Source organism: Pinus tabuliformis, chromosome 6 (genome assembly GCF_031772625.1).
Source record: "Pinus tabuliformis cultivar Carrire ecotype Pingquan chromosome 6, CPIR1, whole genome shotgun sequence".
Taxonomy (NCBI): domain Eukaryota; kingdom Viridiplantae; phylum Streptophyta; class Pinopsida; order Pinales; family Pinaceae; genus Pinus; species Pinus tabuliformis.
In genome coordinates, this window is record NC_142292.1 from 1,666,375,632 (window position 1) to 1,666,447,720 (window position 72,089).

Below are 72,089 nucleotides of genomic sequence, written 5' to 3' on the forward strand. Positions count from 1 at the left end.
TTCATAAGTTTAGGGACTAATTCAATAAGATCATGGAATGATATACAAAATATATTTCTAGAAAATACAAAGATCATGATCTTAAGGAAGAAATCTTTAGAATGAATCAAAGAGAAGATGACAGTCTAGAGGATCTAATAGAGAGGTTCATGTATAATGTTAATAGGGCAAAATTACATCATTTAGGATCTGACATACTAAAAAGCCTCTTACTTAGAGCAATTAGGGATAAATGGATTGATCTCCTTAATCTCATGAGTAGAGGTGATGCATATCAATTATCATTTGAGGAAATTTGTGAAACATGCAAACACATATCAAGAGGAAAAACAAGAGTAGGTAAATCAGCACCAAGATCGGTAAGTCAAACTAAACTTGGAAATTTGTTTGATGATTTTAAAACAGAAATTTTTAGCAATCTAAAAAAACAAGTAGAAATGTTAAGAATGCAAGATGAAGGAAAAGAAAATGTTGATATTTGTGTTGCAGAATCACATGATGTTAAACATTGTCCTTCATTACCAAGGTTTAAGGAAGTTTACCAAAAGGACAATGGAGAAAGTCAATCACCAATGCAGCTATGTTATGTAGCTCCAAGAGGACCATGACATCCTATTCAACCTATTATGATGCAAGAGCCTAATTCACAATTTCAAGGTTATGCATATCCACCTCAAAGTATTTGGAACACACCTTTTCCTTGGCAACATTGGCCATCTCAACCCCAAAACTAATCTTGGCAACAAGGCTGGCAAGGAACTTATGGGAGGCATCCACAATATCCTCAATATTTTCCTCAATATCCTCCATACCCAATTCCATGTTATCCCTACCATTCACCTCTACCACAACCACAACCCCATCCACATCCATCTCAAATATACCCTCCCACTCAACTACCTGTACCACCATTTCCAAACCCACACATTGAAGTACCTCAGCCCACTTACAATGCTGAGGTACAACACTTCCAAACATCTCCTCTTGAGATCAATGGTATTCACCATAGCTCAGGAAGAGTATTGCAAAAAAGAGATTATCTTGATATCGTTGAAGGACCACATCCAAAAGAAGAAGATTCAAATGAGAATACCACAGAATCATGGGCTGCACTTGATGAAGAATGGACATCAAAATCAGAGATCGAGAGAGCTCCCTCATGGTTACCATAAAATCCTCCATGTATTCAAGAGAACAATCAGAAAAAGAGGAATATTTGAAGGTCATGGCAGAAGAAGTCATGAAAGATGATCCAAATCAGCAAGTAGACTAGGGGCATCACAACTATATTGAAATATGGTTCCAGATAGTCATTAAATTGCAACAATACCCTCTTCTTCAAATGTGCTTGATATCATCAAAGTCAAATCATTTTATCTCTCAAATCTAGGTACATGTCAAAGCATATATTGCAAACCTACACACCAGTTTGTCTGTCATCTTGATGTGTACCTGGCTCCATTGGAAGTATTCTTATACATGAAAGTGATTTTGTTTTTGAAGTAGGGTAGGGTAGAAGAAAAAAAAATGATGAAAAAAACAAAAAGAGAAAAAATAAAAATCTCAGGTGAAAACATCCTTGGAGGCATTTGAGATTGGCTCATTGATTGAAAACCTCCATGAGGCAGTCAATGGGTTGGGAAAAAAGAAAAAACAAGAAAAAAGAAAAAGATCCTAGGTGAAAACCTCATTTGAGGCACCTAGGCTGACCTACTAGTTGAAAACCTCATTGAGGCAGCTGGTAAGCCTAGAAGAAAAAAAAGAGAAAAAATAAAAAATATGTGTTTCATGTATCCCTTTGATGAATGCATGTACTCTCCAACATCTGCAAGCAACAAGAACAAGTTGGTACCAAAAGGAAAATTGGTCAATCCTAGTCAAAAGAAGTCAAATTTTGACTTTCTCCTCCTTTGCTCAAATTCTCCAACAACACCAAGGCCATGCCAATCCATCACCCTCATCTATTTCCACCATCCACCCATCATTCTCAAGCTTCTACCATTCAATTTGCTTGTTGTCCTAAAAAACTACAGGATGCTCTGTTTTACTACAGGATACAAAAATACATAGAGAAGAAATTTGTTTTTTCCATAACTTGAAAACCATGCATCCATTTTCCAATCTGTTTCAGGAGGAGATGCATATGGATGATGGTAACATTCTCAAGCAATTTAAGCAAATTCTAGTGCATAGTTTTCGAGAAATCAACCTCCATCACCTACAACCATTTTTGCATTTTATCGATATCTGTGCATCCATTTAAAAAATTGTTTCATGGGGAGATGCATATGGATGATGGTAACATGCTCATGAAATTTCAGCAAATTACATTGCACCGTTTCCAAGAAATCGACCTCCATCACCTTCAGCCATTTTTAGTTTTTTCTCTAGATCCGTGCATCCATTAACCAATTTTCTTTTATGGGAAGGTGTATAATGATGATGGCAACATGGTAAGAATGTTTTAGGTCAATCCATTCTACCATTTGGAAGATATGGACAAAACAAGTCGCTGTCCTTAAAATGTACAGGATTCCCTGAGATTGTACAAGATATAGAACAACACCTACAAGATTGGCAGTGAGCAATTTTAAAAGGGAAAAACAGAGGTCGGATTCATCAAGCAATGATAAGGAGGTATGCTATATACTTTCCCACATTTTCCAAGTGAAAAGAATATAGGAAAGCCTTCTAGTTTATTGAAAAAGATTGCAGTCTAGGGGAATTGTATACACATAATTTTTAAATTTGGTATCAAACATATACAAACCTCCATCCATCAGAGGAAAATGACAGGGGGAACCCATCAACACAGTGAGGATTCATCAGCACCCTCCTATACTAGAGATATTCACAAGGCACAATTGGATGGGTTTCTTTGAAAAATTGAGGGGATATGATGATGAAGTAACCAGAGATTTGCAGTCAGCCTCAACATGGAGATCAAGAGGTTAAAGAAGCTCCTCTAGAGCTTAGCAGCAGCATCACAATCATCAGCATCACCATCCAACACGTGCACATCAACATCAACTCAACAGCAACATGTAGGTCTCTCCAACAACCATCAGGTAGGTACATGTATGTAATATTATTGACCTCTTCTCTTGAGCATATTATAGTTAGAAATTTGTTGTCAATGCATGAGAGATGAGGTTTTATAAACTAAGTATGGGTCAGCAGTCTCAGCCGCCTTCAACTAGTTAATTGCAACTCACTCCTTCACTCATGTAATGTTGAAAAGTCAAATTATGAAGGGTGATGATTTCAAGGAATGAGGACAACAGTTAAAAGAAGAAATTTTTGCAAAGGCCAAGTCACCACAACACTCCAAACCCTCCATCCACTTCATATTCACTATCTATTCATCATTCATCCATTTCATTTCATTCTTGAAAAAAAAACAAATAGAGCATCCTCTCCATTTTCACAACCTACACTACTCCCTTTGAGCCCTAGCATCATCATCCAATCCCTCTTCATCATTTCTCATCACTCCCATCCAGTCAGAAGACCCTGAAAGAGGAGGAATGACTACTACAAGAAGACATAACGTTGCTACAAGAAGGAAGAAATGAAAAAATTATGCTAAACCCCAAGATGGTAGCGCTTAAGAGAGACTTAATCAAAACAAAGAAATCTGTTGGGTCCCTATAATACTAGTGATTACCCCATTAATATTGTAGTTATATTTATATTGTTGTGCCCCTATTACCCCCATATTGTTATTTCTGTGCCCCATAGAATCCCTCTATTGTTATTTTTGTGGCTTTATATTATTATTGTTAGGTCGGCTGGATTATATTGTGACTCCTTAGACTCCTATATATAGAAAGGAGGTTTTGTCATTTGAATCATCCAATAATTGTTCATTTATGTAATGTAAAGGAGTTTGCCCCCTCGAAGAGGCTGAATTCTAAGGCGTTGATTTATCTTTTCTATCTTTTCTTGAGCTGGTTTCATAACATTTGGTATCAGAGCTTTGGATTCTAGGGTTTTGCTACTCCAAACAGGTCATCGTGGCATTTTCGCTATAACTTTTTTTTCTGTTATGTTTCAGAAGTCACAAAAAAAACCCATTTGAGAAGAAATCGCGTTGAACCTTGGGTCTGAATTTCAGAGCTTTTCGCGTGATATTTGCGGAGATATGATCTGAGGAAGTTGGTCTTTTTTGCAGACTCCTGAATTACATTCAAAACAGGTGACCTGGGGAAAATCGTCATAACTTTCTCTCTGGGGATCGGATTGAAATTTCGTAAGAAGGTACAGAAAGAGAACGGACTGTAGTTTCTTGTATGCATTTTTCAGATCCAAAGATTGAAACAATGACTCGTGGCACGTCGTACAAGTTCGCTCTACTGAACTAGTCTATAATCAAGTCACTGTGGGAGATTTCGCATAACTCTTCCTTGGAGAATCCAATTTGGGTCAGACTTGTGGCATTGGAAAGAGGACACAGAGGGCTACTGCAGGTCACAAATTCAGAACTAGATGATCGAAAAGTACAGAGATACATCAGAGGAAATATCGAGCTCCTACAAAGTGAAAAAAGGTGTGTAGATTTTCTTAAATTCTTGCTTAAGCTTGGTTTGAAAATTTATTTTGAAGGAATTCAAAGGGCATAATAGAGAATTATTATCGGTAACTGATGCCCCGAGGAAAGAAAATGCAAACACCCAGTAAGGAACCTGAAAGCTCTAGCATGACTCATGAAGAAGAAGAAGAAATGCTATATGATATATCAAAATTACAAGAACAAGTGCAACGAGTGTTACTTGAACAAAAAGCAACAGAATCTAAAATGGATGGTTTAAGGAAAGATGTAGAAGCTAAGATGGATGGTTTAAAGAAAGGTGTAGAAGGTAAGATGGATGGCATGGAAGCTAAGGTGAATGGCATGGACGCTAAAATTGATGGCATGGATGATAAGATGGAAGAATTGAAGATAAATATGAATAAGTTGCTACAAGAAATGGTCACTAAGGGTGAAAGGGTACTAAAGGAAACTCATGATGAGAACAAAAGAAATGTTAATCATGATTCCATAGACTCTAATGTTGGATCAAAGACTCACCATGTTCCAAAAATCGATATGCGGAAGTTTGATGGCAAGGATCCCGCCACATGGATATTGCAGATGAAGCAATTCTTCGATCTCAATAATGTGCAAAACGCACAAAAGGTACGTATGGCAACTGTATATTTGGAACCAAATCAGTTTGTATGGTATCAATGGCTTTGTTCTCGTAAACAATTTATCACTTGGGCAATTTTTACGGAAGAATTGATAGCACATTATGAGGATACAAAAAGAAACACCTTTTTTAGCCAATTGATAAGTCTCAAACAAAAGGGTTCAATAATGGAGCACATTGAGGAGTTCCAAAAATTGAACATAAGGGTAAAAGATATTCCAGAGGAGCATAGGATTGAAGTGTTCATAGGGTCTTTAAAGGATAATATCCAACATGATGTTCGCCTTTGAGAACCTGATTCATTAGAGAAGGCATTCAGGTTAGCAAGAAAAATGGAAAGCAAAATTATGGCAACTAGGAAGCATACCACTCACAACTATAAAGACGAAAGTGTTGTTGCCCCTAGTCTTCCACAACCTACAAGGTTGACACCACAACAATTGGAAGAAAAAATAGCAAAAGGGCTTTGTTACAGTTGTGATAGCAAATACACAAAAAGTCATAAGTGTGCTGAGAAGAAATTATTCTACATAGATTGTGAAGAGGAAGAAGAAAATGAGCAAGAAAGGTCAAAAGAAGAGGATATACTCCAGGAACAAAGCCTAGATGAAGAACAAATAAATCCGACCATATCTTGTAATGCATTGGTGGGAATTACCACTCCTCAAACCATCAAGATAGAAGGACAAATCAAGAAGAAAAAGGTAATAGTGTTGATTGATTCAGGAAGCACCCACAATTTTATTCATTGTAGGGTAGCAAAAGAATTGAATTGCTTCCTATATCCAGCACCAGAGTGTCAAGTGATGATTGCAAATGGAGGAACAATAAATTTCTCTGGAAAGTGCCATAATATCAAGCTATCCATGGGAGAATATGTATTGACTAGCCCAATGCTTTCCATTCCAATGGGAGGTGCTGATGTTGTACTAGGAGTCCAATGGCTACAATCCTTGGGTACAATAGCTTTTAATTTTCAAGAACTTTTCATCAAATTTTCTACGGAAGGAAAGGAAGTTGAATTAAGGGGTATTGCAGGGAAACCAGGAAAGATAATCAGCTCTAATGGCATGACAAAGCTTCTAAAAAAGGAGCAAAGAGGTGTAATTGCACAATTATGTTCGCTAGATGTTTCCACATTGGAATCATCTATTTCTCCAGATCTCCAAAAAGTCTTGGACAATCATTCCAAGGTATTTGAGACTCCCAAAGGTCTCCCACCTATGCGTGATCATGATCATGCTATTCATCTGATTCCAGGAAGTGTTCCTCCAAACATCAGGCCGTACAGATATCCCTATGTCCAAAAAAGTGAAATTGAACGTATGGTTGCAGAAATGCTAGAGGCTGGTATAATTCAACCGAGTCAAAGTTCTTTCTCAGCTCCAGTAGTATTGGTGCACAAGAAGGATGGATCATGGCACATGTGTCCGGATTATAGGGAGCTCAACAAGCTCACTATTAAAGATAAGTTCCCCATTCATATCATTGATGAATTACTGGATGAATTGCATGGATCAATTTACTTCACCAAGTTGGATCTTCGTTCGGGATATCATCAAATCAGAATGAAGATTGAAGACATTCCGAAAACGACATTTAGAACTCATGAGGGTCATTATGAATTTTTGGTCATGCCTTTTGGCCTTACCAATGCACCTTCAACATTTCAAGGTTTGATGAATTCAATTTTCAAACCATTCCTTAGAAAATTTGTGTTAGTATTTTTTGATGATATACTAATCTACAACAAGTCTTGGAAGGATCATGTTGAACATGTTGATAGGGTGCTACAACTATTGGAGGAGAAACAATTATATGCAAAAAGATCCAAATGTTTCTTTGGAGTCTAGGAGGTGGAATATTTGGGTCATATTGTATCTCATGAAGGAGTTAAGGTAGACCCTAGCAAAATTAAAGCCATTAAGGAATGGAAAATCCCCACATCCATAAAGCATCTGCGAGGATTTCTTGGGTTGACAAGGTATTATCGCAAGTTTGTTAAGAATTATGGGAGAATAGCAGCACCTCTAACAACATTATTGAAGAAAGATTCATTTTCATGGACTCCGGAAGCAACAAAGGCCTTTGAACATCTTAAAGAGGCAATGTGCCAAGCACCGGTCTTAGCTACACCGGACTTCACAAAAACCTTTATTATGGAATGTGATGCTTCAAGAAATGGAATTGGTGCTGTTCTAATGCAAGATGAAAGACCCATTGCTTTTGAAAGTCGTCCAATCAAGGGAAAGTTTTTAAGCAAAGCTATTTATGAGAAGGAAATGTTGGCAATACTCCATGCACTTAAGAAATGGCAACCCTACCTAATGGGAAGGCACTTCAAGGTAAAAACAGATCATGATAGCCTTAAATACTTTTTAGAACAAAGATTATCCTCTAAAGAGCAACAAAAGTGGGTCACAAAGATGTTGGGTTATGACTTTGAAATCATCTACAAAAAAGGGAAGCAAAATGTGGTGTCAGATGCACTCTCAAGAAAGGATGAGGATGTGGAAGCATTTTTGTGTGCCATTTCTATTATCCAACCAGATTGGATAAACGAAGCAAGGGAGGAATGGAAGAATGACGAAGAAGTGTGGGCACTTATTCAAAAGCTACAAAAAGATTCCAGTACTTCTGATACATTTAGCTAGCAAAATGATTCGTTATGGTACAAATATTGGTTATACCTCTGTAAGAATTCCCAGCTAAAATAAAAGATTCTTATGGAATTGCACACTTCTCCCTTAGGAGGGCACTCAGGATTTTTAAAAACTTACCACAGGGTTAAGAAGGACTTTTTTTGGGATGGCCTTAAATCAGATATTCAAAAGTTTGTGGCGGAATGTTTGGTTTGCCAACAAAATAAAGTTGAAACAATTAAGACACCTGGTCTATTACAACCTTTATCCATTCCAAGCCAACGTTGGGAGGAGGTTTCAATGGATTTATTCACAGGTTTACCCAAGTCTGAGGGAAAGAGTGTCATCATGGTGGTAGTTGACAGACTTACCAAGTATGCACACTTTTGTGCATTATCATATCCATTTAAAGCCAGTACAGTTTCTACTGCATTTATGGAAACAGTTCAAAAACTACATGGAAACCCAAAGATTATTGTAAGTGTCAGAGATCCCATTTTCACTGGAAATTTTTGGACAGAATTATTTTCTTGTCTTGGTACTCAGTTAGCTCATAGCTCATCTTATCATCCTCAATTTGATGGGAAAATTGAGATAGTAAACAAATGTTTGGAAGGATATCTTCGTTGCTTTGTATCTGATAAATAGACACAATGGGTCAAATGGTTGCCTCTGGCTGAATGGTGGTATAACACTTCCTTCCATACATCAACAAAAATGACCCCATTTATGGCACTTTATGGGTATCAACCACCATCCATCACATCATATTTAAGAGAAAATTCTAAGGTTCAAGCAGTGGAACATCACATCGAACATCAACAACAAGTCCTCCAACTCTTAAAGAATAACCTCGTGTTGGCACAAAATAGAATGAAACAACAGGAAGATCAACATCGCAGTGAAAGAAGTTTTGATGTAGGTGATTGGGTATTCCTACGGCTACAACCATATAAGCAAATGTCCCTAAAGCAAGCTAAGAAGGATAATAAATTATCACCTAAGTATTATGGTTCGTACAAGGTGTTGCAAAAGATTGGTACTATGGCATACAAATTGGAGCTTCCTGCAGCTTCTCGATTGCACCCAGTTTTCCATGTTTGATGTTTAAAGAAGGTTATAGGCGACAAGCTCCCAATTCAAACAATATTGCCAGAACTTGACGAGGAAGGAAAAATTATATTGGAACCGGAAGCAGTGACAGAAACAAGAACTCGACAGCTACGAAATCGATCAATTTCAGAGTATATTATCAAGTGGAAGAACTTATCCTCTGAAGATTCCACATGGGAGGATGAGGATTTTATGCAGAAGTATCCAGAACTACTCAAGCATTGAGGACAACACTTTTTTGAAGGAGAGGGGCATGTTGGGTCCCTATAATACTAGTGATTACCCCATTAATATTGTAGTTATACCCCTTATTTATATTGTTGTGCCCCTATTACCCCCATATTGTTATTTCTGTGCCCCATAGAATCCCTCTATTGTTATTTTTGTGGCTTTATATTATTATTGTTAGGTCGGCTGGATTATATTGTGACTCCTTAGACTCCTATATATAGAAAGGAGGTTTTGTCATTTGAATCATCCAATAATTGTTCATTTATGTAATGTAAAGGAGGTTGCCCCCTCGAAGAGGCTGAATTCTAAGGCGTTGATCTATCTTTTCTATCTTTTCTTGAGCTGGTTTCATAACAAAATCCAAGGCCATTAGGCAGTCATCTAGGCCACAAGAGAGAAGAAGAAGGCAACAAAAGGAAATGAGGTATTCACCATCGAAACAAAACACAAATTTCGGTGATGAAAAGAATTTTTCCATGAGGTCTCCAATCTCTTTCTAGCTTTTGTCCAAAGCCTAAAAATGGGAAAAAGGCATGAGAGTCAAGTTGAGGGTCTGGCCTAGGCTCAAACTATCATTTATGCTAAAAAAGGGTATCCTGTAGTTTTAATAGGGTTTCCTGTAGTTTTGACAGGAATTACTACAAGATGTCCTAGTTCTCATCTAAATGCATTTTGAAGGTGTTAGAGGTGTCCAAATGGTGGAACAAGGCAGCAGAAGGTTGATAAGGATGTGGAAGACCTTGCCAAACTGAAAAATATTCAAGAAACCATCTTAAATAAGGGGTAGAAGGAAAGCTAACGGTCTCAAGAAACAATGATTTTTCTTTGCACAAATATGTTTTTGGGCTTGTCCTTGTAGAACTTGTAGCCAATATTCTTAATGCACAATAGAGAGGCCACCAGGGCCATGGATGAGGCACAATGAGGTCACTACGTTGCTCAGAGGATGAGCAACACTTTCAGCAGGGGGTATGATGGGGCTCTAAATTAGAAATGAATTAAGGCCAATGCCTCTATATTAAACATAAATTAAGGCCTATGACCATCCTTCAGCACATTAAACCTCTCTTTCTACATTAGATAATGTATTTTTAACTTTAATATTTTTGTTAGGAAGGTTTATGAATAATTGCATATTTGTGCCTAACATTATTTATTTTTGTGGAATATTATGAGAATATTGGGTAGATTATGAAGATTTGGAGGAGGAGATAATTTAGGGACTTGTTCTCTACTACAGGAGGATCAATAATAAATAATAAATCAACAAGATATTATGGAATTATGACATAGATTGTGGAACTCCAATGATTGAGAAAATCTAGGAATGTGTTCCCTGCCATTTAATGCAGATTCCTAGTATTGGGGACCAGATCCACTAATCAAGGGATTTTGGTGGGGAAATCTTCCTCCATTCATGGGGAATGATTCTTAATCATTTTGTATAAGTACCAAGTCGAATTTTCCTCTAGGGGAATATTTTTTTCATTAGTGTTCTTGTGGAGAGAACTCGTATTTCTGCAACTCCATTGTATTTTCTTGCAGGGATGTAATTCTATTGATGAAAATAATGAAGATTGGTGTCATGTTCAGCTTTTAGATCTTGTTCTACTCCATAGGTCTCTGTGTTTCCTTGGGATTGGCCATCCTAGGAACCTTAGATCCCTTTTGTATAATTTTATTTCCTTCTTTTCACTGCTTATTCACATGCATCTCTAGTTTTTATTTCTTTCTATTTTTGCATTTAGAATTAATGATTTCTTGTTGTAGGATTGAGTTAAATGGTTGATGTAAGCTATTTTGCAGGATCACAAACATTATTTCATCCTTGGAGAAGCTTTGTAAGTTCATAGTAATCATTGAGCTGCTTGGATTAGTCTTCTTATTCCCAAGTCTAGATTGCTAGACCTCCTTTTTAGCAAAGAACAGTAAGTTTTTGTTATTTTTTATAGCATTCTAACAAGCTTCAATCGAGTGGGTTCCACTTGCATTAAATCACAAAAATATTCTAGTTCATAAAAAAAATTACCCCACTACATTTGCACTTGATTAGGTTAGGCATTTTTTTGATTTACTAGCTCACTAGTTCTCGAATTTCTATATTTTCCACTATTAATGTTTTTCTATTTTTTAGCATGGGTTAACAGAGGTATTTTTGAGTGATTCCACTTTGAATGGGGACCTAAGACATCCTAGTTAATAAAAAAATTGTCCCATCCAATTTGGATTTGGTTTTCTTGGTCATTCGATGAATTATAGTAAATATGTACATCCTGTAATAAATCACTGTAGCATCCTATAGGAAAGCCTGTTTTGAGCCTAAATTGAGAAATATCATCATTGAAGTTGGGATTAGGCCTCTACTTGACCTCCATGCCATCAACACCATTTTAACCCTCTTGCTTCACACTTAGGTCAACATTTTTCTAGTTTTCAAGAGTAGGATTTGATTTCTATTTCTTATATCTTCAGTCTTACATTAGATCTCGTCAATGTTCTATATCATTCTACAAAATTTTCCTCATGCATGAAGTAGACAACTAGCTTATGAAATTCTGTTTCCTTTAGATAATTGAAATTCTTCTTGTTTTCATGATTTTTGGGTAAATGTCAATGTTTGATGTAGTGCAAGTGTTTTAGGAGTACAAAGAGATTTCATAGTCGGCAACCTCATCCCAACTTCATCCACCAATGGTCTTCACTTTCTTTCACTAAACCCTCACCAATTTCATCTTTTCACAAGGAAACTTCTCCAAGCTTTTTGAGCAAATCCATCTATCTCCCAACTTTGGTTTTGAGTTCTTAAGTGGTCCTAGGCACTCCCTTGCCTCATTCCATCCACCTATCACCTTACCTAACCTTTCCATCACCTTCAATGCCCATCCTTTTTCTCTTGGCTATATCCTGTAGGTTTTTATGGGATCCTATAGGTTTTTAGGAGACACTCTAGGAAACCCTGTTTTGAGGCCGAATTGAGGAAAAAACCACTTGGAAGCTAACAAAGGGTCCCTACTTGTCTCCCAAGCCTTTTGACCATTCAACATCATCTCCAAGCCAGTTTCCACATCACCAAAAGAGATTGGCTTTCACACTCTCACATGAAAAAAGACAAAAAGAAAAACAGATTTATTTTATTCATTTACATGCACAACAATAGAAGGTTTGATGGTTTGAATCTGCATGCTTAGGACAGTAGGATTGCATACATGTTAACTTAGCATTCTTTTGAAGCAAATCCTCTTAGTATTTAGTTAGAAAATTGTGTTTTTTATCATTTGATTTCAGTCTCTTTCCTTGTACTTTCTTTTTTGCAATAGGTTAAGGTTCCATTTCAAACATTTCATTTTCTGCAATTAGTTTAGGATTTGACTTCAGTACATGCACTCCATTACATCATGACAACAAAGGAAGGATACATTGTATGCTGCACATATAGTGTTGATACCTCTTAAGTTTGTATGAACCCCGGGTTGATAATTAAAGTCGGTATCCTTGGGATTTGCAGCGTTCTTGTTGCAATACTGGGGCTCATCACTTTTTGGCGCCGTTGCTGAGGAGGTGTCAAAGTATGCATTGTTTTCTTCCCTATTTGATTCATTTCTTTTTACTTTTTGCAAAAAACAAAAAAAAAATACTTTCATTAGGCATATTTAATTTCAAAAGTAGAAAATTGCATTGCATTATAGTTTTCATTCAATCATAAAAACAAAAACAAAAAGTTCTCCAACACCAACCCACCCCCCCATTTGATCACATGGTGCAGTAAGAGCCATATCACCATCCACTTTTGTAGGTAGAAGAAGAAGGATATGGCAAAGAATGTAGAAGAAATGGATGGATATGATGAAAATGAGGAAGATCTTCTTGGATTTCCCATTCAAGATACTGATGGTAGTGTGCACATGAAGAACATCTCTCCATCTTTTCTTCCAAAATTTCATGGTCTAAGGTCAGAGGATCCAGAAACATTTCTCTTTAAATTTGAAATTGTTTGTATATCTTATGGTTACTTATTAAAAATTCAAAAATTGAGATTGTTTCTGGGAACATTGATGGATAGAGCTCTTAAATGGTTCATGAGTTTAGGGACTAATTCAATAAGATCATGGAATGAGATACAAAATATATTTCTAGAAAAATATAAAGATCATGATCTTAAGGAAGAAATCTTTAGAATGAATCAAAGAGAAGATTAGAGTCTAGAGGATCTAATAGCGAGGTTCATGTATAATGTTAAGAGGGAAAAATTACATCATTTAGGATCCGACACATAAAAAACCCTTACTTATAGCAATTATGGATGAATGGATTGATCTCCTTAATCTCATGAGTAGAGGTGATGCATATCAATTATCATTTGAGGAAATTTGTGAAACATGCAAACACATATCAAGAGGAAAATCAAGAGTAGGTAAATCAACATCAAGATCGGTAAGTCAAGCTAAACTTGGAAATTTGTTTGATGATTTTAAAACATAATTTTTTAGCAATCTAACAAAACAAGTAGAAATGTTAAGAATGCAAGATGAAGGAAAAGAAAATGTTGATATTTGTGTTGCAGAATCACATGATGTTAAACATTGTCCATCATTACCAAGGTTGAAGGAAGTTTAGCAAATAGATAATGGAGAAAGTCAATCACCAATGCAGCTATGTTATGTAACTCCAAGAGGACCATTGTTTTGGAGAATTTAGCATCTACAGATAAATACTAATTCCCTAGATAAGTAGATGTATCTAGAACAAAAATTTAAAGTGTTTTAGACTTTTCCTATAAACAATAGATAAGATGAGAAGATAGAAGGCCTACCTGTAGTTCCGCTTTCCTCTCGTCTCCCTTGTATCGATTCCATCACTCCTTCCCGTACTTAATCTGCTTGAGAAGTACCTTGTAAACACAACAGAAGACAAAAACTGATCAAAGCATATGATCTATTGAATATAAGTGAAAGGAATCAGATACAATTCACACACATAAGCATTATGAAACAATACAAACATATGGGAAAAAGGTTCAAACACTTTATTAGATAGAAGAAGGAATTACAACCATTGGTGTCTAATTCAAAGCCATTCCTCCAGCTTGGATCCCATCCACATCACATCAAAAGCATGACAAACTTGTAGCATCACAATACTTGCTTCAAAGCCAAATCTCATAGCAGCATTATCTCCTTACAATTCAACATAATCCAGCCCCTGATCACTTAGATGAGTGGTCAATTTATAGGAAGATGAAGGAGGTTTTGTCATTAATGGTGGCATTGAATGGCCTTCCATACTTAGAATTAGTTCCATGGAGGAAGGGATGAGAGGATAGGATGCACCTTAACTCATTCCTCATCAATTTTCAAGCTCATAGGAGTTGATAAGTGAGGGAAACTTCTAGATGAATCCAAATGATAAGAATATTCCCCAAACCCTATGTGAATTTCACTCATTCTTGCCCAGTGTAGGTGAAAGGAATCCTAAGTGCTCTGCAGAGCACCCTGGTAGTGGATTGAACTGCTATGTAGCGCACCTTCATAAGGGCTTACCTGCTTTGGTCCCTCTAGAGGCTATTTCTAGATGCCTTCAAGTCATGACACTGTCTGGGAAGGAGGCATTCAAAGGGGTGACTTGTTTAGGGCACGAGGCAACTAAATTTAGGGTTTGATGAGCCCTAAAACACTGATTTGGATGTTGGGATTTGATGTGCCCAAATGGATCTGTAATAGCTGCCCCCTAAAGCATGAAGTCAGAAAAATGCCAATGTCGAATGAAATGCTTTACGGTGTGATGAGGGGGTATCAAAGTGGAAGGTGACCAACATCAATTACAATACACATATCATGATATTTGATTTTACATGAATTTCTGAGGGAAGGCATACCCATGCTCAACTTATAAGATTTCATTACATGTACATAAACAATCATCTACAGATATATACCCATGATCAGAATGACCATCAATGTAAAGCCATTGTACATATGATTTAGTACTCCTGAAATCGCAGCCCGTATGGATGAAACTAGATCCAGGGTCTTCAATCTCGTTCAACCGTTCACTCAAGTACGAGTCTAACCATGTGAATATGTGATCTGAAGTTGAACATGGGAAGACACCATTTGATTACCAGCCAATGATGTAGGTTGTTAACAGATGCGAGAGAAATCACTGATAATGATAATGATCCTCAAGGTATTGCAGTACATTCTACATGGTGTGAATGGATGATTTGATGTCGAACACCATACAAAGTCTTTCAGTCGAAGGCCATTGATGTATGCTTATCGCCGGAAGCGAGAAACCTGCCATTGATGCATGCAAGCTTCAAGGTACTGAATGGGTGTTTCTAAGTCAACTTCTTGGATAATGAGCTGACGTTGACAAGAAGCGACTCATTGCAGGAGGGCCTTGATGTATCCCACATCAACGATACGAAATGAGTGTAGTGACTTTAGAGATGGAATTTGACTACCAACACAAGGTTCAGGAATGGTAGTCATGAAAATGAAGGTTTATGGTATTGTAATAGATGAATTTTGACTGAATGACTTCTTTGGAACATGTCGACGACACTAAAGTGAATTGGTAGCATTGAACCAAAACAAAGTGATGGATAGTATGATAGACCAACGGTATGATAACCATAAAGCTAATAACCCAACCCAAATAGTCATGATGATGGAGTGAAAGTGTCATGTTCAAGAGCTACCTGCTACCATAAAGTGGTTTTCCCCTTTTCCCATTTTCCCCAGTCATTGTTGACCAGTACCTCTTTATTTTTATCAAGCTTGAGGAGGATAACATATGCTTGTTGTATAATTTCACCCTTCAGGCGAATCCATCGCTATTTGATGTTTTAATGAGTCCAGCAAAGGTGAAACTCGATCTTGTCTAGATGGACAAGTTTGTCACTATTTGATGTTTTAACGAGTTTAACGACAAAGATAACTTGGTCCTTTTCATGTTTAGAGAGTTTGAAAAGGGACAAAAAGAAAACTCCACAAGTTATTTTTTGTAAATTAATCTCTCAAGCCCAAAAAGCGTAAAATAATACAAGAGAGATATCATTTCCAATCCGTTAACGAGCTGGAAAGGACAAGTGCTCGACAAGCTTTTCATATTTAGAGACTCTGAAAATAGCTTAAAGAGGACTCCATTTTGAGTAGCGAGTGGTGTCTAGGATAGTAACTGGTTCTGGTGATGTTGGAACTTCTCAAAACATGTTGATTTATGTGAATAGGCTAGCTAATAAGACCACTCATTGCAACTGTTCCTAAAAAAGGGTAAAACAACCAAGTGAAAGCGTATGATCGGCCAAAGAGATGGTGGTGATGGAATGAAACAACCAAGGCTCATATGATAGAAAAGGCTGATAGAATGGAAATCACAAGGGTTAAAATGGAGATGGGTTCATTTTTACGCAAGCTTGAACCATAGGGAACTATGCTTGGATTCAGTTTTATGTTTACACAAGATTGAAACGATAAAACTATGCTTGGATTCAGTTTCATTTTTAGACAAGCTTAAAACAAAGAAATATGCTTGAATTGGGTTTACATGCCTGCAGCAAGATGAAAGGGAGAGTCTCCTGTAATAAGATGGAAGTCACTGCGGTGAAGCAGAACGGTTATCCAACACCTTTTTGGCTTCGTCCAGATAGGGAAAAAGGTGAATGGGGTGATTCCCTTCACATAACCTATAGGGAAACTTAACTTAGCTTCATTACATTCACGTAAGTATACTACTCGTGGCTATCAGGTGTATGGAATGGAGGTTACATTCATGTAAGTATACTACTCGTGGCTATCAGGTGTATGGAAAGGAGGTTCTTTTATGAGATCAAGTGAAAGACTCGACTGGGATTTTACGAGATCTACTCAAAGACTCGACTTGGAACTTTGCTCCAGGGAACCTTGTTTCATTTTTTAATGGGCTTGACACAAGACAACGAACTATCCTCATATCCTTGGATCACGACTCATAAGAGGTCATGAAGGAGAGATTTGGTTCCAATGCCCCCAGTACATGATGTACAACATCACTGAATTGATCGTCAGTTGATGTGGGTATGGAACAGGTTGCCACATAATTAACTCGTGGTGGGAATGATACCATTGGTACAAAAGGACCATTTGGGGAATATTGTTGATTGGGAGCCATATTTGGACCAGGAAATGAAAGCTAGTCAATGTTGACAATTCTGCCTTCATGCGGGAAACATATCACTCGAAAGAGTGTGGAAAAAATAGCTCCCATGCCATAAACATAGTCACACCCAAGAAGTAAGTTGTAATCTAAAGGGCTTGGGACTACCATCACATTCAGATAAATGATTTTTCCTCCCAAAGTAATAGGGAACTAAGGAAGGATCCCTAATGGTTGACTGGTTCCTCTGTTAAAAGCCAACAGATTCTAGGTAACTGGCACAAGTGGCAGTGAACTGAGCAGTTTCCAAACAGTAGAGGAAAGGATACTCATAGATGCACCTTCATCTATAATAGTGCAAGATATGATTATATTACAAACCTGTACTATGATTTGGAAAGGCACATAAGAAGGAAGAGGGAATCCTGCCAGTCAATTCCAATAAAAGGAAGTGACTAGACTACTTGGAGGGGGTACTGTAGAAACGGGAAAATTAACCCCTTGAGTTATGAGAGCAGGAGGATTTTCCTCCTGTATTAATGGAACAGGTGGATTGCCCCCAAGCTCATTCGAATCTAAAGAAACAAAAAGAGCCTGAGTGGTATCATATTCACTCTCTTCGGGAAAGGTACGATTTACTGAAGGTGAAATCGGGTCAACTGTTACCTCGACCTGTTGATTTCGGTCGGGTATAGACTCATAGGATTCACTTTCAGAGAGAGTGGGTTTGAAAAACGGTTGATTTTGGTCTGTCAATTCATCAACTAGTGAAGGATTAAGGGAGAGTCTCCTATAACCAGATGGAAGTCGCTACGGTGAAATAGGATGGTTATCCAACACTTTTTTGGCTTCATCCAGATAGGGACAAAGGTGAATGTGGTGATTCCCTTCACATAACCTACAGGGAAGCTTAACTTTACCCTTATTTCCATGGAGTTTACTACCACTGGTTGATGGTGTATCACCAGCATGATCTCCTGAAGTTGATGACATGGGATGTTCTAAACAAGAAGACCATTCTTCTAAGATCTGAGGAATATCAGGACAAATTTGAAGAAGATGGTTTCCCGTACAAAATTTGCATGGATATCAAACTTTGTGAGACTTGATGGATGGTTTCTCATCAAACGTTGCATTCAAAGCAATGGTTGCTTGGTTGATCCTCTGCTGAATTTGCTTCTTCTTCTTCTTCTTCCCTTTCTTCTTCTTCTTACCCACCTGGTTACTAGTACCAATACTTTCACCAGGCGAAGAGGAAGAAGGGGAGGAAGAAAAAGCCGAGGAAGAAGGCAAAGGGTCAACTTTAGGATCAACTTGAGGTTGATTTTTTCCAGTTGGAGGTGTACTCGATTACGGAGAAATCACGACATTTTGAACCAAGGAGGTTGAAAACAACGATACTGGCAATCCAATGGTCAATCCTGGAACGGACAATGTAGCCATATATGGAGCACCAATATTTCCAAAAGGAGGAAAGGGACTAGTATTCTCATCAAAAGGAATTCCTTGATTGGTGGACTCCAGATTTGTCGCCATATGCTTCAAACTAAGATCAACTAAGGAGTGAGCGTGGTGGATGTTATCCGCGGTCAATTAATTATATTTTAATCAAAGTAACATAACAAAACAAAAAAGGGATAATCTAGGAAAAAGGTTTACCAAGCAACTGTGAACTACAGAATACCTCATCACGAACCAAGAAGTACGACAGGTAGTCTCCCTGAATGCTGTGTTCGGTGTATCACAGTTTACAAGGTGACCGACTCGGTTACTTAAGGATGGATAGAAACCTAGTGTTTTCCTCCCATATATACGCAAAAGTAAGTGGAGGCCCAATCCATATAAGCGCCGTCTAATGCAAAACCGCACAGTGAGAGCATTCCCATATACTTTACGTATTGTAACACTGCCCTATATACCCGAAGGTACATGGACGAGCTATGATATACTTACATACGTGGAATGAGGTATCACACTCAGGATGTATTGCAGATAAGTTAGCGACAACTACTTTGTTTTACGATGCTGGAACACGTCTCTGGCGTAGACCTCTAAATGTTTTTCGTTAGGTGACAATGCTCCATTAGGTAAATTCAAATAAATTTTAAGTTGATCTTCTTTAGAATTTTCCTTTCAAGGTTCACCACATGATATATGTTTGCAATTCCTAAAATGCAACTAATAAGATTAACATTCTTTCCATTCAATTTAACAATGAAAATCCTTAGCTAGTAGGTGTTATGCACCTATACCAATAGGTGTCATATATCATGATTGACTTGGTCTAGCTTTGAAATATGTTCATACCATTACTTGTTGCAAAGGTTTTCCATTTTTGTAAAAAATCAAAAAATTTAAAAAATTTAAAGAGAGTATACCCTAAAAGAAAATCAAAGGGTGAAAAGAAATAAAAAGAGGTCCAAAAGTGAAAGAAAATGAACCCCAATAAAAAGAAAAGACCAGGAAAGTGTGCAAGTCTAAATGCCACTACTTTTTACTTTTTTACAATAAAAAGATTGTGTGCAGCTTGTCACTTATGCCACAATTCATGAATAGTCAAACAGTTTAAGCGTGGCTAGTTCATATTTTCAATTTCATGTTGTAGAAATAGAGAATAAAGATTTGACCAAACAGTTTAATCTTGGCAGATAAGTAGATAGGTAGAGTGAAAAAAGAAGCTCAACAGTTTAATCTGAGCCCTTGGATGTAATAAGTGTAGAATTAGATAGGCATCACCATGTAAAAGAAAAGAAAGTTTGATAAGGGTTTGTCAGTCTGAGTGCACCCTAATAAAGAAGTAAAAATGCTAGGTTAAGTAGGTAGGGTAAGTAGATGATGGTTGCAGAATAATATGTGGTGAATGATAAGTTTAAATGTGTAAATCTTTTATTTTCATCGCAAGGCAAAGGCATGTATCACATGGAAAGCACATCAAGCAAGCAAAGTAAAAAATAATTAACTTCCCTACTCATTTTCCCTAAATTTTCACTAATTTCCCCTAAGTGCCAAGGTATCTATCAAATTAGAGGGGTTCAGAGCATTTCTCTGAATTTTGGAGGGACTGGACCCTTGGCCCAATAATTTATAATGCCTAAGTACTTAAACCCCTTCATCAATATTCACCCCCATTCATAAGTCATTCATTTCCCTAATAAATCTTTGCTTAAGTAAAATCCTATTTTACTTAGGAAAAATAAAAACATTCTCCATATAAACCCTCATGTTCACTTAGCCTAAGTTTTAAATATACATGAAAATGTTTTGAACTTAGTGCACTTCGTATTCATAGTCATATTAACCACTAATGTAATTATTATATAATTCCCCTATAAAAGTTACCCACTCCCATATTATTATAAATAAATAAAAAACCCCAAATTCTTATATATCCCGCCCCTTGGTTAAATATAACCATAATACAATCGATAAATGGGATTAATTAACTAATCGTAGTTAATTAAGAGCCCGATCCCCGCCATGTTAATAAAAGGATTAATTAACCCCCATGGTTAATTAATAACTTCTTCGACCAATCACATCGCCCCCAATGTAATTAAAAACCCTTAATTATGTTGGGCCCAACCTCCATTAAACCTCTACCACCTCACCTCCCTGATAGTGGTCTAATCGGACCCCACAGATCTGATGGTTGTCGTGCATATCGCATGGGCCTCCGAGGCCAAAATTTAGCGCGCGATCGTGAGCGGTTTTCTGAATAGTGCCATCACCACGTGTCGCTCATTGTATGGAATCACGTGGTCTCTCGCAAATACCACCTCCCCTCCATTAGTGGTGCGATAAAAACCACTTATCGCCTCCCACTACCGACAAAACCTCAAATCTTTTGCCCCTTGACGCCACCTGTCCAAATTCCGAACCTGCCAAAAGTTGACTTTGCATAAAAAACAAAGATAATCAATTTGTCGTCCTATTCTGCGAACGCATGCATGCAGCAACCTAAATGTTGAAAATCAACGAGCTCGTGCAACCGACAGTCAACCACCCTCAAACCTGCAGTCGATGCTGAAACAAGTCCGCTATTTACACCCAGTGAGCTTGCATTCCATTTCCCGTCATTAAAAATAGGTATTTACTAGCTTCCATCTAGAAACCTTGTGAATACATGCTTTCCTCTGCAATTAATTGGAAAAAACCCAAATTTCACCATAATTCTATTACTACATTTAGAATTCAAGTTCCCCAGACCCTCTGTTTTCACCAATTTCACATAAAAACCCCAGTTTCCTATCTGAATCCACAAGAACCAGAATGGAAACACCGCGGTCCTTAGTGTAGCACCTATCACTACCCCTCACCATGATTTGGACTATCTGCCCCTGGCAGATAAATATTTTCAAATAAAAGACCTAGATACTGACAAAGACAACCTGGAAGTATTTTGCCAATGTCGGGATAATTTCATGAATGGTTGTGATGCCATAGGACTTTGGGAATCAAATCTCCCAATGTACTATCTTCCCTGTGTGCGCATTTCCCTGACATTATCCATCAGTGTCATTCCAATTATGATCCAACCTCAGAGCAGTAATGTCCCCCAATCAAACTGTTCTCTTCACAATTACTCCAGACTCAATCAATGAGATGCTTTAGTTTCAGCCCAGTCAAGACCTCACCCCAATTTCCCTTGGAGATTTGTTAGAGAAATCAACTAAATTGTCCCAGTCCAAACTCAGTCACCTTTGCCAAACTTTTATGGATAAGAAGCATCAACCCAAAAATCCCCCTCCTTATTTGTCAGTTTTCTTCACAGAGATAGGCAAAACTATAGTTAATATGATAGCTACAGTCATGGGATTCAATACCAATGAATTTGTGGATGAATTGACTCTAGTTTTGATGTCCATATTTACCCCTGGTCAGCCTCCTGCTGTCAAGTACAATTATGCTACATTCATTGCTGAGAAAATCCATGACCAGTTCATGAGACTAGAAAATGAGAAAGTGTTCAAGTATTCCACATTCATCTATCACCTTATCCTCTACTATCAGTCTAACAAGTTCCCATTTTCTGTAAATAAACTTGATACAAAGGGTAACCCCAGATCAATCATTTTTTGGACTTCTATTTTCCACCATTCTTTTGCTTGTCCTTATTCATACAATGAATTCATTGACCAGTTTGTCCACCCAGTGACCACCATGCTGACAGGAAATCCTCCTCCTAGGATTAGTGATGAAATCAAAAGAATCCTTCAGCTATCCAAACAGTACAAGGTAGGTGACTGGTACTTGTACCAGAATCACACAGAAATCAGGATATATGGTTGTGAGCTCCCTCCATTCAAGCTACCAAAATATATTCCAATGAGGTTGTTTGCATTGGAATATTATAGACAAATGATAAGCTCTGATCAGATTCACTTTACCAAGGCCAAGAAGAAAGCACAGTTGAGAATCAAGGATAACCTATGCCCATTTGTTTGCAACAATAGAGAAGCAGGCAAAGTAGCAAAAGAAATCCTAGAACACCTGAAATTAAGTAAAAGTTTTGGTTGGAGATATGACCCACATAGTTTCATTTGTGATAGGAGAATGAAAAATATGTTATCACCATATTTTCATCACAGAATCCCTGGAATAGAGAAATATGCAAATATGGATGAATGGAGGGAAGGAACTCTTGTTGAGATGGATAGTGATCAGGTCAATGTGGAAAATGTGATGAAAGACCTAGAAAAGAGACATGACCTAGACTCTTTTGAACAGGTACCAGTTGGGAATTCTCAGAAGCAACACCAGGAACTAGTGCCTCTATAGCAGATACTTCTCAAAGGAACTCACAGGAAACTAGTGCACCCCTTGCAGAACCATCACAGGAAAAAGGACAAGAAACCAGCACTCCAGCATCAGGGAAATCAGACATGTCAAAAAAGCCTGAAATCTCTGAAGAATAGGCTCAACCACAGACCCATCCAGCTCAAGTTAATATGGGAGATCCCCCAGTTTTACAGACTCCTTTGAATGAGGAAAAGAGCTTAAAAAGAGACAGGGAAGTAGCTACCCCTACTAGTGGTCCTTTAGACCAGCCTGGTGCTAAGAGGCACAGGCTAAATCCTCATTCAAAAGAAGAATTTTTTGAAGAAACAACAGGGAGTTTGAGGAAAGAAGGTGGAGACAGTCAACATACATTCCCAGTAGGTGGGACACCTTCTAGTTCACAAAGACAGGAGCTGGAAAGACAACAAAGTACTAAAGTTTCATCTTTCAGGTCTTCATCTAACAAGACCTTAGACATCAAAGAAAAATTCAAAGAAATAAAGGCCAAAAATGAACAGCTAAAGGCCCAAGATTACACTCAGTATTTGAAGATGGCTCCTACCAATCAAACCAGGTTGATGTCAGCTTATGACATCAAGGAAGGAAAAATGCAGATGAGCTTTTTAAAGCCTAAAGTACAACAACCCCAATCACTTGCAGACTACCTCAAAACTGATTTTAAGGTCTTGACCAAGGACATTCACCCCATAGATCAAATATAATTGCATAAGAAAACGGGGGAAATGGTTTATTCAACATTAACGAGCAAGGCCATGATGGCACACAGATTGGAAAATTCACTGAACAATACCACTGCTCAATTACAGTTGGAAAGAGCCTCCTCACAAGAAAAAGACAATAGAATAAAATCATTGGAGGATTTTATTATTGGATTGGGCCATAACCCAAAACATGTAAACGATGCAGAGGCCCTAATAAAGAAGAAAAATGAAGATATAGCTGCCCTGAGAAAGCAGTTGAAATTGCCACCACTGATGCATCCACAAACTATTGACGTAATTGAAAAGAAGAATGAAGAAGAGATTATGGACTTGGTCCTCAAGCTAAATGAACAATTAAGTGAGACAGAACAGGAATTAGAGGAAACACTACAAAGTAGTAGAGTGATTCGACCTCTCAGCCTCAAAATGTAGTCCCAGTGGTTTCTACAATAGTTCCTTCAACATTAGCAACAACTCTTGCACCAAATGTCCCTTTGGCCACAACAGAAACAATCACAGGTGCAGTTACAGGTACAAGCACAGGTACATCATAGGTAGGGACCTCAAGTTAAATCACAGAAGAGTTAATAAAATCCATGGAGGAAATGAAACTCCAAGTTTCTGAATTGCAAAAGGTAAAGGAGAAATTTGTTACCTTAGAGTAGAAATATGATGTGTCAAAGATCAATTTTGCTGAAGAAGTGAGGAAAAAAAAAGGCTTGGCTCAACAAGCGAAAACACTGGAAAATGATCTCACATTTGAAAATCCTTTAACAGATATCAGGAAAATATTATGGACCAACATCACTCAATCAATCAACAATGTTTGGTCATCTATTCAAATTATCTTTGAACAGATTGACTTAGTCAAATTTTCTCTTCAAGAGATTCAAAAAACCAAGGAAGAGCTAGGAGGAAAACCTGAAGAAGCTATCAGGCTAATAAACTTTATGAACAATAAAAACAGACATCAATCGGAATAGCTGAATATTGAGGATAGAACTAGAACCATCCTAGAAATCAAGAAAGTATTGACAGAAAGAACTCTAATGCAGAACCTGGAAAGAAAATGTGAGAATATGCAAGAATATATAGATGAATTTATGGAAAAGTTTGGCATTTTACAGAGTATAGGACTACCAAGTCCTTTAGTCATCGATGATAAGTTAATGAGGCATGAGGATTATATTGACAAATTGGATCAGTATGAAAATAGCCAAGCCAGTTGATCTACCAGTTCATCTGCACCCAAAGCATTACCTACAGGCAGAGTTCTCTATGATAGTCTAGAGAACCTCTTTTATGTTGAGCATGAATTGAAACACTTGTTTCCAATACAACCAAATTTTGTAAAATACGTAGAAGCTGACGAGATCTTCAGGAAACTAACAAGGACCAGGATACCAAGGGATGATTGGTGGACTGATATGACAAACATCTTATGATTTACCTTGGTAAAAAGTAAATTGAAGTATTCACCATAGTCAATTTTGGTAAAAGAAGGTGAATGAAGGTAAAGCCGGTAAAGAGTATTAGAACAGGTAAAAGAGTATCAGGAAAAGGGTGAAAAGCAATCAGCCAACACAGAATTACGAGCAGGACAACAAGATGCTCAATCATAGGGCCTGCCTCTAGCTCATTCAACAAAAACAGGGACAACAAGCCAGCAACTCACTTTCAATTTCTCCTTTCGCGACCATTTGTCTCTACATTTATGTAAAATATATTTAGTTTTCCTAGAATATATCTCTCTCAGTTAGGAGATATTTTGTTGTAAATTTTTGTATACGTACTTCCTCATTCGAAGTACTTGGGGTGGATTCTTATACATTTCTGTAGAATCTTTATTTTGGAATAAAGTGATGTTGAACAACTTTTGTATGGTTGGCTGGACAAAGTAATAAAGCAAAGGACTTTTACAGGATTCCTGTGTCAAACGAGAAACAAATAAGTATTCTATATCTTATGTTTTTACAGTTCTCTTGTTTAAATATTTCACATGTGTTTCATATCTGAATGATAAACGAAAAATTATATTTCAGAAAGTGCTTTACTGCATTCTGTCTTTAAAATCATTTATATTCTTAATGTTTTCTTCCAAGCTATCATAGGTAGGGAATTCTTAATTGCTCCCTGCTTTCTAGTTTAATCATTGTGGCCATTTAACAAAGAATTCTCAATTTATTTTTGTTAGTGATCACCCACTTTCCCTCATCTTGAGACTTTGTTGAAGGATTCTTAATTGCCCTTCTTCCCTTTAAAGACCATTTCATCCTTTGAAGTTATCATTTGTATCTTGTTTAGCTATCTTGCCCTGTGAAACCTTCATTTGTTGAAATCATTCTGATCTAGTTAAGCCATCTTCGATTGATGCTATAGCCCAATGGCCTGAAATACCTTGTTTTACCCATCTGCTCTTGAATTCCACCACCAAAAAAAATCAAAACCCCCTAAGCTTTCATAACTAGCCTAATATCCCATAAACAAAGCTAAATCATAAAGAGAGAGCCCTCTCTGAGTACATATTGGATAGATTTTGTACTTAAAAGTTGGTTTGTGGTTACCTCAGACCCCTTTCCCTCTTCTGACAACTTCAAGGAAAATCTGAGTGATAACATAGTGGCGACTCCATTGGGGAAGACAATTCCTTAGTCAAAACAAAATCTTTAAGAAATTTTAAATCCTAAATCTAAAGCATCTTAAAGAAATCATAGAAGTTGTTTGTTTGATATCAGTTAAGAAAACCAAAAACAAAACCCAAAAATATGGCTTCAGAAAGGACTCGTTACACTAGAGCTAATCCTCATCCCAATCCACCGCAAGTGTTTGAGAACCCCAATATGATCCCTAGAATTCTTAGAAGACAAGAAAGTTCTGTTAGTCCTTGACCCACCTTCAGATCCTCATCCTGTCCTGTTATGTGGATTTGCCTCGAAGACCAACCCTTTGAAGAATACTTTGAGACATATTTGTTTAGGACTTCATCTGACTCTGAATTAATACACCTAGTCCAAGACCCAATGTTCATCCAAGAATTAGAGCTCCAAGTTGCCAATTTGTTAATTGATAGATATTTGCAGAACTCACCACAATCTCATCTTACCACTGAAGGAACACCTAATCCCTCTATAATCACTTCCATTTCTGCAAGCTCATCATCATTCCCTCATATCTCTCAACCTCAAACCACTCCACATCAGCCCATCACCTCTAGCTCTCCATCCACAACTCAAACATCCACTGTTATTCCAACACCAATTTTTGTTTCACCATTACCTACAGCAATGGCCAATAGATATGGCCCGTGGTATTACCAGCAAACTTAGGTGCAATGCCCTAGGACTACCAAAGTAAAATCACTACTTTTAATGGCACTGGTACCTATACAGCCCAGCAACACACCAAGAAGATGACTGATTATTTTGAAATTTATGAAATAGATACTGCTGATGTGCAAATGAGAATATTCATTCAGAGTTTATCTGGGGAAGTTAGAACCTGGTTCAGAGGTTTAGCAGCAAATAGTATAGATAGCCTAAGAACTCTCTATCAGCAATTCTTGAACAGGTGGGAGAAAAGAAAAGACCCTCTTCAGATTCTATCTGAATACAAAAACCTGAAAAGAGGAACCCAAGAAACTGTGCAGGACTATTGCACTAGATTCAACAGTGTGTATAGTTCCATCCCATTAGATCTTAGACCCTCATCTAGTTTAACCTTAATCAAATTTCCAGATGGATTCGATTCTGATATGGCTTTTCATTGAGAGAACGAAACCCCCCTACTTTGGAAGACATGCAAAGCATAGCAGTTAGTGTTGAAGCCAACCTGATATGTAAAAGATCCAAGGCTAGGAGTGAAAGGAGGATACCGTTAAAGGAAGAAAGCTCATTCTTTGAACAAAAACTAGATGCCATAATTAAAGGAATGGATAGACTAGGAGATAGAGTGGAAACAATTGAAAGGAAATCTCCTTGGGATGGTCAACAAACCAACACAGGGAGAAATCCTAATTTCAGGAAAAATCAAAACCCGAACATTGGAAAGAATGGTCCTGACCAAAACATTAGACCCCCTTTCCAGGAGAACTATGCAGAAGCTTCCAACTCTGAAGGTCCAGAAGAAGATACCCAAATTAATCTGATGGGACTTGGTAATGAAGGAGAAGTTTTCTTGACCCAAGAGGATCAAGAGGCCCACATACTTAAACAGTTTCAAACTCAATCAGGTGAATCATTCGACTTTAGGGAAGGATATGACACAACCATCTTTGAGGTGCACAAGCAATACAATCTAAGAAGTAGGAGAATTGATGTCCCTGAAACAAACAAGCAAAAGGTTCCAAATCAGCCCAAAAAAGGTAAGACAATAACCACACCTGTACATATTCTTTCTAGATCAAATACTAATCCTACTAACCCCATAATTGAAGATGTCTTTGACAATCAACCAAACAACAAACAACCCTCCACTTCCATTCCTTCTAAGGGAACTGTGGAAGAACCTCCAGAGGTTGATTTAGGAGAATCAACAAATCCTGATTTCACTCCTGAAAAGGAGAAAAACATAGAAAACACAGAAAACAGAGAGAATACTGCTGTCCAAAATACAAAAGCCCAAATAGAAAAACCCTTTAATCTGGAAACTAAAGTAGGTAAGCTAAAAATTTCTGTCCCATTGTCTGAATTAGCTAAACATGATGCTTACCGAACTCAAATCAATAGATCACTGAAAATTATTGGAACTGAAGACACAGTTAATCTTTTTGATGACCAGCTTGAATTAATCTTTGGCCCATAAGTGAATGGAAAACCATTGGAAGGAGGAATTCCTCCCTCCTATGTGAGCTTAAACATACATGATAAGATTCTTCACAATGCCATGTTTGACTTTGGGCCATCTCACAATCTAATGCCCACGTCTATAATGGAAAAGCTAGACCTAGAAATCGCTAGACCATACAAAGATTTGTTTTCTTTTGATTCTAGTCAGGTGAAATGTTTAGGACTGATAAAAGACTTGTGTGTTTCATTGGTTCAATACCCTGCAAAAACAATTTTAATGGATATAGTGGTAGCAGATATACCACCCAAATATGGCATGTTATTATCCAGGTCCTGGGGTGCTAAGCTTCAGGGATCTCTTTAATTGGATATGTCATATGCTACTATATCGGTTTTTGGATAACCAAAGAAATTATACAGAGAAACATTGATGAAATACATAGTAAGTAGTCAGGAAAGACCCCAAAATTTCCCCATCTACTCAGTACACTTTGATATGGACTCATTTATTCTTTACAATGCAGAAACCAATCCTTCCAATACTTTAGAAGTTTTAGCAGCAGAACCAAAAGAAATTAAAAAAGAAAAATCAAGTGTTCATATTCAGGAAATATCAGATAACAAAGAAAAATCAGATGAAAATGAAAACCCAGATCTCACAGTTAAACAAATTCCTACTACCCCAGACACTAATTGTGAGCATTAAATCCTTTGGCATTTAGAATTTTATGGCTCAGTTAATGAACTAGGGGCAGGATTAGGAGTTTGGGTGTACAATTTAGAAAATGATCATGCTGAAGGCCATGCCTACAGATTAAATTTTAAGTGCACCAATAACATAGCAGAATATGAGGCTCTCTTGTTGGGTCTTAAACTTGTCAAAAGATTAGGAGCAATTAGAGTGTCTGTCATAGGAGATTCAGAATTAATAATCAAACAGATTAAAGGAATTTACTCAACTAGGGATCCTAGACTAGGATATTATAGAGGAACAGTCATAGAAATTCTCAATACTTTTTTAGAAACACAGCTTGCAACTATTCCTCGAAAACACAACATGTAAGCCCACAACCTGGCCATGTTTGCTAGCACCTGCAAATTACCTTTTGAACCTAATCATCAGTATACTGCTGAGATTAGACACAGACCAGACATCCCTGATAATCTGAAGAAATGGCAATTTTTTGATAGTGATGAGCAGATCAATAATTTTTTAACTTTAGATGAAGAGTTTTCTAATAGTAACATAGATATTGATATAGTTATTAGTTCTAATCAAATAGATGAGGTACAAATTAAAATTTCAGAGGAAAGTTCAATAAATATGCTTCATCCCACAAAATTCACACAAAAATAAATTAAATACTTGAAATAGATGGACCTAGATGAAATAATTGATGAAGAAACATAGGTTATCAACCTAAAGGACAACCATTTACCCAAAGGATTGACTCCTCTAGAAGATCTGTTTGATTCCAATGATATTCCCAAGAAACCTAAAATGGAACCATTAAAAGCAGATATTGAAGAATACAACTTGGGTACACAGGACAATCCAAAAATGATAAAACTATCAAAATCTTTACCTCCTGATTAGAAGCTAAAGTATGTTGAACTTATGAGGGAATTCCAAGATGTCTTTGCCTAGAGTTACGAAGATTTGAAGTCCTATGACACCTCTATTATTTAGCACACTATACCTCTAAAATAAAATCAAAAGCCCTTCCAGCAAAAACTCAGAAGAATTAACCCTGTGTTATTACCACTAAATGAAAAAGAAATTAAACGTATGTATGAAGCAAGGATTATTGCCCCTATTAGATTTTCAGAGTGGGTGTCTAACTTGGTACCTACTAGGAAGAAAACTGGGGAAATAAGATTATGTGTTGATTTGAGAAATGTAAATAAGGTCTCTCTTAAAGATAATTATCCTTTGCCCAAAATGGATCATATTTTACAAAGGGTAGTGGGTTCTTCTAGAATTTCACTTTTAGATGGGTTTTCAGGATATAACCAAATCTTGGTTCATCATGATGACCAAGAGAAAATTGCTTTTACAACACCATGGGGCACTTTTATGTACATCAAAATTCCATTTGGACTAAAAAACGTAGGAGCAACCTTCCAAAGGGAAATGGACATTGCATTTGTCAAAGAAATTCATGATTTTCTTGTTATATATCTGGATGATCTTACTGTTTTTTCTAAATCAGATCAACAACACTTGGACCATCTTAGGAAAGTCTTTTTAAAATGCAGAAAATATGGCATTTCTTTGAATCCAAAGAAGTCCTTGTTTGGTCTGGAGGAGGGTAAACTTTTAGGTCACATCATTTCCAAAGATGGCATTCGAATTGACCCTTCTAGGATAGAAGCTATTCTACAGATACCTCATCCAAGAAGTATTAAAGAACTTCAAGCTTTCCTAGGGAAGATAATTTTTTTAAGAAGATTCATTTCTAACTTAGCTGAACTCATTAGATTACTAAATAACATGCTAAAAAAGGATTCAAGTATCAAATGGATAGTAGAGGCCAAGCAATCATTTGAAGAAATTAAAATGGCCTTAACCAGAACACCGGTCCTCACCAGTCCACAATTTGATAGAGACTTCATCATTTTTTCTTTTGCATCAAAACACACCATAGCTGCAGTTTTATTACAAAAGGATGATCAAGGATGTGAAAAACCTATAGCCTTTTTTAGTAAAGCACTCAGAGATGCATCATTAAAATACAAAATAATGGAGAAACAAGCTTTTGCATTCGTAAAAGCTATAAAGGATTTCAGAGTCTACATATTATACTCTCATGTGATAGCTTATGTTCCAAATGCAGTTGTCAAAGACATCCTAACTCAGGATGGAATTGATGGCAAAAGAGGTAAATGGATAGCCACCATCTTAGAGTATGATATAGAGATAAAACCTACAAAACTAATAAAAGGTCAGGGATTGGCCAAACTCATGGCAGAAACTAATTGTCAAGCCCTGGACATAAATGAACTAGATAACGAGCAGGAGATGGCGACTCCACAAATCAGCCAGGCCTTTTCAGACTCACCTTGGTATGCTGATGTAATTTATGTTTTACAAAACCTGCAGGCTCCTCCAGGGTTATCTAGAACCAAGAATAGGTTTTTAAAAATGAAAGCTTCAAAGTTTTGCATCTTAGATAATACTCTTTTTTGGAAAAATCATGAAGGAATTTTATTGAATTGTTTATTAAAAAATGAAGCTGACAAGGCTCTCCAAGAATTTCATGCAGGAGACTGTGGTGGACATCTCAACTGGAAGTCAACTGTAGATAAAATCCTAAGGGCTGGATTCTATTGGCCAAACTTGTTTACAGATGTGAAGAAATTGTAACTTCTTGCCATAAATGTCAAATTTTTTAAGGCAAAAGAAAGTTGTTACCTTTACCCCTAAAACTCATTTCCACCGAGACACCTTTTCAACAATGGGGTCTTGATTTCATTGGAGAAATTCATCCACCTTCTTCAGGCGAACACAAATGGATACTCACTGCCACTGACTATTTTACTAAATGGATAGAGGCCATTCCTCCCAGACAGGCCAATGACATAGTGATCATAGGTTTCCTAGAGACCAATATATTGTCCAGGTTTGGTTGCCCCTCTAAAATTATTACTGATAATTCTTTAGCCTTCAAGTCAAAGAAAATGATTAGTTTCTGTAACAAGTATCACATTACACTAGGCCATTTCACAACCTACTACCTTCAAGGGAATGGATTGGCCGAATCTTCCAACAAGAGTCTAATTAATATCATCAAAAAACTGTTGGAAGAAAACAAGAAACTTGGAACAAAAAACTGATCAATGCTTTGTGGGCAGACAGGCTTACAACTAAAAAATCCATTGGAACCAGTCCTTATGAGTTAGTATATGTCATGGAAGCTGTTTTTCCTTCATCACTAGGAGTTCCTATCATGAAAATACTCCAAGAAGCTCAAGTGGAACCTAATGATATTCAAAGAAGGATAAACCAGACTATCAATTTGCAGCAGACCAGGGAGGAGGTGTACCAAAGATCCCAAGTGTTGCAGGAGAAAATTAATAAGATATTTGATAGAAGAACGAAGGCAGATGATTTCTATCTTGGAGATAAAGTATTAAGATGGGATTCCAGAAGAGAGGATAAGAGGAAACATGGGAAGTTTGACTTCCTATGGAAAGGACCATACATCATCTATGCTTTCAAAGAAAACAATGCATATTTTCTTAAAGAGTTAGATGGTACAGAATTAGAAGAAGGACCAGTCAATAGTCAAATGTTGAAACATTACTTTGATCCTACTTACTAATGTTACCATATTCTTCACGGTACATACTATATCTTTTTGTAATGTCATAGTGTTGATTGGACAGTAAGGTTTTGAAGTTGAAGCCCGAAGAGAAGGCCCTAAGCTTCAAAAAGTATTACTGTCATACATACAATAAAGCAGCAAGGAAAAGAAGATTACAGAGCATAGGCAAAGTCATTCAGAGGCCACTGATCTACTGTTCTTGACTTTCCACCAGGAAAAGCCATCCCCAAGTGGAGCCACTGTTATGCCCCTATACCAATAGGTGTCATATATCATGATTGACTTGGTTTAGCTTTGAAATATGTTCATACCTTTACTTGTTGCAAAGGTTTTCCATATTTGTAAAAAATCAAAAAATTTAAAAAATGTAAAGAGGGTATACCCTAAAAGAAAAATCAAAGGGTGAAAAGAAATAAAAAGAGGTCAAAAAATGAAAGAAAATGAACCCCAACAAAAAGAAAAGACCAGGAAAGTGTGCAAGTCTAAATGCCACTACTTTTTACTTTTGTACAATAAAAAGATTGTGTGTAGCTTGTCACTTATGCCACAATTCATGAATAGTCAAACAATTTAAGTGTGGCTAGTTCGTATTTTCAATTTCATGTTGTAGAAATAGAGAATAAAGATCTGACCAAATAGTTTAATCTTGGAAAATAAGTAGATAGGTAGAGTGAAAAAGGGAGCTCAATAGTTTAATCTGAGCCCTTGGATGTAATAAGTGTAGACTTAGATAGGTATCACCATGCAAAAGAAAAGAAAGTTTGATAAGGGTTTTCCAGTCTAAGTGCACCCTAATAAAGAAGTAAAAATGCTAGGTTAAGTAGGTAGGGTAAGTAGATGATGGTTGCAGAATAATATGTGGTGAATGATAAGTTTAAATGTGTAAATCTTTTACTTTCATCACAAGACAAAGGCCTGTATCACATGGAAAGCACATCAAGCAAGCAAAGTAAAAAATAATTAACTTCCCTACTCATTTTCCCTAAATTTTCATTAATTTCCCTTAAGAACCAAGGTATCTATCAAATTAGATGGGCTCAGAGCATTTCTCTGACTTTTGGAGGGACCTGACCCTCAGCCCAATAATTTATAATGCCTAAGTACTTAAACCCCTTCATCAATATTCACCGCCCTTCATAAGTCATTCATTTCCCTAATAAATCTTTCCCCAAGTAAAATCCTATTTTACTTAGGAAAATAAAAACATTCTCCATATAAACCCTCATGTTCACTTAGCCTAAGTTTTAAATATACATGAAAATGTTTCGAACTTAGTGCACTTCGTATTCATAGTCATATTAACCACTAATGTAACTATTATATAATTCCCCTATAAAAGTTACCCACTCCCGTATTTAAAAAAAAAAAAAAAAAAACCCCAAATTCTTATATATCCCACCCCTCGGTTAAATATAACCATAATACAGTCGATAAATGGGATTAATTAACTAATTCGTAGTTAATTAAGTGCCCGATCCCCACCATGTTAATAAAAGGATTAATTAACCCCCACGATTAATTAATAACTTCTTCGACCAATCACACCACCCCCGATGTAATTAAAAACCCTTAATTATGTTGGGCTTGCCCTCCATTAAACCTTCGCCACCTCACCTCCCCGATAGCCATTCGATCAGAGCCCATAGATCCGACGATTGTCGTGCATATCACACGGGCCTTTGCGGCCAAACTTTAGTGCTTGATGACGAGCGGTTTTTTGAATAGTGCCATTGCCACGTGTTGCTCATCGTATGGAATCATGTGGTCATGCCCAAATACCGCCTCCCCTCCATTAGAGGTGCGATAAAAACCGCTTACCACCTCCCGCTACTGACAAAACATCAAATCTTTTGCCCACTAACGCCACCTGTCCAATTTCCGAACTCGCCAAAAGTTGACTTTGCATAAAAAACAAAGATAATTAGTTTGTCATTCTATTCTGTTAACGCATGCATGCAGCAACCTGAATGTTGAAAATCAACCAGCTCGTGCACTCGATCGTCAGCCACCCTCAAACCTGCAGTCGACGCCGCTCCAAGTCCACCATTCACACCCAGTGAACCTGCATTCCATTGCCCGTCATTTAAAATAGGTATTTACTAGCTTCCATCCAGAAACCCTGTGAATACTTGCTTTCCTCTGCAATTAATTAGAAAAACCCAAATTTCACCATAATTCTGTTACTAAATTTAGAATTCAAGTTCCCTAGACCCTCTGTTTTCACCAATTTCACATAAAAACCCCAGTTTCCTATCTAAATCCACAAGAACTAGAATGGAAACCCCCGCGGCCCTCAGTGTAGCATATATCACGACCCCTACCGTGATTTGGACTATCTACCCCAGGAAGATAAAGATTTTCAAATAAAAGACCTGGATACTGACAAAGACCACCTGAAAGTATTTTGCCAATGCCGAGATAATTTCATGAATGGCTATGATGCCATAGGACTTTGGGAATCAAATCTCCCAATGTACTTTCTCCCCTCTGTGCGCATTTTCCCTGACATTATCCATCAGTGTCATGCCAATTATGATCCCAACCTCAGAGCAGTAATGTCCCCCAATCAAACTGTTCTCTTCACAATTACTGCAGACTCAATCAATGAGATGCTTCGGTTTTAGCCCAGTCAAGACCTTACCCCTATTTCGCTTGGAGATTTTTTAGAGAAATCAACTAAATTGTCCCAGTCTAAACTTAGTCGCCTTTGCTAGAATTTTATGGATAAGGAGCATCAACCCAAAAATCCCCCTCCTTATTTGTAAGTTTTCTTCATAGCGATAGGAAAAACTATAGTTAATATGATAGCTGCAGTCATGGGATTCAATACCAGTGAATTTGTGGATGAATTGACCCTAGTTTTGATGTCCATATTTACCCCTGGTCAACTTCCTGCTGTCAAGTACAATTATGCTGCATTCATTGCTGAGAAAATCCATGACCAGTTCATGAGACTAGAAAATGAGAAAGTGTTCAAGTATTCCACATTCATCTATCACCTTATCCTATACTACTAGTCTAACAAGTTCCCATTTTCTGTAAATAAACTTGATACAAAGGGTAACCCCAGACCAGTCATTTTTTTGACTTCTATTTTCCACCATTCCTTTGCTTGTCCTTATTCATACAATGAATTCATTGACCAATTTGTCCACCCAGTGACCACCATGCTGACAGGAAATCCTCCTCTTAGGATTAGTGATGAAATCAAAAGAATCCTTCAACTATCCAAACAGTACAAGGTAGGTGACTGATACTTGTACCAGAATCACACAAAAATCAAGATATATGGTTGTGATCTCCCTCCATTCAAGCTACGAAAATATATTCCAATGAGGTTGTTTGCATTGGAATATTATAGACAAATGATAAATTCTGATCGGATTCACTTTACCAAGGCCAAGAATAAAGCACAGTTGATAATCAAGGATCACCTAGGCCCATTTCTCTGCAACAATAGAGAAGCAGGCAAAGCAGCAGTAGAAATCCTAGATCACTTGAAATTAAGTAAAAGTTCTGGTTGGAGATATGACCCACATAGTTTCATTTGTGATAGGAGAATGAAAAATAGGTTATCACCACATTTTCATCACAGAATCCCTGAAATAGAGAAATATGAAAATATGGATGAATGGAGGGAAGGAACTCTTGTTGAGATGGATCGTGATTAGGTCAATGTAGAAAATGTGATGAAAGACCTAGAAAAGAGACTTGACCTAGACTCTTTTGAACAAATACCAGTTGGGACTTCTCAGAAGCCAACACCAGGAACTAATGCATCTACAACAGATACTTCTCAAAGGAACTCACAGGAAACTAGTGCACCCCTTGCAGAACCATCATAGGGAGAAGGACAAGAAACTAGCACTCCAGTATCAGGGCAATCAGACATGTCAAAATAGCCTAAAATCTTTGAAGAACACACTCAACCACATACCCATCCAGCTCAAGTTAATATGGGAGATCCCCTAGTTTTACAGACTCCTCTGAATGAGGAAAAGAGCTTAAAAAGAGACAGGGAATTAGCTACCCCTGCCAGTGGTCCTTCAGACCAGCCTGGTGCTAAGAGGCATAGGCTAAATCCTCATTCAGAAGAAGAATTTTTTGAAGAAACAACAGGGAGTTTGAGGAAAGAAGGTGGAGACAGTCAACATACATTCCCAGTAGGTGGGACTCCTTCTAGTTCACAAATACAGGAGCTGGAAAGACAACAAAGTACTGAAGTTTCATCTTTCAGGTCTTCATCTAACAAGACCTTAGACATTGTTATCACTCAGGTTGTCCTTAAGCTCCGGAAAAGGATACGGTCGAGGTAACCACAGACCAACTTTGGACTGCAGGTTCTAGCCAACCTGCAATCAGAGAGGGCTCTCTCTTTTAGATTTAGCTTTGTTGAAAAGGATTTTAGGTTAGGTTTTGAGTTCAGAGGGTTTTTGTTTTGTTTTTGGTGGGAAAATTGATGTTTTCAAGTAGAGAGGCAGAGCATAATCTAAGGGTTTCGAACCATTGGGCGTGGAGTCGAGGAGGGGGACTGCTGATGCGTTTTTCTTGGTCACAACAGAGGGAAAATGGAGCAAGATAGTTGCGCATGAAACAATGTTTCAGGTTTAAGTGATGGAATGAAATGCTAAGTATTGAGAGGCAATTAAGAATCTCTCAATCAGCTTAACAGGGGAGGTAACAGAGCGCTACCTAGGGGCAGTGAAGAATCCCTAGATAATTGGCAAACATAGGTGAATCGGGGTAACATGAGCCAGGAGGAATTCATATTCATAACCAATTCATTCAGAGGAAAACATAAAGAAATAACATAAATTGAGCATAGAGAGTATTTAAACTAATTCTAGGCCATTCTTTCTTTCTGCTATTTAGATAGTGGGAAACAATAAAACAGAGGTGAGATGCACTTATTGATTCAGGCTGTGGCACGAGAATTCCATATTCAATCTCCAAAACATTCATTTACAACAGACAGTTCGCTCTCCAAGCTTTGGGCAATCTTTGATTATAGAAAAACTCAGGTATACAAAGCGAGTCTCTAGTGAAAATTCTCAATTAACCAACACTTAAAATAGTGCAGAGGGTGGTATATATAGGGAAAACTCTTCTACAAGTGCTTTTATTACAACTTGACCTAAACAGGCCTGAAAGAAAGATGATTGCTTAACCTAATCCTATCCAGAAATAAATGAAAAAAAATATCTCGGGCTGCGCTCAGGGCTGCCGTATCAAAACTGAGTAAATGATGTAGTCCTTGGCGGCTTGGTGCAGTGTTTTCTGCAATAAATGTGTATGGGTTTCTGCTTCTTTGCTGTCTGTCTGCATTTAAAGCTTTAACTGTGTTTTGAGGGCAAGGATGGGCTTACACCTCTTGATTTGACTTTCTGGGGGGCTCATCAATGTTCAGGTGCTTTGAGCCCCTAAAAAATCTTGACTGATACTCTTTGGCTCTTCCTCTTCCTCTGATACTCTTTGACAATAAACTGGGCCACTGTTTTTCTTTGCTGTGGGTCTAATTACAAATTAATGGTCACTGTTCGGCCTCTGTTTCCTCTAGAACTGTCTTTTGCTCCTTTCGGCAAGCTTCGTGAAGAAAAATGGGTCATTCGGCGCCTTTTTGGCTTGCTGGGGGCTGCAAAATGAAAAGATTCCCTAAAGATTCCCCATTCAGGCCTAATTTATCAAATCGCTCATCAAAAACTGCCTCAGAAACTGATTTCGGGGCTCCGGAGTGCGATTTTCGCCCTTCGCGCCAAAAAAGTGATGATGACGTCAGCATGATGACATGGCGGGATGACATCAGCATGATGACGTCATCACGTACGGAGGTGACGTGGCAGTGCGGCAGCTCTGAAGATGTGGCAGGACACGTGGCAAGTGACTCGGCGGTACAGTGGCAAGAGGGCCACGCAGGCAGATGACGTGTCATGGTGACTGGGTAGGGGGGTGACGCAGGTAGGTGACGTCACTAGGCAGAGGGTGGTTTTGTCAGAAGGGGCTCCGCCATAGCCCAGGAGGTGACGCATGGCGGGAGTAAGGTGGCAATACCGCCCATCTCCTGGACACTAACCTTCGGGTGGTTCGGAGATGGGACGGCCCGCTAACCGTCGATCTGGACGCAGGGCGATCGGACAGTTGGCGGGAAGGGCGAGGCGACGACGGGTTAGTGGGCGGGGATATTCGCGGGAATATCCCGATTTAAATAATGTGCGGCGGGGGTTTTAGACTTAGGGAAAGTGGGTTATGGGGTCTAAAATGGGCGGGTTAATGTATTTACAGTTGGGGCTTAGGGATAAGGGGTAAAACAGGGGTTTAATGCGTGCGGGTTTAACGATTTATGCCCGAAACTTAAGGTAAGGGGGCGGAAAAGAGGGTCTTTGAGGGTTTTTAGGGCTAGGGGAGAGGTTGTTAGCATGAACATGTGTCATCTAACCCCTGTTATGACTAGGATGGGCTAAAAACAGCCCCGGATGGACCATTTTTTCTCGGACTTATAAAAAATATGGCTATATTGCCAGGGAGGGGATATTTACATAGGGGAGTTTTATATACATTCTTTTAGTAGGGGAAAGGGGAAGACTGATAGGGAGTTATATAGTAGAGTTAGTGGTTAATATGGTGATGATAAACAGGCGCTAAGGTCAAGGACCTTAGGCTAATTTTGGGGAAAATAATTTGGAAAGAAATAAAATCCTTGAGTGAAGCAGATCTTCACCAAGGCAACTGATATGGATGATGATGAAACTAAGAGGAATCAAGCAGATCTTGACCTCTTTGGGAAGTTAGTAAGTGACTTAGGGAATTAGAAGAAGGGGGAGTTAGTGATGTCCACCTTTGAGCTCCTTTGAATGAAAACTGCCTGCACTATGATCCGGAAAAATATACACTTAGTAACACAAAATTGATCATAAGCCATCTTTCTGCAACCTCTCAGCTACCTACCCAGCCTACTCACCTAACAGTTTTTTCTTCTTTTTTTGGTTTGGGTGCACTTAGACTTGTAGACCCAGATTTACAATTTTTCTTTTTAATGTTTCCTATCTAGCTCTACACTCATTTCTGCTAGGGCCCAGATTAAGCTGTTGGGCTCCTTCATTCTCCTACCTAGTTGCTACTCTGCCAAGCTTAAGCTGTTTGGACAGATACATTCTCTATATTCTAAAGCAAAAATTTAAACCTAGGGGAACCAGGCTTAAGCTGTTTGGCTTCCCCTTGATTGAGAAATGTTTCAAAAATGGAACCTTTACAACATGGAAAAAGATGAACATTTTTGGCACTTCCGTCAATCATGAAATATGAAACCTGTTGCAACAGGAGGCTAACAGACATCAAAGAAAAATTCAAAGAAATAAAGGCCAAAAATGAATAGCTAAAGGCCCAAGCTTACACTCAGTATTTGAAGATGGCTCCTACCAATCAAACTAGGTTGATGTCATCTTATGACATTAAGGAAGGCAAAATGTAGATGAGCTTTTTAAAGCCTAAAGTACAACAGCCCCAATCACTTGTAGACTACCTCAAAACTGATTTTGAGGTCTTGGCCAAGGACATTCACCCCATAGATCAAATAGAATTGCATAAGCAAACGGGGGAAATGGTTTATTCAACATTGATGAGCAAGACCATGATGGCTACACAAATTGGAAAATTCACTGAACAATACCACTGCTCAATTACAGTTGGAAAGAGCCTCGTCACAGGAAAAATACAATAGGATCTAATCATTGGAGGATTTTATTATTGGATTGGGCCATAACCCAAAAAATGTAAAAGTTGCAGAGGCCCTAATAAAGAAGAAAAATGAAGATATAGATGTCTTGAGAAAGAAGTTGAAATTGCCACCACTGATGCTTCCATAGACTGTTGAAGTAATTGAAAAGAAGAATGAAGAAGAGCTTATGGACTTGGTCCTCAAGCTAAATGAACAATTAAGGGAGACATAATAGGAATTAGAGAAAACACTACAAAGTAGGCAGAGTGAGTCGACCTCTCAGACTCAAAATGTAGTCCCAGTGGTTTCTACAGCAGTTCCTTCAACATTAGCAACATCTTTTGCACCAAATGTCCCTTTGGCCACAACAGAAACAATCACAGGTGCAGTTACAGGTACAAGCACAGGTACATCATAGGTAGGAACCTCAAGTGAAAGCATAGACGAGTTAATCAAATCCATGGAGGAAATGAAACTCCAAGTTTCTGAATTGCAAAAGGTAAATGAGAAATTTGTTACCTTAGAGCAAAAGTATGATGTGTCAAAGATCAATTTTGCTGAGGAAGTGAGGAAAAACAAAGACTTGGCTCAACAAGTGAAAACATTGGGAAAGGATCTCACATTTGAAAAGCCTTTAACAGATATCAGGAAAATATTATGGACCAACATCACTCAATCAATCAATGATGTTTGTTCATCTATTCAAATTATCTTTGAACATATTGACTTAGTCAAAGTTGCTCTTCAAGAGATTAAAAAAACCAAGGAAGAGCTAGGAGGAAAACCTGAAGAAGCTATCAGGTTAATAAACTTTCTGAACAACAGAAACATACATCAATTGGAACAACTAAATATTGAGGATAGAACTGGAACCATCCTAGAAATCAAGAAAGTATTGACAAAAAGAACTCTAATGCAGAACCTGGAAAGAAAATGTCAGAATATGCAAGAAGATATATATGAATTTATGGAAAAGTTTGGCATTTTACAGAGTAAAGGACTTCCGAGTCCTTTAGTCATCAATGGTAAGTTAATGGGGCATGAGGATTATATCGACAAATTGGATCAGTATGCAAACAACCATGCCAGTTGATTTTCCAGTTCATCTGCACCCAAAGCATTACCTACAGGCAGAGTTCTCTATGATAGTCTGGAGAACCTCTTTTATGTTGAGCATGAATTGAAACACTTGTTTCCAGTACAACCAAATTTTGTAAAATACACAGAAGCTGATGAGATCTTCAGTAACTAACAGGGACCAACATACCAAGGGATGATTGGTGGACTGATATGAAAGACATCTTATGATTTACCTTGGTAAAAAGTAAATTGAAGTATTTACCATAGTCAATTTTGGTAAAAGAAGGTGAATGAAGGTAAAGCAGGTAAAGAGTATCAGAACAGGTAAAAGAGTATCAGTAAAAAGGTGAAAAGAAATCAGCCAGCATAGAATTACGAGTAGGACAGCAAGATTCTCAATCATAGGGCCTACCTCCAGCTCATTCAACAGAAACAGGGACAACAAGCTAGCAGCTCACTTTCAGTTTCTACTTTCGAGACCATCTATCTCTACATTTATGTAAAATATATTTAGTTTTCCTAGAATATATCTCTCTTAGTTAGGAGATATTTTGTTGTAAATTTTTGTATAAGTACTTCCTCATTCGAAGTACCTCACACCTGGAGGTATGGCTGCTTGTGATCCATTTTCCCACTTCTGCAATTGTGGCTCCTCCACAATTGTCTGAGACTTCTTCTCGGACTGCATGTTGAGAGGTAATTTACTCTCCCTCTCAACCACCAAGTCTCTAACATTTGCCTTGATTCTCAAGGCTTTGCATGCATCTTGAACCTCAAGAGCATACAGGTTCTTAACTCGTGAACTGATCTGTTTCACCTGTCTCATGGTGATGTGTCTAAGGAAAACCCTTCCTTTACCGAATACAACATCGCGACCGATACCAAATTCTTCTTCAGTCTAGGCACATACTTCACATCTGTCAAGGTGATAGAAGCTCCATGCTCCCTTTGAAAAGCAACCATGCCCACTCCTGAAACACTAAACTTTTCATCGTCACCCATCTTTATGTGAATCTTGAGGTTTTTCTCCTCCAAGGTACTGAATAAATTTCTATCACCAGTCATGTGGAATGAGGCTCCACTATCAAGATGCCAAACACAACCCATCATTGATGACACCATGCATGCGATCAGGGTAAAGTCCATTTCAAATTGAGAGGCTAATGCCGCACCTTGTGATGCTTCCGAGGATCCCTTCTTGGACTTCTTCGATGGGCAATTAGTCACATAATGACCCATCTCGTGACAATCAAAGCATCTCACTTTAGACTTGTCACCCTTCTCCCCTCCATGAGAAGAATTCAATTCAGAATGGGACGCCTTCCACTTCCCTTTCCTTGCCTTACTTGCTAAGGCCAGATTTTCTTCTTCATCATGCTTGGATGAAGAACCATCTCGTGTGCTCCTCCTGATCTCCTCCTGCATGAGATCTAACCACAGTCGTTCCCAATCCGACAGTTTCTCCCTTCCATTCATAGAGTCCTAGTAGCTATTCTAGCTCTTTGGAAGGCCAAGGAGAGCTAGGTTCACCATATCATCATTGGCAGTAGTTATTCCCACACTTCCAATCTCATCCCTACAGGTGGTGAGCTTGTTCAGATATGTGGAAACAGTATCACCGTTCTCCATCTTGATTCTTCGAAGCTTATCCTTGAGCGCCAATTTCATCTGGTCGCTACTGTTCTAGTAGAGGTCCTTCAATGTCTTCCACATTGAATATGGAGTATCCCTCCCATGGATACTCGAGACAATATGGTCTCGAACTCCCTCAAGGATGATCCGTCTCGCCCTTGCCACACACTTCTTCCACTCAGCCAATTCTTGTGCATTAGTTGAACCTAGCTTTGGTATTTCTTGATCAATGAAATCCTTCAAGCCATTGTCTTCTAATATAACCTCCATGCGATCTTTCCATGCTATGTAATTCAAGTTTCCTTCCAATGCATACTCGAGTCTCAAGCCATAGAATGCCATTGGCCAACCTTGACATATGATAAGAATTTGATTTGTGCTCGCAACCCCGAACTTCAAACTTTGAATTCTCTTCTCCATATATTGTTCACAACTCTGATAAACTACCCTCTGATACCATGTAGAATTTCTTGCAAATTCTCTACAAATCTCACTCCAAGACCTATGTAGAAAATCTGACTGTAGATTAACCCGATAATGCAATATACCAAAGCAAAATAATATAATCTACTTCTACTATCAAACTTTCAGATGCTTAAAGATCGAGTTGAATCAGAGCTGAACAATATAACCAGAAGAAGAAGAATCAATGCACATGAAACACAGAAAATACTCAGGGGAAATCCTCAGCTAAAAAACCCACTATCTGTATTATCATATAAGGTGGAAATATATCAGAATTACACAAAGCCTTAGCTCTCATAGCTAGCCAACTCTCAGTACAATCCTCCTGGATGCTCACAGGCAATCAAAGCTTCTCACAAGCCTTCTTCTTTTCCCTCTAAGCTCCTATTTCCTTGTGCAATTTCTCTGGGTGATCCTCCTATTACCAAGTGGAAGACTGATCACTCACACTGATCCTACACCTTGTCAGAACTGTGCAATCCTCAAGGAACATTACCTTGACTGCATGGATGAGTTTCCTTTATAGGAAAACACATGCAACTAATAGTACATTGTCCTTGACATTTAGCTCAACTTGGTCTTTCTCAAAATAGACATGCATGAGTTTCTGATAAGGGAATCCTTAGTTATCTGGAGTACACTAGTTGAGTGCATGCATGCATCAACTGACTGATAAATCACAATTAGTTCCTCAAATAGTTTGGAACTAATTTAACTGGACTTAACTCAGTAAACTGAGCTAACTAATTACAACTCAAATATAACTCAATCTTATCTCCTTAATTAAGGGATAATCTCCTTAATTTAAGGGATAACTGTTGCATGACTTCAAAAAGACTTCAAACTTGAATTTCTCCAAATAATTAATCCATAATGAAATAATTAATTATTTTCAAGTAGCTTGTGAGACAAAATTCGAATTTAATTCACAATTTTAATTCAAGGACAAATTAAAATTGGAATTTCTAGATTCTATTTTTACCATTTCTTGTTTCTATTTTCAACAACAAGCCCTCAACATGGCAAGTAGAGCTATTCTCCTAAAATCAATGCTGAAATCGATCCCCATCTATCAAATCTTAAGCCTTGTTACAACCAAAATATCTTGTACTAAAATGAAAAACATTTTTAAGAAATTCCTCTGGAAAGGGGCACAAAAATCTAAGAAATGGGCCCTCCTATCTTGGAATTGTTTAACAAAGCCCAGATTGGCAAGTGGTCTGGGTCTCAGAGATCCCCATACTCTAAATCTGGTCATGGGAGCAAAGCTATGGTGGAGATGGATTCAGGGAGGAAATGATCTATGGAAGTTGATATGGGAAAGGAAATACATAATGTCATCGACCACAAAAGGGAGACTAAGAATACAGGGGACACCCATAGGATCTACAATTTGGAACCTAGCAGCAAAAAACTAGGATCTGATAAGAAACCATATCTTCTGGGAGATTAGGAGGTGAGAAAAAGCACTGTTTTGGCATGTGCATGGCAACAAAGGGAAAAGTTATTTAGTAGACAAGACCTATCTGAGATATTTCTATTCACAAACTGATCTACAAACCTGACAGTGAATAAGTTTTGGGATTTAGATGCCAGATCTACCTTGCGTGAGTGGAGAAGGAGAGAACAGTGACCCAATGCTCCATATTATCCCCAATACGTAGTATATGACAAGGAGGTCAATTTTAGAAGAATAACGATCTCAAAAGGAACATATATCCTTCAATGGGGATATAAAAATAAGGGAATGTTTACAATACATGAAGGATATCAACTAAAAACAAAACACCAACACCAACATTCTCCACCCATCTGTGGTAGAATATGGTTGGGATAATTATGGCCAAAGGTAGAATTCTTCCTCTTGTTGGTTATTCATGGACGAGCCCTCCCTTGGGACCAACTATGAAAACGAGGTGTTCAGGGCCCTTCAACATGTAGCATGTGTGGTTCATAGGAGGAAACTATGGAGAACCTCTTAAATTCATGTCCCTTCAACAATCATCTTTTGCAGAATCATGAAAACCTATCCATCCATTCAGACCGAGACAACTCAAGCATTAAGGCTTCAATCGAAAAATGGAGGGAAAGAGCATACAAAAGCCCTATTCTCAAGAGAGCCTGGGCCATCTGTATTGGATTTCTCCTTTGGACGGTGTGGAAAGAAAGGAATTACAGTGTATTCAAAGAATAAAAACATATTGTGAGGGATATCTGGTAGGTAATTAACAAAAACATTTGAGAGACAATACTAGTAGAGAAATGGTACCCGGACGTTGGCAAGTCCCTTCTCAAGAAGGTCGTATCCTGGAAATGCTCAACTTTTCCTCACAGATGCTAACACCCATTTCATGGAAACTTAAAACTCCCCCCATCTAATCACCCTCGAGATATATATGTCCCCAAGAGGAGTTCATAAAAATGAACTTTGATGGCGCCTCCAAAGGCAACCCTGGTGAGGCGGGATTTGGAGGTATCTTTAGAGACCACTAGGGTCAAGTAATCTGACTGTTTGCGTTGGACTGTGGCATCACAAGTAACAATGAGGCAGAATTCAATGCAGTTAAATGTGATTGTTAATCGCAAGGAGGGAATGAATAAAGAAATTGGTCGTTGAAGGAGATTCCACCTTGGTGATAGACACCATAAAAAAGATACACCAAGGCGCACACTAGGAAAATATAAGTAGGAGAATAATGAGACTAGTACAGGAAATAAGAGACCTTATCTCAGATGTCACATATCATATTCCAGTACATGTATGCCATTTAGGTAATTTTGTTGCAGATTTCCTAGCTAATTAAGGGTACAACAACCCTGGAAAGGATTTGGACGTCTACGGAGACAGGGAAACTCAAGGTGAAGGGATGGCGGCCCTGCAGGAGATTCTAAAAAGAGATATGAGTGGTAATCTGGGCCCTCAATTGGGTTGTGACGAGACACGAGACCCCCGCATGGATCATCGTAATGCATAAACAAGTGTGGAGTAGGGCAAGTGGGCAGCCCATCCAATGCAACAACATGCTCTAGGAAATTAAGGGCGTGATGATCAATAACCAAGTGGCAAGGCTAAAAAATATTTACAAGTGGTAAGTAGGGTGATAAGCTTGGAATTCTGCATGCAAACATTGTGGTTTCACCTCGGGAGATGTGGTAAGATGGTGAAGGTAGCTCGAGGGATTGGAGACCTACGCCACCTACAGAGCACCCAGGGTGATAGAAAAGGCACGATGGCACGACTCGGTAACTAGTATGTTTCTTAGGCCTTCCTAGTTCATGAAATGAGGATATTACAACAAGGCTTGAAGCTGGAATGGTAGGGTCTGGTGATGATAGTGCATGGGTTAATTGGGATTGGGTTAAGTCTGTCTCTGTTAGCATTTGGAATTTCGATTTCAGACTTTTATGGAAAGTTACTCGCCTAGATGGCCATGTATGGGGAGTCGGGCCCTACATTTCGGAATTTGACTGTAAATTCTATCGAGGAGTCCTGTAGTTCTAGGCATCTGAGGCCTGAATGGGCCTGGGGCTGGTTAGGGAGACAAACATTTTTTAGAAGTTTCCGGACCCAAGGGTCATATATGGTGAATTGGGGTTATCATTGAAATTTTGGTTAGTAAGTTTTGTGAAGGCCTTGTTTAGCTCATGGAGTCAGAGGCGTGGCCGGGCTTGGAGTTAGTTAGAGAGTCTGTGAGGAGTAAGGCATCTGTTTCATTTGAAAGAAATGGAGATGGTCGGGTCGTCTGTCAGCCCAAAGGCAAAGGCTAAAGGCATTGGGGTTCTTTGTGTTCTCACTCCCTAGAATAGGAAATGGGGAACCTAATTGGTCTCCCATAGGAAAGGGACGGAAGGAAAAACATACATATGGCATTCAAATGGTAAAGAGTTTATTGAACCCTTTGTGTGCACTACCATTTTAGGTCCACCTAAACTATATCTTCCTCTGGCTCTGGCACTACTGGTGTTCGCTTCAGTGAAGGCTCGGGAGGAACCACTATCATTGGGTGACCCAATACATAGCAGAATGGTGAAGGCAGAGGATAGCGCGAGGAAGCGAGGGCATTTTCGAGGCAATAACTAGAACAATAAGAAAGGGAAAACACGTTGGCCTCGTCTAGCAAGCCCCAACATAAAAAAGGAAGGAAAACAGGGGAGGAGAACATGAAAAATCTCATGCATGCTTACAATGTTGGATCCCTGACACAAGTGAAGTCTGTCATCTTGGCACGGGAGGCAGAATCGAATGCCAACGCAGATGTAGAACCGATTCCAACAGAGGACTAAGAACCTTTGGTAATGGATCCAGGACATACCCGTAGAAGGCTGACTCTGTTCAAATAGTCAGTCCCATTGTATTGGATAATGAAGAGCCTATTGGCAAGAGCTATGGCGAAAACACAAAACATGGAGAGCCCCTAGAAAACCTAGCAATCATAAACGAGCCTCAAGGATATTCAAAAGGAAATACATGCATTGCAAGTGCAGTAGTACCATCAGAATGTCCGCCTTGGCCGCATGGAAAAGCAACTACACAGTCTGCAACAAATTGAAATTCCAGGGTCAAGTGCAAAGGACCTAGCCCCAGTAGAATCGTCTGATGATTAACTACATAGAAGTCATGAAATTTCTAAAAGTTTCTCATAATTTTTGTTGTTTTTATGATCTGGTTGGATAGAATTTACATTGTCAATAGTACATATATATGGGTGATATATATGGCATACTATAAAGCTTGGATAGAAATTCTCAAATTGTTTATGTTTTGGACGACTTATGATGTTGATTGTTGGCCAATAGACCTGGTTTCCTTCGGGGAGGTTGAGGACATATTTTTTGTAACCTGCCTTACATATGATTAATAAAAAGATAGTAACTACCAAGCTTACACAAAAAAAATAAATTAAATAAACATAATTTAAGTTAAAATTTAATTGAATTAAATAAAAGTTAAATAATATTAAAATATTATATTAAAGTAATTTATTTAATATATGCATTAATGTGGGGCTTTCAATAGATCTTACCACCATGAATACGCCTTTCACACCAAATGTCTCGTATGCATTCGACTAGATGAGGAATTCACAAACTCATAAACCATATACGAATGCAGATGACCACATTTCATACACCATTAGGTATCGAGTATTTTAAAATGTGAAAGTTTCAAAATAAAACAAAAATGCCGAGGTTCGATATAACATATCGGGATTTTTATTTATCGAAATTTTTTTATATATCAAAACTTTTTTATCGGGACCTTTTTTTTTATATTGGGACTTTTATATCAGGATTTTTATTTATCAGAAGTTTTTTATATATCAAATTTTTTTTTATCGGATTTTTTTTATTTTTTTTATTGGGACTTGATGCCATCAGAGGTTTGAAGAATGTTTTATCAGAGGTTTTATAAAAATGTTTTGGTATTACATAAGCTTCGAGGTATGGTTGGAGCGGGAGGTGGTGAGGTGAAGTGGGGCCCACATGGAGTGGGACTCATCCATTATAAACAACAGCCACTTGGTAATTTAAAAATATGACAAAAAGAACTATAATCACTTTACAATTTTGAGGTTTCAGGTCTTGTAATTTATTTTAAAATTAGGAATTGGAATAAATTACCGAGATCTTGAAAACACATCATTTTAATTATTCTACAATTTGGTTGCAGCGATTTTGAAGCACTGTTAGTGAAAATTAATTAATTAGTAATAATTAACTAGGAATTAGTATTTACAATCAATTACTAATTTATTTACAAAAATTAAAATAATATACATTTTGTACATTTTTTTAACCCAAGCAGTGAAAATTATCGAACTTCAAATGAGCATCATTTGCAAATCATGTAACCAAATGAGATGAAACGAGTACTGATGGAAAGCTAGAAAAAAATTGAACTCAATGAAACAATAAAAATAAAAATCCTTGAAAATGAAAAATTGGCAAAATTGTAGGACACTTAACCAAAAACATTTATCAAAAAGGTGATTTAGCCAAAAATTTATGGAAAGGGTCCCCATTATTTGGAATAAATAAGTCAAAAATGGGGGATGGGTTGAGTTTTCACCTCAACAGGTTCATGGTGGTTACTTATGACCATCATGGTCTTGCTACAAAGGATATTTCATTATTGAGATCCTTGTTATGATTGTGGAAGTCATGTATGTCTCTTGATGTAAAGTTCATGAAAATACCATTGTCTTAAACATTATAAAATTCATTCATGTATGGATTATTGGGATCAAGTCATGCAATGTATGTAATCCCATTATTTTGGGACATTGATGTAAAATTTGGGTCAAATATGTAAACCCAATATGTTGGGTGATTGATGTAATCATGGGAGCATAGTCACTGGTCATAGGAAAGGTCATATTTGTTTAGCCATGAAGTTCATGCCTTGTAATTTATTGTATATATTTAAAAGTTCCAGCATATGCTTAGGGGGAGCATGGTCAATCTATAGATTTCATATCAACATATGAGACTTACACTATTGAGGAAGTACTTCATTCAACCTGGTTCATCCCTTTTCCCTTGATGTCAAAGTGGGGGGAGAAGCTTGGTGTTTGGATAGAAGACCTGGCTTGGTGTTTAGAGATCAGACTTGGTGTTTGTGGATGTTTGTAGGTGGTGTCCAAACACCAAAATGGTTGACATCAAGTCCAAAGGGTGAGATTGTTGGCATTATGGCTAATGTGTTTTCCTTGATGGAAACCTGCTTGATAGATATGCCCTTGATGCCAACATAGTGATAATATGATGATTGTGGAACTAATGTAGATATAAAAAATATTGGTGAAAATTTGATATAAGATATGGAAAAAGAAATGGAAGTTCAGTTATAGATAGATAAACAATCTGAAGTTTGAGAAAGTACACACGATTTCTATGAAGAAGTTTCACATACATATGCAGGTCTTATGAGTAAAATTCACATATAAAATCAAAACCATGGAAATATAGAAACCAGAGGTCGTTATCATGGTATTTTCCCATAGTAAGTGGAGCGAAAACGTTCATTTGATGCCATCAACAAATACTAATGACTTTACCAAAGAATTTACCTAAGGTATTGACTAAGGGAAAAACTATATAAGGAGATGGACATCAAGATGTTAACTATGCAAGTTATGGGTTATTCATATGTGATTTGATCTAAAAGAGGTGTGCACCAAAAAGCAAGGAGAAGACTCAAATCTAATCTGAAGATACATTGAAATATATGCTTGATTGATGTTGCAAATGTTTAAGTAACTAACATTGTTGGATCTATGGTTATATTGATGTTTTGATCTGAATATTATTTTGACAATGAAGATTGTGGAATGTAAGTTGTGTTTGCAGCAAAGGTATGTTTCAGTAATTCAAAATTTGTATGCTGGTTTACTTCTAGATAGCCCCGTACATACGCGGATCTGTTTTTGTTGAGTCACATATATATTATGAGATTTGTTTTTTAGTATGTGGATATTTGTACACGGTGTTGCACATTATAAGAGCGTATATATGTAGGTCTATTGAATAACAATCAAATATATATTTTGAGATAAATCTAGTCAGGGTTTGTAGTATTGTTGGATGATATCGGTTGATAAATTTTGTTGTATTTGTTGTTGTCTATTAATGATGGATTTTTGTATTTGGTCATATTGATTGGATTGGTTGTGCATTGATTTTATCTATCTGCAATGGTTGGTTGAGATTGGTTTTATTCAGTATTGAGTTGGTTTACAGTGCTTCAATGGTTGTATTTCAGATCCAATATTCAGTTTGGTAAATAATGGGTGTGGGTCCAATGTGAAAATATGGTTAAAGGTGGCCTGCCTGTTTTGATGTGTATTTGAGATAGGTGAATTCAGTCTGAAATATTATGAAATGTGGTCCACAAAGGGTGGTGAGGGTTGGATCCTTCACTAAGGGAGTTGGATCTTCCTTCCAGTGGTAGCTGGTAGACTTGTTTAGGGGCTAGGTTCTCCCTTCCAGTAATAGTCGGTAAATGATATCAGAGGGTTGTAGCTCCCTACCAGTGGGTGCTAGACAATGAGTAGAGGTTGTAGCCTCCTACAAGTGAGTGTCCGCGTGCTGGTAAGAGTTCGCGCCAATACAAGATGTAATGAATAATTGCTTTATATAATAAGAAAGAAGATAGAGACGACGACAACAATGTTTTTCTCCCACATTAGGTTTTTGCCTAAAATCTTGGTGTTCATATGTGTTGATGTGTTTATTATGTATTATGATTTATCTTCTCTTTACTACATACTAAATGCTTGTTGAAATTAATAATTCACTGATAAAGTTAAACATCAGATGGAATGTATAAAAAATAAGTAAATTAAGTATACATTTTTTTCCTTCACTAAATTCCTATACACACACTGGCTGCATAAAGAACAATATCTTACATAATTCAAAATATGAAATGAAACGTTAAAGTGAATTAAAAATATTGCTTCAGCCCCCTCCTTCTCAGTATTTTTCCTAACAAATTATGTTCTTTCCTTTGTTTTAATTGTTGTTGTGTCAAGTGAACTATTTCTATGATACAATGGGATACATTATCTTGAATTCATTTATTATCATTTGAATATATGTATGTTCTTGTGAGGCTATGATAATTATTTATTAGATAACAAAATATGCACATTTTCCTTAACTGTTGCAAAACATATGAACTCTTTTCTATGATTTTGTAGCTCATTATAACCTTAGATTCAATTCAATTCCATTCTCTTTTTGTCTTGCTCTTGGTTGAGAGTGGTACTATTCCATATCTTAATTGAGAGAATTTATATTTCTATATGTTGTTTGCATATTAGTCTAGATTGCATTAGGTCTCAGGAAATCATATTTTAAGAAAGTCTCCCTTTTCAAGGAGAAATTCACTTAGTGACAACCAGCCACACGTACTAGTTGAAATCACCATCCTAAACAAGAAAGGGTCTAATTGGGTCCCTGATAGGATAAATTTCTCAAATGTTGAACATGGTCATTTTTTCCCATCAAAATTTGTTGTGCTAAAAGGAGGGTAGACTGAGAAGCTGACCTTTTGGAGCTTTGCATCCTAATGTTTTTATTTTCAACTATTCCTTCCCAAATTCCTATTTAGAGATGTTTTTTTGGTCAAGTATCATGTAGCATTCCATTGAATATAGTAAAATCCTTGTCAAAAATTAAATTCCATGGTGAGAGTGAATTTACTGCATCGGAAAATGTTGATAAATTTATTGATAATTTTTTTTCTCATAACATGTTTCACGAAGGTGTTATCTACAAGATTTTTACTCTTACTTTTGAAGGCCATTGTCTATCACGTCAAACCATTCATTCAAGTAGTTTATATATTATATTTTATTTAGTTTTGAGAATTATGATTCTAATAGATTATACAATGAATTAAATAATATTAGGATAAAAGCTAATGATTCATTAGAAGATTTTTCTACAATATTAATTTGTTTTTGCTATAGATTTCCTTTTAATGACGTCCTTTCTATTAGCGAATGTTTTGAACATTTAATTTCTCTTCTGGATAATTTAAATAAATTATCTATTAATACATATATATCACACGTTAATGCTCTTCTACATAATGATTTTTATTTATATCAAAACTATGGAGATATGGAAATTACAAATGAAAAACATTTTATGCCAACCTTTTTCGTTCTCATAGAAATGAATTAGAGGGAACGTGATGCTTTAAATGAAGAACATGTGACCTATAACATATCTCATCTTCCTACATCCTCATTTCTTAATGAGAATTTTTCTTATGTAAACAATGAAGTCTTAGTTACCTATCAACAAAGAAATGGAAAAATTTCAAGTAGAGATGAAGAACGTTGTCTTATTCTAGAAATTCTAATAACTAGCTAAAAATCCCTAGCGATTAAATCTAAAATATGTGTTTAAAACATAGGATAGTTGATCATATTTGAGATCAATTTCCTAAGAATTATATTATGGTTCATTTTGTTAGTTCACCATCAGAAACAATTTTAGAATTATCTTGCTCCGAAAATCCTTGCAATTTGTTCTCATATCTTTTTTTTACACTATCATCTTGATAATGTTTCATATTCATATTTTCCAGAAGAGTATATCAAGGATATTTATCACTTAACTACTACATAAGAAGAATTAAAATTAGATGTCGAAGTTGTTCATTCACGAGATGCTTTTTATTTCATTTCCTCTTACACTCATTTTTCTTTGTATCCTAATTTATTTAATGATCCTACTTCCCAATTTATTATTTTAAGTCATGTATATTTAGACATGACTTTGATAAAGTGAAAGATGAAGTTTGTTTACACTTAAAAAAATAAGTTTCCTCCTCCCATGCATTTAATTCCTCTCAAACGTCTATAATGGAAAAGGAAATTTCTATAGCCATCAAATATCACAAGCATCCTTTTAATTATTCAGTTACAATTATAAATAAAAAAGAGTCGTTGTAATCATGTAGGTGAAATTAAAACTTTTACTCGATTAAAAGATGTTAAGAGTTATCACCTCACCAATGGCAATTTATCTTAATACAATGAAGAAGGTTATCGCATCCACATTATTTGATCCTATTGATTTACCACTACTTGATTGTTCAATAGTTGATTTTTTTAGACTTATTAAGAGGATGAGACACTTCAGTTGCAACCTATGGTTCTGACATATTCTCATTATCTTGCTAAGTTCTCTGAAGTTAATCACAACAAGATTCTTCAATGATAAATTGTTCACAGTAATTTTACGCATGGTTTACACTCATCTATAAAATGTTTCCAACCTCTTCACACCCAACAGTGTACATATCTGGATAGAATAAAATATTGTTAGGAGAATCTTTCATGCAATATTTCCTATAAATATTGACATTCATTCCTTGCACATGTTAGATTCAAATTTAGATATTTTAATTTTTTGTTGTTTAATAATTTTTTTTTTTTTTTTTTTAATTTCTAATGTACATATGCATGTATTCTTTCATTTTTCTAGCAATATTTGTAGGTATCTCAATGTTGACAGTAGAGTGGGGAAAGATGCATTTATTGATTCAATTGATTTTCTTAAAATTGATTAAATATCCTTACAATTTCAACTCATGGTTATGCTTCATCATCTTGTTGTTTCTCTCAGAATCAACATTCATGATCCAACACAAAATTCATTACTTGAGATCACATCAAATTTATCCTCCCAATCAAATCTTTCATCTAAAAGATCTTCTCAATCTATAGCATTTTGTTAACCTAACTTTAGTAACTCAACTAAATTTCGGATGGAAGGACTATTGATTAAGTAATACTTGTTACATAATGATTTTCATGATAGAATCAAAATATGGTTGGAGGAATCCTTTCAAGCAAAGTTCCCTATAAATAGTAATGTTGATATATTATACATAATGTGTGAAATTGTAAATAGTAAAATTATTTTATTCCCTCTTACTAGATTAATTCCTATTCTAGTAGTAATTTTTTATGTTCATATGTTTACAGGGTTAAAAAAATTTGAATGCCTCCATTGGAAGTTTGATTTTACCTACTTTATGTTTTCCATATAGAATAGATTAGGTTTAGGAGTAGTTTAGTTTTGTTTATGTTATTTTTCTTTTACTTATGATAATAATGCAGTTATGGAAACAAGGAGGTGTTGAGCCCTGCAGATAAGTCCACTTTGAATTTTTCCTCTCTTCATCATTTATGGTCTTATTAAGATTTGATGGTTATTTACTCTTACTTTATAGGGAAGGATTGAAAAATGGTTCAAATCATTACCAACGAAATCAATTCATTCATGGAACCAATTTAGGGAAGCTTTCTTTCTTACTCACCAGAAATATAATAATGGTGAATTGTGCTTAGAAATGGATAATATTAATATGTTGGAAAACGAATTTGTAGATATATTTTATGCTAGATTTATTTTACTTTGTTGTATATTTCATCCTGAAGATATATCCTTTGAATAAGATTTGATAGAATGGATTTATACTCATGTTTTTCCTACTAGTACACATGGTGAAAGAAATGATGATGAGCATAGAAAATATCTTTCCCATGATACAGATGATGATAAATACATTCAACCATTAGTTCACCTTGATTTTACATCCAATTCTATCAGGTCAATGAATTAATTTGAAACTAGATCATAATCACACACACTAGTTGTATGTTTTACACATTTCCAGGATTTAGAAGATTCCGAATTTGTTTATTCAAATATTACATCTAAAAAAGTTCCAGAAACCCCTCTTGATGTCAGTGGTGAAGAAGAAAATTCTATAGAAATAAATTTCATATAAAGAAAAGATTTAACTAATGGACATAACTCTTCTTCGAATGTTAGTCTAGAATTAGATCATTCTATTTTAGCAAAAGATTTACCTCTTAATCTAAGTTTTCTAAAATAACCTCATCATGAAAATAGTTTATACTATGGAAGTAACTATTTTATGTATTAAGATTTGCTTTCTAATCTGAATTCATGTGATAATTATTCTATAATATTCTTGTTACAACTCCTATTCAAACTAGTTCAGATCTCATTGAAAAGGTTTTTTTTTGAAAATAAACATATTCTTGAAGTTTCTTTCAGTTTAGTTTAGGATCATGATGAATCTATAAAGCATATGCCTATTGATATCAATTTTGAATCTCTTGCATATCCATTTGATAGTATTGAAATTCAACTATTTTTCATGATTTGCAAGAGAAAGAAGTTTTTAGTATTGATGGCATTGAATTTCATAAAAAGCAAGAGAAATATGTCTTGATTTAAATTTAGATATAACATGTTCTCATTTTCATCATTTTCCTTTACTAGAGCCCCTTCCATTTATGCACAAGTGTGAAATTTCAATTTCACATTCTAATGATGTTAACTTTATTCATCAGAACTCATTTCAAGTTTCTAACAATGTTCATATTAATATTCCATTCAATGCTTGTTATGCACAAATATTTGTGGAACCATCTCCTTATTTTCTTGGTGGCACTCTTAATTTTGTAAAAAGAAAAAAAGTATGACGTGATGATTGCAATAGTACTAATTTTATGTTTAATAAATTAGTTAAAGATAATAATGAACACATAGAAATATTTAAGAAGAATGAGATTTATGAAGTGAATGAGACACTCAAGTCTCATTCGATCAATATATATGAATACCATGATCTTGATAAGTTCTTTGAAATTAATTACATTCTTCCATCCTCATCTTCTTCTTTCTTCCATTGTACATATCATGGTAATGTAGAGTCCTGTTTAGAAGAATCCTTTAGCAAAAACTTGCTCGTAAATAAAATTATCTACTCTTAGGTATTCTTAAATATGGATGTACATAGTTCAAGATTTTCACATTATCTAGTATTAGTTACATTTATGTTTCTAAGTTTTGATGTGCATATTCTTGCAGTTCTTAAGTAGCATGCATGGCTCGACTAAAATTTTGACTTTACTTAGTCTTAATCTTCCTAGCTAGATTGGGTTTAGACATAGATTTGTTTAATTTTCTTCATTTTATTTGAATAAAGTAGTTATGGAGACTTTTTTGCTAGAAATGGGTCATCATTAGGGGGACCCTATAACCTTTCTTCTTTCCTTCATTTATCACTTTTCTCATATTTACTTTCACTAAATATTTCTTCAAGTCTCATTTTTAATTTCTAATTACTAAGACTTATTTAGTGAATGTCTAATGTTATTATCAAGAAAAGAAATTTCGAAGGATCAACAGCCTGATGAGACACTCACATAGGAATTTATAATCATAATTTTTCTTTAGTTTAGGGTTTTATTTTTGAAATAAAAGTATGATTAATAACCAACACACAAGACCAACCAATCATGATCTTAACATAAGCAAATACTCATATTAATTTGGCACTCTTCCTTTATGTTAATGTATCTTTTCACACATCTTGCCTTGTTAGAGTTTTCTTATTCTTAGCCTTGAACTTTTTTATAACTTTCCTTTCTTTCAAGATTGTTGTTTTCTTTCCTTCATTATTTTCAATAGATTTGGTTTTCCGAGTCCTACGATAGCACGTACAATTGTTTTATTTTTCTTTTTCTTTTAGTTTAGATGTGAATTTCTTGATGCTTGCAAAGTTTATATGAGGAATAATTTTAAATGAATTGGTAGCCCCTAAGAAATATTTAATCGATAACTATAATGGGGTTTTATTTATTTAAATATCATTGCTACCAAATTTACACCTTATCCTACACTCACTAATCACTTTGGAGGAATACTAGGTGTTGATGGTGCTGGACCTGCCAACATTCAGGGGATCACCATGGTATGAAGTCCCAATTAGACCTCACACAGTTTGGTGTGGAGTCCCATTCGATATGATGGCCTGGTTTGCATTGTCTTTAGGATTTGCCTCAACTCTTGCTTGTCAACACAAGAGAGTGGTATGCTTTGTCTTCGAGAAGTGAGGTTCGCATGCCTGGTGAGTGTAAGTGTCAATGGTTCTTTCATTGTAGAGGGAGAGGGTGGGAGTGAGTCCCAAGTTGGTTGGGATGAAGTCCCAACTCGGCTAGGAACAGACAACACAAGAGGATGTGCACAACTTTCATAGGAGCAGTCCACACGGATGCGACAGTCACAACACACAAGGTAAGATAACATGTACAACACTAAATATATGAGTCCAAATGAGTGCAATGGTTGTTACAATAAGTTGTATGTGAAAGGTTTGTCTGGTGTCTGGGAGAGTAGTCTACATGGGCAAGACAATGTTAACAACATATGCAACACATTTCCATTAATAGATTATGTATTACAACAAGTGAAATAGTTCAGATGTAGAACACAAGTTAAAGTAACGTGCACGATGCTGGTTGGCAGTGCGGACGTGTAATAATCAACACTGATGGAGTCATGAGGTTTAGTGTCTACCACAAACTTGTTCAAAATACATGTAAAGCTCTGATTGAAATCTTTAACTTTCTCTTTTCCCTCCATATTAAGGCTTCCCAATTCTTTGAGTAGCATGGCTGGGGTCTTGTCGCCAGCAAAATTTTCAAGGAACATACATTTGAAAGCACCCCGGTTCTGTATCAAGTTGGGTGGAAGGCTGTGATACCAACTAGCCACGCGACCGTCCAAGGTACATGGGAACAATCTACATGCTACGTCATCATAACATACCTCAAGGGTCTTCAGCTGTAGGTAGAAGTTGTCTAAGTGGTCTTCTCCCTTCACCATGTTGTCAGGGTTGAACTTGATGTTCATTCTCTCTGTTCACTTCGACTTCTTATGCATAAAAATTGAGAGAGCCAATGGTCCCTGAGTTATCCATTCAAGATTTGGGTCAACCATCTCTTCTTCTTGTTCATCCTCTTCCTCTCCTTTGGAGTCTGATGGTTCTAGCTCTGAGTCGGTTGGCTCCTCTCCGCCTCCGCCTCCTATACAGAAGTCTGATCCCAAGGTCACAAGAGTGTCTTGTGCACCTTGCCAGAATATCGGAGGTTCATCTCCATCTTCAATGGCTTCTTCTAGACCTTCAAGTGTGGCAAGGACTGCTTCTTCCACCGATGATACAACAACTCTGGTGGGAGTGGATTTTGACTTCTTTGATGCATATGGAAGATGTTGTATGCCTGGGATTAGTCTAACTGCTTTCGTGAACTGGTGAGTGATGGGACAGATGGAGTGAAGGTGTTGATATGGAATCTCATGTTTAATTCTGGGAGGTGAGGAGTAACCAACTGCAGAGTCACGTGTAGGTGAGAGGGAGTGCATGTTACTGCCTTAACTAGATGGTTGATGAATGAGTGCGAGGGGAATTTTAGCCATATACCACTGGTTTCCCTCCTTCTAGCGCCATAAATGTTGACGGTGCTGGACCCACCAACATTCAGGGGATCACCCCGGTATGAAGTCCCAATTAGGCCTCACACCATTTGGTGTGGGAGTCCCATCCAGTATGATGTCTTGGTTGCCATTCTCTTAAGGATTTGCCTCAACTCTTACTTGTCAGCATAGGAGAGTGGTATGCTTTATCTTTGAGAAGTGAGGTTTGCGTGCTTGGTGAGTGTAAGTGTCACTTGTGTCAATGGTTATTTCACTGTAGAGGGAGAGGGTGGGAGTGAGTCACAAGTTGGTTGCGATGAAGTCCCAACTCAGCTAGGAACACACAACACAACAAGATGTTCACAAATTCTGGAGGAGCAGTCCACAGGAATGCGGCAGTCACAACACACAAGGTAAGATAACGCGTACAAAACTCAACAAATGAGTCTGAACGAGTGCAATGGTTGTTACAACAAGTTTTATGTGAAAGATATGTTTGGTGTCTAGGAGAGTAGTCTACATGGGCGAGGCATCGTTAACATCATATACAATAGATTTCCATTAATAGATTATGTAGTACAATAAGTGAAATAGATCAAATGTAGAACACAAGTTAAAGCAACATGCATCACAAGTGTTAAAGATTAGTCTTACAATAATTACAGTACTCGTGTGAAAACGTGTTGGCCTATTAGAAGTCTTCTGAATTAAGAGAAAGTTCCAAGACACATCATTACACCATACATCACTAACCCCAAGTGCGGGGCATTGGAGCCACTACTTACTCCTCAAACAAAAGATTACAGACTCTCTTGGCTATGTGGGAGGAGCTGAGGTGAAAAGTATTTTTCATGTGCAAGTGAAGGGTATTTATAGCCAAGGGTGAAACTGAGCCTTGTGGTTGTTTGACTACCCTCATGACTGTTTCACTTCCATGACCTTTTGGCTTTACATGACTCTTTGTACAACAAGTGGGTCTCCTGGACTTGCACACTACATTACATTCATTGAAAACATAGCCCATAGTAGAGATGTGGGCGACATGACTCGACATGGGAGTGCTGGTACATTCATGTTGCTACTGGAGTGCATGTCGAGCTAAAATGTTGCTGGGTGATGGATGTCTTCCTGGTGTATCACAGCTTTACCTTCACATGGCAAAGTACGTGGAGTCTTCAATGGTATTTAGTTCACTTGATGAAGCTTAGGCATGTTGTTAATTGCTTACATCTTTGGAGGCTTGACAGGCTCATCTGTTCGCGAAGGTGCATGTTCGTCTGTTCATCCATCAATGAGCACATCTTGCATGTTTGCTCATCCATTGGTTCATGGACATATCTTTGCATGATCATCGATTCATGAGCACCTCTCTTCATATGCATCATTCATTCATCCGTTTGTGAACCTGTCCTTCTGCATGTGCTCCCTTCGTTCATCCCTTTCGTTGTCACACCATATTTGTTGGTGTACCTGTACCTATAGTCACTCATGACGAGATGACATCAAATCAAAAACCTCCTAGTTTACCATGACATATGATCATTTTGAATGAAGGTGACCGGAGAGGCAGTAAGGTTGTGAAGCAGGATGATGGTTGTGGGCACTGCTAATGAAAACTACGCAAGAGTCAATGAGTGATGGCGATGGGCAATCCAAGTCGATAGTGACTGTCTGCGGGGTTTGGCTTGGCTGGAAGGCAAAATTGTGCAAATTGTGAGAGGGAAAGTCTGAGTTGTAGGAAGAAAAGGTAGGAAAGATCTGCACAGTTTCCAGAACGAGCAAGTAGCAGGCGCTGGAAGGCCAAATTTGCGTAATTTTCTGGAGGAACACACCGGGCTGCAAGGAGGGTCAGCAGGCAGAGATTGCACATTTTTTTGGAGGAATTGCCTAGCAGCCTGGCAACCAAAACTGTACAATTTTTAGAGGAAACTAGCAGTCAGCTACTGGGTCATTGGCAGCCAAAACTACGTAATTCCCAAAGGGAACTGGCAGTTGTCTTCTTGGTCATTGGTAACAAAAACTGCTTAATTCATTGGAGGAACTAGAAGTCTACTGCTATGAGCTGCTTGCGAGGAGAATTGCACTGAGGCTGGGAGGATGGCCTGCTGATCACCTTTGCGTAATTTCTAAGTTGAGCAAACCATTGGGTAGTAGAAGGCCTGCTCATGAAAACTGCGCAATTTCTGAGATGAGTAGTCGATCAACTGTGGGGATGACTGACTGGGAAAACTGCGCAATTTTATGAGGAAGGCAGGGACGGGCACTTGGTGTTTGTCCAACTTGTCTGTGCAATTTCTTCAGCCAGCTGAGCGAGCAAGGTTAGTAGCCTCTAAACAATTTTGGAGGGGAGTCAGCCCTGGGGTGGCTACGGGGTCTGACTGTTTGGGTGGCCAACATGAGATCTGATTGAATTGCTTACGATTAGTGCAGCTTGGAGAGACTTGCTTTGTGCTTCTGTGCTGCTCTGGGTGACAGTCAATCGAGTTGATGGCAAGGTGGTGGTCCAACTATCAGAGGGGAGTCCGGTCATTAGGACTTAAGCAAAAAATGACTAAGTGTGTGAATGGTCGAAAGATGCATAGGTTATCATGCAAAAACACACTCACATGACTCGACAAAGAGATGACGACTTAAACCCTCTAGGCACGCATGTTCAACAAGACTGCCCCATAGTGCAAGAGACAAGTGCGACACTCATGATTGATCGTAGATCGACCGTGACGGCGCTTGTGCAACAGTGAATGTGACTCCATGTGTGAGTGTGACAAATGTTTTCATAGAATACACAACAAGTACACACAAAGCAAAGACTTGAAGCATAACCAGAACATGGTCGCAAGCATGACTTAGACACCAACATGCAGAAACTTCAATGAAATGCACAAGCAAGGCAGATACAAGGACTCACACGATCTCATAGAGTGAACCCGAGTGTGTGCAGTCATCAAGTGAAACTCGGCTCTGAAATTGGGTGCAGGCCAAAATTTTGGAGGGTGGTTGTAGATGCTACAACACTAGGACATATTTCAAGTATTATATTTCACTTTTATAGAGGAAAGAGTTTGCTCCAATATTTTCTTTGAAAATCATCCCCTATCCCACTGAAATAAATATTCTATGTTGGTAGCATATAGTATCATTTATGGTTTGTCTCCTACCAGAGTTCTCCCCCAGTAGAAAGAACTCCTCCAACTCAGCAAGGACACTAGGGTAGGAGACTGGTATTCGTTTGAATACCACACAAAGATTAGAATTTATGGGTGTGAGATTCCCCCTTACAACCTACTTGTTGTCATTCCTGTGAGGATATTTACCTTAGAATTAATTAGGCAGAGTCTATATACATATCAACTTCATTTTGTACCTGGAAAGAAGGGACATCTATTCAAATTGCGAAATCTTGTGGGGCCTTTCATTGTTAATGTCAGGCATGCCTTCAAGGTAGTTTAGGCCTTGCTTGAAGAGATGAAATTTGGCCTAGGAGAGGTCTGGAACTATGACCCTCATGGTGTCATTTCTCAAAGAGGAGAAAATATAAAGGCTTTGACTTATTTACATGAGTCTAAACCTAAGATGGAATGGAAAGCTAACATTGAATATTGCCCTCCCTATACAAAGATGGAGATTGACACTTCGCCACCTATGGAAAAATCATAAAATAGGCTCATGGGCGGGATTGGAGATATCGAGATGGTAGATGCACTCTCATATAAAAAGGAAAAGACTCAGGAAACATAGGAAGAAGAATTGGAAACTAGGGTAGTTGAGATAGGTCCACACAAACCAGGTTTTCATGTCTCATTAGAAGATCTTCCATAGTCCACTACCTCATCTTCTTCACAGGAAGATTTTTTAGGTACACCAACTTGTACATTAGTCACAGGATCAAGATGGCCTACTAGAAAGGTCATTGAAGAAAGAAATAAGAAAGTGAGGGAGGAGATGCAACAACAAATGGCATCTCATTTAGCCCCATAACACACTAGGTTGTTGGTTGAAATGGATTTGGAGAGGAACCAATTGAAATTATCCTTGCAACATCCTCGAGCCCAGTATTTTCCTTCGGTTCACAATTCAAGACTCTAGATGTGTCTTTGGATTTGGCAAGTGTTCCCCTCCCACACAAAATCAATTTCCATAGACGAGTTGGGGAAATATTGCACAATGAGATAAATAAGAATGCCTTGACCATTAGAGAGGCAGAAACACTATTGGACAAAGTTTCAAATAGGCCAAAGAAAGAGAAAGCCAACTCCTAGGCCCTTCACATACAAAATGAAAGCTTCAAGGAGCTGGTGGTAAAACTTGGGGTGAATCCCAAGGACAAGTCAGCTTTTGAGGCTCTACTCAAGAGTTCTCAAACAAAGATTCAGGAGCTAAGGCATAAGTTAAATATGGTAGGAAGAAAACATGTCCAATCCAAGGAACTGGTGCGAGTAGAAGCAAAAAAAGAGGTCGTAGCCAATGAGATCATTGACAGGAACAATGAGGTTGTAAAACTCAAGCAACAGATAGTTGAGTTGCAACAAAAGATTGACTCATATATATTTATAGTCATCATTCCCAAGGATCCCTAAAACACTATTGAATAGCTTACAAATACCCTTACTGAACTTCATCTTTTAGAAGGGGAACTAAAAGGAGTACAAAGAGTTCTTGAGGATGTCTAGAAAAACTTAGCCCAGAAAGAGAAACAAGTAGATGTCAATAGGACTAATGTTGAGATCATCAACAAGGACCTACAGGAAGCTAAACAACATATCTCGAAGCTAAAGAGTATGTTGAAAGGGAACATGTCTCTACTACAGGCTAAATAACTGGTGTGGGATGAAATCACTGAAGAAATGGGGAGGAACTAGGAATTCATAATGATGACGCATGAGCATAAAATAGTGGTTAAATACTTTGAGTACTTCATCCTATCAGCTAAGGAGGATGGAATAAAGGATTCCCAGATTTCTCGAAATCTCATCAAGTTTGTAAATTAGAGGGCACTCAGTGAGGTGAGGCTTATTGATGTAGTAGACAGGGTGGGTGCCATCATGAGAATCATTAAGATGATTCAGAAGGAGGAAGCCAGAGTCAAAGCTCAAGAATGCTTGGGGCTAGTGGCAAGGAAAGTATCTACCTTTAGTGAGGAATTTGAATCACTGATAAGGGAAGGATTGCCTAGCTATTGGGAATTGGGTGAGCTAAGTTCTTGGGATCAATACAAACAATGACTAGTAGAGGCCAAAAGTAGAGTAGACTCCTCCCACGAGAAGTTTGTCGTTCTAAAGGGCAGAACAATGGTAAATTATTTCAAGAAGGAATTCCAGTTACTTGGGTTGGTAAAAATGTTATTCAGGGCCAAGATGGACTATTTAGACTTAACAAATATGAAAATCACATAAAAAATTTTCTTCCAGTCTCCTAACCCAAATCTGGTACTGTGGGAGAGATGTCAACAATTCATTGATTCGCACGTGTTCCAGATCATTGACCACATGATGCGGCCTCCACCTCCTACCCAGCAAAAATAAATATATTATAGGTTGTGTCAATCATGACACTTTTATTTTTACTTCTATGTAAATATTTTATTTCTCAATCAGTTACATTTTCTGTTACAAACAACTGCGTCGCGGAGCATGCTTAATTTTGACATAATAAATCTCTAAATAAAATCAAGAAATGATATTTTTGTAAAATTCATGTCCTTGTCATTATTCCCATAAGGTGCATGCTTGGAATTGACTACGTATTTCACCATCAAACATATATCTAATTACAAATGCATCAAGAGCTTAGCATCATACCAGTGATTAGAAATGTTGGAAACTTGTTCTACTTGAACAATCACATAAATTTGAGCAAATTCACCATTGTTGTAAACCCTTGATAAAATTAGATCAATCAATATTGATTATATGTCCAATAATTTTCTTGTATAGTGCCTTCCATAGTAAAAGTGCAAATAAACTTAGTATGTCTTATGCCTAAACAAATTTGTAGGCCCTTTCCAGAGATATTTTACACTTCTTCTTGCTATAGTTTGTGGTTCCATGATTCTTTTTAGGTTTCACAAATAGACCTCAAAAATGGATTATTGTCTTTTCTTCTAGAAATGTAAATCTAAAATTGAAACTTCAGCCTATCTATGATCATTTGGTCCATTTGAGATGGAATTTAACTTTAAAGAAGGGGTTTGATCCTTGATCAAACTTTCTTAGGAAAACCTAAGTTTCTGAGCACCCTACAACCAGTTTCTGAGGCCTTTTTTTCCTTCCTAAAATTTGGACTGAGAGCTTTCAACCTTCCTAAGATTTGTAGTCCTGATTTGAGGGCCCTTATCTAGGGTTTTCAAGAGAAACTCAGAGTGGATTCCTTTTCCCTTCAAAGAAAGCTTGACTTGGATAGGTTGCTCATATACCATAGCTCTAGTACCATTCTGATTTTTCAAGGATCTCCCAAGATGATAATTACTTCTTATGGTTTATTAATTTAATCTTTTTTTCATTCACAATCATCATAGATATATTACATAAAATATCTAAATAAAATTCCAGTAGGATCATAAAGAGACAACCAAACAAGAGACATAAGAGTTTACCCTGGGAACACCCACATGGGGGAAAACCCCAACAAATGTTTCTTAGAGAGATCATTAATTTCAAATAGAGATACATAAAGTCAAACACAACCCTTGGTCACAACTAGACATACTTCCCTTTGGACAAGTCAATTTGATGTCCAAATAATTCAACCTAGCCTACTCACAATTCAACCACCTATCTGCCAGAAGCATTGTCCCTATTCTCTCTCCCTTAGGAATTAGGCCTTCTACCTCATAAACTAGGTGTTCTAATAACTTAGTCTACAACAGAGAATAATTTTTTCCAAGACTTCAATCTTCCACAAAGAATTAACTTCACATAACTAGAAGAAGAGTGATTTGAAATGTGCCTCAGATGTGATTTGAAATGTGCCTCAAATGATCTGAAATAAGCTTTGAATGTGATATGAATTTATGCACAATGGAGGAGAATGAATGGAATATTTATAGTGAATATATGAATCCAAATAGATGTGTCCTTTGTGGCTTGCCGACATGATTTTCTTAGAGGGTCGAATAAAGGAGCCTTAGAACTTGTAAGCTTACCTAGAATCCTTATCTGCTAGATTGTAAGTTGTATCTTCTATCTATCACTAGAAGTTTCCATTGCTCCTATAACAATGTAAACTTTGAAACAGGAACTGATACTATTACCCATTTTGTAGAGATAGCAAAAAAGTGACTCGATTTTGAAAAGGGGCGATGCAGAACACACATATTTTTTTAGAGCATGGTTTTTTGCACTTTAAATTTTTGTATGTACATTACGTTTTAGAATGTTAGTGATTTGCATGATGATTTTAAAAAGTGGTGATTCTGCACCAGACCCTTTTTTTAAAAGACCTATTTTTTTACTTTAAATTTTCTAATGTATGAAATGTAAGTAATTATTTTCTAAATTTAACAATTTTTGAAGCGGTCTTCTTCTTCATATTTTCTTGTTTTTTTTTTTTGTAGTAAGGTTTTTATTGTTTTGCATATTTAAAGAAGAACATCAATATTTTGAAGTTTCGATATTCTACATATTTATACATCGTTAATTAATTTTCCAATGCACATGAAATAATTGTCTCTAAAAAACAATAATTTTTAACAATTGACATAAAAACAACCATCATCAACATAAATATAACTAAAAGAATACACATTTTGATAAATTTTTATAATTTTTTGCTAGAAATGACATGTCAAAATCATAATTTTTATAGGAAAATTTTAACTAAAAATGGTTAAATAATAGTTTTTTTTTTTTTTTTTTTTTTTTTTTTTTTTTTTTTTTTATGAATTTCATGTTAGAATAATAATAATAATCAGTATTTTTTTCCAAAAAATAATGATTAACATAAAAATTAATGCGAAAATCACATAATATAAATATTGAACACATAACAACATTAATTGAATGCTTATTCTTCTCATAAAATGTCAAATTCAAAACATTACAAGTATAACTAATTAATAGTTACAAAAAATGAGTTTGATTCCCAAGTATAGCTTAAATTTAATCAACAATATCACTTAATCCGAACTCTTCATCCTCTAGAGTTTCAATATTGTCTTCTTCCACAATATTTTCTGCTTCATTTTGTTCATTTTCCTCTTCTAATGGATCTTTGATATCTGTGAATCTCCCAATGTATGCCTTTCCAATCATTCCATGTAATGGTGGTTGAGATTCCTTTGCCTTTTTTGCCACACGTGATTCACTAAAGTCCCCTTTCTTCAACCTAATTTTTTGCATTGCATTTGGAAGAAATTGAAGTGCATTAATTCTTTGCTGAACAAAATTGCATTGTATTAGATCTTTTTCAATGGCAATGCAATTTATTCATTTTTGAAGGCAACATGCTAGTGTTGTACCTAATTATCAAGAACAAAAGAAATAATGAAGTAAATTAGTACAATGACATATAAATTAAGAGAGAAGATATTGAAATTCAATTCCATATAATAAAACTTGCCTGAGCTAGAAAATAAATCTAGAACTCAATCTCCTTCATTTGAACATATGTCTATAAGATAGTTAATCAATAATTGTGGTTTTTTATAAATGTTAACTGTCTCTCCTTTTGCTTCTTTGTCTTTATATGTTAGTTTTCTCACAACAACATCATAATCCAGTACTTGGCTATGACTCTTTCCATCTACTCGATTAAAAATCATAGACGTATAGCTATCATCTTTTGCCTAACTATCAATATGGTTAAACTCACAGTCATTTATAAATGGTCGATCTTTATGGTTAAGAAGATTTGACTTTTGCTTGTAACATGAAATAGTAAAAGTTCAATTAACTTGTATATAAATGAATTTTTTAACATTAATCAAATATACATTTTCAATGTCTTACCATGTAAGTTGCATCCTTGAGTTTTTTTTCCCCTTGAAGCTTGACAATAAAATTGCCAATTGTGTGTCTGAATGAAATGTCACAAATCTCCATAAAGGTGATGATGTGACTTCTAGAAATCCCGCAACCACTTTACTAAGATCTTGATAAGTATAAGGGTCACTATCATAGTCAATGTTTGGAATATTGAAACCGTGGGGAATATCTGCAATAACTAGGGCATAATTCCTTTTAGGTATGAGTTTAGCAATGTCTTCACATTCGCCTTGTATTACTTGATATTGAATAGTGTCAAGCCCATTCCAAATGAAATGATTAAGAGTTGGATCAAGTTCAACATTCCTAAGACGTTGCTTCTTCAGTCTTTCGATCTTAATTTTTTCAATAAAGGTTTTGAAACTATCTAGTGCTCCATTTGCATCCTTCCTCATCTTTAATAAAATAAAAAAATATATGTGTAAGTTATAAAATAAAAATAGTATAGAGATGAATAAAAATGAATGTATAAATCAACATACCTTTTTAAATGCAAGATAATTTTTTTTAATGTTGATGTAGAACTTGAATCTAGATAGTTGCGTACAACATCATCCCAACTATCTTCATTCAACAGTTTAATTATTTGTTCTTGTATTTTCATGTAAACTTTGTGACTGCGTAGATAACGTAAAAATAATTAATATAATGATATGTATAACAAATACTACCAAAAACAATATGTTATATTTAAAAGAAAATTAGAATCTAGAAATAAGTAAAAATAATTCAACAAACTTACTTTCGAAATTCCTCAGACATTTCCTCCAATGATAATTCCCCTAACCTCACACGAGATAATATTGCTTTGAAAAGTTTTTCATCCTTTACTCCTTGCAGTGCTCTCCAAGGTGTGATAGTCATATCTTCTAGAAGCTACTTCATTTCAGGACCTGATTTACTATCGCTACATATCAATGGTTTAGACCTTTTAACCTTCTGGATTTTAATGCCAATGTTCTCCCACATGCTAAAAATCTCATTAATCAATTCCCATATCTCTCTAGTTCTAAATGTCAACTGGAAAATGTTATCAATACCTCTGAATAAATCAGTATTTACTCTGCCACCTTTTGAATTGATTTTCTCCTCAATTTGATAGCCTATTTCCATACAACATTCCTTTTGGAAATCTACAGTAACATTTATTTTATCCCCACCACATTTTTCTTCAAATTCAGTATGAATAAATCTAACCCTTTGGATGAAAGTCATAGACATCTTATATTCATTATTTGAATTATGATCCCATGCCAATAACTTTGCTTCTGTATCTGATAAACCAACATAAATGATACATTTCAGTGTTTCAAAACATGGGTTATTGGGATATTCCTCCATCAATTGTCTTTGAGCTTCTACAAAATGGTTCCCCCCAAGATTTAATAATTGTATTCAAAAAATTTTGACTTATCAAATGCTTCTTTGTTGGAAACTTGAACTGGATCAAGAAGAAGCACATAATTAACCACATGAGAATATGGGTTATACCTCACCAATGTCTTCAAGTTGTGAACATGAAAATGGTGTGGCTTTCTAACTTGATATTTACATTGTCCTTCACTTGCCTTATATATTTGTCTCACATTAAGATGAAATGTATGACCACCCTCAATTAAGTTTCTCTTTGTGAAGTTTTGTCGAATGGCATTTTGTTTTGTTTTAATAATGTCATCCTCTAAATCAGCTCCTGGTGTAATGATTTCTCTTCTTTCTTTGAAGCTTCACTAGGATATTCACTGTTGGTAATGACTATTTGAGAATGTTCAACTTTACTTTTATTCCTCATAACCTTCTCATCATTAACTAGAATAGATTTATTCTTGGGCATTGTTACTTTTAGTCTTTTACGACTCTTCTCCTTTCTAACATCAGTTCCAATGTCATCCTCAGTAATGACAACATATTCTTCAATTTCAGTTTCAACTTCCTCATCTTCAAAAGTAACCTATCTACCTTTGCTAGATTTATCTGCTAGAGGCATTTTTTTTCTGATCCCTTGGATGTAGTTTTGTAGCATCATGAATTACTACCTTTTGCTTGTTTGCCATATCTTCTTCTGATGCTGAGTAGAAACTGCTGACAAATTTCATAATATCATGCTCTATGAAATGAATGCCTCCCAACATAATTGAAACACTTTCAACAAAATTATGCCAAACAAAATATCATATGTTAATAAAAACAAAGTTATAAAAATATAATGAGACAATTACAAGAACGGAAAACACAAATATAAATAACAATAACGATATTTTGTGTCATCTCATTTACGATTTGTTTACACAACTTTGTAGATACCTCTCTCGTGTCATACAATGAATATAGTAACTGATATTTAATCATTTCATGTGACTTGGGCAGTTTTGTAAGTATGTAAACAACTTCACTCTCCGGTACCAAACACATGTCTATGACCTTTCCCAGCACCTCATAAATTCCATTATCATTAGGTATATGAACATATAGATATATCTGCACATCTTGGCTTTCTCTTTCTTTCACATACCAGACATTTGCTGGAAGTTTCACTTCTTTTTACTTCTTCCAGCATGAAATCATCTTCTTATCGTTTGAGGCACTCGAAATATTTGTATCTATCAGCTCAGGTTCGGTTCGTTCAACAATGTTTTTTGAATATCCACCTTTAATAGTCTTTGGTCCAAAAAGATTCACAAAAATCTTCTTTGATGCCATTTTATTGAAAAAAAACATATATAAATCAGTAAATTACAAAAAAAATATAGCTTAAATTAACAAACAAAACGAATAATGATAATTAATTTTGTAAATCATAACAATTTTAAAAAATAAAAATAAATAAGAAATTTAAAAAATATAGCACCCTGCCGCCCCACCTCAGAAATCAGTCGGCCATCCAGGCTGGCAGTTGGGCCCAACCCCCCTACCCCACACTGGCAGCCCAACAACTGCCCCCCTACCCATCCCCAACCCCACTTGGCTCCCCACCCTACCCTAGCCGCCCACCCCACCTTGATGTGATGTGAGGAATAGTGATAATGAAATTTATTATATAGGGGAAATTACGTAATTGTTTTACCATACGGTTAATGTGGGATTAATTAGTTTTTATAAATTTTAACATGTAAATTTTGTTATGGCGATATAGGAAACTATGATAAAGCGAACATTGCGGAATTGTTTTACAACACAGTGAATGTGAGATTAATTTGTTTTAGAAGGTATAATAAAAATTTTAAAAAAGAATTCAATTGTCTAGTAAATATTATATAGCTTAAGTAATAAATTAATTTAGGTAAAAGATTTAGTTTACAATTTTAATTCAAAAGATTTATTTCATAAGAAAATTTTAGCTAAAATTTTTCAATAAATGTAGAAGAAAATAATGGAGGGAAATACATGAAACGAAATTTTTGGAGGAAATTTTTCATTCTTTAAGCTATATATTATCATTAGGAGAGTCTGCATTTGTATCATTCAACCTCTTCTATTTAAA